Genomic DNA, 72,089 nt, shown 5'->3' with positions numbered 1-72,089 from the left:
ACCATTGCAGTAAAATCCGCGAGAGCTAACATTATAATACAAAAGAAAAGGCTTGATAACATGTGGGGTGGTTCAGTTTTTCATAAGTGTCACATACGTTTGACATGGTTTGTAACACCAAGTCCAAAAAGGGAGGAATCTAAGTTTGTTTGATAAGGTCTTGTCTGGTGTGAATGACATGATACTGAATATTATTAAGTTGTTAAGAAGCAACATTTTCATAAAATGAGCATAATTAGGATGTCAATATTAAGATTGAAGAGAGGAAATATACGAAAAATATATATGATTTGAAATAAAGCTTAGAGTAAAATCAGTCAATTCACACCGTTACAGTAAAATCCATGAGAACTAACATTATAATCAAAAGAAAAGGCTTGATAACGCGTGGGGTGGTTCAATTTTTCATAAGTGTCACATATGTTTGACATGGTCTTTAACACCAAGTCCAAAAGGGAGGAATCTAAGTTTGTTTGATAAGGTCTTCTCAAGTGTGAATGACATGGTACTGAATATTATTGTGCTGTTAAGAAGCAACATTTTCATAAAATGAGTATAATTAGGATGAGAATATTAAGATGGTTTGAAGGAAATATACAAAAAATATATATGATTTGAAATAAAGCTTAGAGTAAAATTAGTCAATTCACACCATTACAGTAAAATCCATGAGAACTAACATTATAATACAAAAGAAAAGGCTTGATAACGCGTGGGGTGGTTCAATTTTTCATAAGTGTCACATACATTTGACATCGTCTTTAACACCAAGACCAAAAAGGGAGGAATCTAAGTTTGTTTGATAAGGTCTTGTCTGGTGTGAATGACATGGTACTAAATATTATTAAGTTGTTAAGAAGCAGCATTTTTATAAAATGAGTGTAATTAGAATGTGAATATTAAGATGGATCAGAGGAAATATACAAAAAATATATATGATTTGAAATAAAGTTTAGAGTAAAATCATTCAATTCACACCATTATAGTAAAATCCACGAGAGCTAACATTATGATACAAAAGAAAAGGCTTGATAACACGTGGGGTGGTTCAATTTTTCATAAGTGTCACATACGTTTGACATGGTCTTTAACACGAAGTCCAAAAAGGGAGGAATCTAAGTTTGTTTGTTAAGGTCTTCTCAAGTGTGAATGACATGGTACTGAATATTATTGGGTTGTTAAGAAGCAACATTTTCATAAAATGAGTATAATTAGAATGAGAATATTATGATGGTTCGTAGGAAATATACAAAAAATATATATGATTTGGAATAAAGCTTAGAGTAAAATCAGTCAATTCACACCATTACAGTAAAATACATGAGAACTAACATTATAATACAAAAGAAAAGGCTTGATAACGCGTGCGGTGGTTCAATTTTTCATAAGTGTCACATACGTTTGACATGGTCTTTAACACCAAGTCTAGAAAGGGGGAATCTAAGTTTGTTTGATAACGTCTTGTCATGTGTGAATGACAAGGTACCGAATATTATTGGGTTAGTTGTTTCGGCAAAAAGAAAAAAAAAAGTTGTCACAAAAGAGGTGTTCATGTAAAGTTTTTTGCAAAATGAAATATCTGTTTTGTAAGGCCACCAAACTTGATAATTTGCAAATGATGGAACCACTCGCAACAATATTTGCATAGTTATATAGTTCTAGTTAAAGCAAAAAAGTATAGTTTTAGTCTTCAAAAAATACATATCTACCAGCAGTTAAATATTCATCTTGGGTAGTTTTAACTTTTCATATAATTTTACCTTTACATATTCATCTATTTTAATTTATATATTTCTTATTAGAAAAAAAACTTTAGTTTAGATATTTATAAGTAAACAATGAAATAATGATTCATGAATAAAAAAAAATTATCTATACATATTTATTTTGTGCAGTTGAAACTTTTCATATAATTTTGCATTTATATATTCATCTACTTTAATTTAAATGTTTATAACTTAATAAAGAAATTTATAAACAAGGTAATTAAAACAATCATATTTCTACAATTCAAAAAGTCACAATTAATTTTTTTCAAAAAAAGGCCTATTACATTTCCTTGGAATTATTTAATTTAATTTAATTTTTTTTTTTATAAAAACTTTGTCATACCACTAACCTAACCACTTCATACATTAAAAAAAAAAAAAAAAAAAAAATTTAAGGCTCATTATTACTTCCGTTAATATATTATGGATATCTTAATTGATTAAGACCAAACTTGAGAAATGCTTTTCATATTTCCTTGAAAATTTAGAAGGAAAAGATATTTACCCAAAAAAAAAAAAACTTTTGACATGTCACTAGCATAACTACATCTATACCTATTTAAGCCATCCATGATATCTATTTCTTATTGATAACCATAAAATTTACAACTAGCATGGGAACATACAAAGTAATAATGAATAAATGAAGGAAGAAAAAAAGAAATGAAATCAAACGTCAATTAATAACCATTATTTGGAAAATAAAAAGGTAATCAAGATGAGTAAGAAATAAAATAGAGATGGCTATATAGTGGACATTGAAAACTTTATAGTGCAATAAAATCAACCATTACATTCACTTCATTAAATCAATAATTAACAATTAAATAAAATAACACAAAATTTAAGGTTAAAAATAATCAAACTCTAACTAGGAAAATTATATATATATATATATATATATATATATATATATATGTAATCATAATCTTCATACACCATGACTTAAAAAAATCTAATGAATAGTTCTTCCTCTTATTTAATGTCTATGTTATGCAAATCATCAACCAATAAATATATGATAATGGTAAAAAAATGTTGTAGACAAGATTATGAAAAATATGATAAAACTATTAAAAAAAAAAAAACTCTTTATAAAGTCTAGGGGTTAAAATAGTATTTTACCTAATAATTTATCACACAATGCGTGGGTTTACGACTAGTTGACATAAATTATGGATGCCTAGGCCTATTTTTTAACAATCCATGACCAAAATAAATGGCTTTTCAAAATAAAAGATGATATTTCCTAGAGTGTGTGTTGCTTAATAACGACATGATATTCATAAAAGAAACCATGTATAAATAAGTAAACAATCAAATTTTGATGTATATTCTTTGTAAAGTTGTGATTTTCAACTAATTTGTGCTGGCTTTAGTTCCATGCCAAATTTGATTGTAATTTTGTTCAATCTTTTGTACCCTGTATTTTATGTGGGATTTCATTATAAGGGTTGTGTGTGAGAGAGAGTGTGAACACTCAAGACTCATTGAAAATCAAAGATGTTTTCGTGGGTGGCTCGTGAGAAGCCTTCTAGCGAAGTGAAGCATGTATCCAGCATATGACCGGAATGCGAAGAGTTATGACAGATGGTGACAGCTAGTTTTCACGAGTGTTTCACGGGTAAGACCTTCCTGCGAGATACCTACAAACATTTTATTTTGCCAATTTGTCAGATCTGATACACCAGGTCTCTACCACACTATATATACCCACATTACCCACATATTGAGAGGAGTGCTCTTCAGAGAAAAAATCCTAACCATTAACCTTGAGAGTGAGAGATTGTTATACCCACAATCCTCTACAAATCCATTGTGGTTTTTCTTAACTCCTACCTCTCCATATCCAAATCCTTGAGAGGTTGATAGCCTAAACACTTACCACAACCATCCTGAATGTAAAGTGAGGTTTTGGTACTGCTGGGAAGCATTGGAAGAAGTCATTTGTTTGGTGGATGCAATCAAGTTGAATTGCATGATTCGGAGAGCTAGAGAAGACAAGGCTTCGTCAAGTCAGTTGATAGCAGGAGCTTGGAGGGCTCAAGTACATGGGGTATATTAGGCTTGAAGGGTCTTTTGTTATTCGTGTACTCCACTCATTCTCTAGTGGATTGATTTACCACTTGGAGGGTGACGGAGAGGTTTTTTACTGAGTTCTTTGGTTTCCTCTTCGATAACTCATCAGCGTGTTATCTTGTGTTTGCATTCTTCTTCTCTACTCTTTTAGCTTTCATTTTACTACTATGATTTGATGAATATGGCTTAGAGTAGTTATATTGTTTGTTTGCTCGCATTTACTCTATTCTGCACTAGTATAAGTTAGAGTAAAATCAACCGAGCCGTAATTTTAATTTAGGGGTCTAAACAAGCTCTTATGTTTTCACACAAATTTGAGCTTTCAATTAGTATCAGAGCAGGTACACTTGTTGTGGTTTCATTACCTAAGTGTGATCCTAGACCCTTTTTGAGATGGATCAATCTCAATCGCTTAATGCTCCTCCATACTTTGATGGGAGCAATTATGCTTTTTGGAAAGTCTGTATAAGGGCATTTCTATGTTCTATTGATGATAATGTTTGGGATGCTGTCGAGATAGGTTGGAATAAGCCGAAGGCCGCCAAATCCACATGGGATAAGGGCAAAGCTTTAAATGCTATTTTCTATGGTGTTTCCCCTGACGAATTTCACAGGATCTCATATGTTACAATTGCCAAGGAGCTGTGGCAAATCTTGGAGATGACCGATGAAGGCACCAAAAAGGTGAAGAACACCAAGTTACAAATGCTTACCACACACTTTGAGGAGCTGAAGATGAGTGAAGACGAGTCATTCAACTCATTTTATGGGAAGCTAAATGAAGTGGTGATTGGGAAATTCAACTTGGGAGAAAAGACGGAGGACTCCAAGATTGTGAGGAAGATTCTACGATCATTGCCAGAGAGTTTCCTTGCAAAGGTCACTGCCATCGAAGAGAGCAAAGACCTTGATGAGATTAAAATTCAAGAACTTATCGATTCTCCTCAAACCTATGAGCTATCTTTACCATCTCAAAGGAAGAGCAAATCTCTTGCTCTTAAGACAGTCAATGAGAGGAAGCTCTAGACCCCTCGGATAAGGATGAGGTTGAAAAGGATGTGATGTACCTTGCTAAAAACTTTCGCAAGTTCCTAAAGTTCAAGAGAGATGGAAAGTCCTTTGAGGAGGGAAAATTCTCAAATTTCAAGAAGGATAAGAAAGACTTCAAGAAGAAGGATTCAAGAGATTCCTCATCGTCCCAAATGGTCACGTGCTTTGAGTGCAAAGGACATGGGCATGTGAAGAAAGAATGCCCCACGTATTTGAAAGCAAAGGGTAAAGTCTTTGCAACTACCCTCAGTGACCCAGATGGTTCGAACTCTAACTCGGAAGAAAGTTGTGACAGAGAAGGAAATTACTTTGCATTTATGGCCATTGCACCTGTGGACTCATCAGAAGATTTGAGCCTTCTAGTGGAAGAACTCGGTGAGCACATCGAAGTAGAGTCTATAGGAGTAGGGGAAGAATCCGATGATGAAGATGAAGGAACCAAGGAATTGCAAGAATCTTATAATTCTCTTCTTGAGAAAACCAGAGAGTATGCTAGAGTGGTAAGGCAACCATAAAAAAAGAAAAAAGAAAAAAGCTGAACAAGACTACAAGAGCATACTTGTAAGGTACAAGGAAACGAAGTATGATATTAAGGCGCTAAATGGAGAACTAACCGAGGCCTACTCCAAGATCAAGTTTCTTAAGCTTGAATTGATTCAAGCTAGTGCCAAAGTGGAACGCGTTGCCTCTAAGAAACTTGACGAAGTGCTTGCACATCAAAAGCCTTTTTCTCATAAAAGTGGATTAAGATATTCCCTAGAGAATAGTTCAAGTGCCAATGTGTCCAAGGAGATGAAGTTTTTTAAAGCTAAGGAACCAATGGTAGCAACTCCAAGTGTTGAAAATGGAAAAGTGGAGAAGAAGCCAAATGGAACTGCTTAAAAGGTTTTGACAAAACCTCAAAATTCATTTGTGGCCAAACCTAAAGCTAAAGGGAAGTCTCTCCCAAAACCTCAAAAAGGTCCTCAAGTTCAACACTTCTTCCATCATTGTGAAGTTAGAGGACACACAAGATCTAACTGCTATAAACTTCACGCATTGAAGAAAGCGGATTCTCAAAGGCTAAGAGGACAAGGAAAAGGGAAAAGGAACATCAAGCAGCCAAAAGGGTGGGAAGCTGATTCTGGTTTTGGTGATGTGATAAAGATAATAGATACCATCATTTCCTCTTTGGAAAGCTTCAGCCAAAGGTTTAAGAATCACAGCTTTAGTACCCAATCATCTACGAATATCACCCCAAATGCACGTGCCGGGTGGGTGAAGAAGAGTACACATGTATAAGCATTTGACCATGTCCATGCATCAATTTTGCCTATATGGTATGATTTTGATTGGTTGTTTGCTTATGTCTCACATTTTAGCATGTTTCTTTTCAAGTTTGTTTTGTACTTGTTATTTATGTTGATCTTACTTTACATGATCTGTTTTAGAGTGTGTTGAAAAATTCAAAAACCCATAAAAATTGAAAAATTTCTAAAAAGTTCGATCCCTTGTGTTGTGTATATCACATAAGAGTTTGGCCTAGTACCTTCGTACTAATGGCATAGTGCATTTACGAGCTTAGTTTGTTATGTATGCACATCTATCTTTGCGGGAAATATCTTGAAATCTATGTGTGACTTTTGTAAATTGATCTTCAAGCTTGTCATGAATGATTGGTCAATAGTCTTGATGGTTTTGATATATGCATAGACTTGTGCCTATATATCTTCCCACACCTTTTTATGCTTTTGCTTTATAGCTCAACAAATGTCAAATGTCAAATCTCAAAAAGAGATAATGAGTTGCAAAAGACGTCGCACATATTAGTATTTGACTAGGAAAAAGGGAAACAATGACTTGTATTGAAATGTATGGTGCCCAAAAAGCCGAAGGCTTACTCACAAAATGAAATATAAAAAATTTCAAGCATCGATCTCAAAAAGAGATGTAAAGATAAAAAATGATCAAATGCTATGAATTGTAAAAAAGCCAAATGAAAAGCTTTATAGATATGTAATTATTTTCTTGTGGGAGGTCATATATGTTCATTTCTATAATTGAGATTGACCACTTGACTTAGTACCAGTTATGTATGACTTGATTGAATTGATCATTGAAGCTTTACTCTAGACTAAGGACTATTCCACATTTGATACATACACATAACAGACAAGACTTTTGTTCAATGAATGCTTATTTCATTTGTGTGATTGTACATGTTCAAATGTGATGTGTATACTCAATTGCTTATCGATCAAACCCAAAAATATTTTTGAGTATTTTATATGTTTTTGAAAGTGTTTTTATGCTTTCATGTTTTATGTTTTTGTTCAAATTGCATTTTTCATGTTTTTCATTAAAAACTCCTTCAGAGGCATTTTTACGAGAAGTTCGTGACTATGCTCTTCCTATGAAAATGGGTTAAGGCAAAATATTAAAACACAAAATTTAGACTGAAACTTTCGCAACTATCTTGCTACTGTTTCATAAGTAAAGTCTTTCCGCGAAAAGTTTTGTGCCTTAGAGGCATTTTTCGCAAGTAACTTCATGAGAAGCTAGCCTGCAAAAAACACATGTTTTCAATTTTAAAAGGTTGACGTAGACAGTTTTTCAAACCCACTTGTTTTTCCTCACTTCGTCTCCCTCAATCCTTAAACAACCCAAAACTCAATTTCACTAAAAAAACCCAACGAATTTCAAGTTCAATCACTTCAAAATCATTTCTAAGAATTTTTTCTCTTTATTTCCTTAGATTTTGCATAAAATTCTAGGTTTTACTTGAATTGGGTTATTTTGAAAAAGGGTTGGGAAACTATACATTTGTAAAAATTGTTTCAATTTCTTGATTGGGCTCTGTCCCATTTGATTTGTTTGTGTTTGTGTTGGCCACTTGTGGCATTTTAACATGTATTTAGGCAAGATTCACTCATGTTCATGTATTGCTCACATGTTAGTCATATAGGTGCACATCAAGTGTTTGATAAAATGCCCCAATGACATTTTGATGTTGTTTCGGACTCCAATGAGTACCAAACTTTTGGGATTACCATGATTGGACTTGTTTATCATGTTTTGATCATTGGGTGTGTGGTTTACACACTTTGACTCAAATGTGCTTAGTAATGCCTCGCACATGCATCTCATTTGCACGCCATATGCACCCTTGATGCACACACTTGCACACTTGTCATTTTTTTTTTTGGCATTTCAATGATATTACATGTTTTAGCTCTTATAACATGATTATGTGACAGTGTTTATGTTCCTTTTAGGACTTCGTGTTTATTTTTATGGACTAACTTGGTACTAATCATGTTTGTGTTCTTGCATTATGTTGTTGCATGTGTGTTTGTTCTTTGTGTCTGTTTTTGTAGATATCTCCTACTATGCACTCTGCCTTCAAGAAATCCTCAAAGCATCCTTGCATAGACTCAGAGAATTTCTGAATCATTGAGGCAGATATGGCCTACAACGATTGCTACAAAAGGGCAACGATCATCATGGAAAGGGTCGTAAGAATGGAGACCTTCAAAACACTTCCATCTCTGAAGTGTTCAAGGAGAGAACTTGGACAAAGTTGCTGAATTCAAGTGGAAATGTCTTTGCTGAAATCATAATGGAATTCTTCACTAATGCCACTGTGGAAGGAGATCAGATCAATGGTTGGGTGCGACAAAAAGAATTCATTATCACAAGGGATTCCATTTAAGAGTTCTTAGAAGTTTGTCCACCATCTCAGCTAATCTCTATACAATATGATGATAGATTGGATTCTGTTGAGCCAATGGCAGAGCTCCTCGGTGGCTCTTTTTAAAAGAAGTCAATGAGCACCATTCCTTTCAACGTGGAGATGAGGACATTAGCTTATATAATGATCCATAACCTTTCCCCGGTGACGAACTTGACAACATTGTCTGGACCAAGAACCATTTTCCTGTATGATCTCCTCACACATAAGGAGATCGACATATGCAGTCATATATACTACCCCCTGACTAAGGGCATCACCAAGAGGAACTCAAGGATAGTTTTTCTATTCCCTAGTCTCATTATGGCTCTCATAGCAAAGACAAAACTAAAGATTCCAAACGGTCTTACCATCGTGCAAAGAGACTATCCCATTGGTGCTCAGATGGTGACCCGAAGCAAAGCCTACATCATGGAATCAAAAACCGACATTTCTCAAATCCTAAAGGGTGATGTTGAGGAAGAAGGTGGGGACATAGAGGAAGAGATTGATAGGTTCACCTCAGCCTTAGAGGGCTTTGCACAACCATCTTCCTAAGCACAAGCATGGGGACCTGATCATCTTGATCATCTCATTGCTAGGGTTAAGTAGATGTATGGTATGCTAGAATCCCATGTGCAGCACACCACAGATCAGTTTACCTATGTCGAAGGCCAGATTACTGCGCTATCATCTCAGATTGAAGACAAGATGATGGAGCAGCGGTAGCAACAAAAGGGATCTGACTCAAAATTTGAGCAGTTCTAGCTTCTTTGGCCAATCCGATCAAAAAGGGGGAGAAAGTTTTGAGGGAGATTTGCATAGTTTGAGGGGGAGTATAGCATAGCATATCATAGATATTGGTTTATTTTGGTGGTTTAATTCTATTTTCACTTTTATAGTTTTTATAACTCTTGGATATTTACATTGCTTTCTTTTAAAGTTTTAACTACTTTGGTTTTAAACTTTCAGTTTATATTCAGTACTTCATTTTTGTATCCCTGCTTTGTAGCATTTTTTTTAAGTACTTTTAGATCTTGCTGCATTATCTTTAGTACTATACACTTGTGCCCTTGTTGGATCTTGTATCCTTGATGCAAATACTTCTTGTGTTTCACATTGGTTATGTGTTGGACATGTAATTGATCTTTGCATTGCTCTTAATTGCATTGCATGTTCGGATTATCATTTACTGGCTAAATGTTCATTGTAGTCATTCTTTTATGACTATCCTTGTTTGATCAAGATATGCTTAATTGTTTATATAGTGTTTATTATCTTGATCGCATTTTACTTGCTCATATACGTACCATGTATTCAACTTGTCATAAGCTTAATGAAAGTTTTGTTTGTTTGCGAGTGTTTCAGGTTACAAGTGTATACGTGCAAGTGTTTCACAGCTTCGAAATTAGGTGTGAGTGAGTTTTACCACTATTCCTAAACTCACGTTTAAGTCTAGAGTTTGTTTTAGGGATTTTGTCAGGGAGTAACCAAAGGGGGAGATTGTAAAGTTGTGATTTACAATTAATTTGTGTTGGCTTTAATTCCGTGTTAAATTTGATTGTAATTTTTTTCAATCTTTTGTACCTTGTATTTTATGTGGGATTTCATTGTAAGGGTTGTGTGTGAGAGAGAGTGTGAAGACTCAAGATTCATTGAAGATCAAAGATGTGTTTGCGGGTAGCTCGCGAGAAGCCTTCCCGCGAAGTGAAGCATGTGCCCAACACATGATTGGAATGCAAAGAGTCATGATAGATGGTGATATCTGGTTTTTGCGAGTGTCATGTGGGTAAGGCATTCCTGCGAGATACGCACGAAACATTCTGTTTTGCCAATTTGTCATATCTGATATACCAGGTCTCTGCCCATACTATATATATCCACATTACCCACATATTGAGAGGAGCGCTTTCAGAGAGAAAACCCTAGCCATTACCCTTGAGAGTGAGAGATTGTCACATCCATAATCCTTTACACAATCCATTATGGTTTTCCTCAACTCCTACCTCTGCATATCCAAATCCTTGAGAGGTTAATAGCCCAAACACTTACCACACCCATCCTCAGTGTAAAGTGAGGTTTTGGTGCTGTTGGGAAGCATTAGAAGAAGCCATTTGTTTGGTGGATGCAATCGGACTGAATTGTGATGGTTTTTAGACCCCTTAAAATCACAATCAGATTAACCTAGGTAAAATTAGCCAAGTGATTACTTATTCAAATTAACAAATCTAGGTTAACACAAATATATCATATCAATGTAAAGCAGCAGAAAATAAAAAATACAATGATATGATAACCCAGGAAAACTAAACCGGTAAAAAACCTGGGGAGGATTTAACCTAGCTATCCTCAAGGTAAAAAGCAAATCCACTAGAAAGAATCGAAGTTCATACAATAAGACTTACAAACCCCCATGCTCGACTTCTTATTGCTACCTACCAGTAGAACTTACTAACACGACCACGTGTAAGCTTCGAATCCATGGACTCCTTCTTTCTTTGGCCTTTTCAAAAAACAAATACCCACGTTTGTGACTTTGAAATCCCACTCAAAGGTTTAGCAACACAAACTCTCCTGTTTGTGACTCCAAGACCACCCTTGAAGGTTTAGATTATCAACACCTTTGATGACTAGAGAAGGCAGCAACTTTTACAACACCGGATCTTGAGATTCTTCAAGGAATAATACCAGCAGAAGACATAAGAGAGCTTTTTAGGAACAAAACCCTAAATACAAAAGAGGCACACTCTTTTCTCTTTGAAAAGTCACACAAAAACGTGCTTAGGGTTTCCTTTATATACTGGGAGAAGTAGATTAAAAACCCTAATCGTAAATGGGCTTAAACTGCTGTTTGGGCTTAATTAAAATTCTGCAGATATGACTTTCGATCGATTGAGCCTGTCTTTCGATCGATCGAACCAGACAGATTACGAAATCTTCTTCCTGCAGCTTGTATGTTCTTGAATCTTGATTTGAATCACCTTAAGCATTGTCTAATAATACTTATAGACTCTGAGATCTATATCTAGACAAATTTGTGTTCACGATTTGCCAATTGTTCTAAACATTTAGAACCTAACAAACTCCCCCTTTGGCAATTCGTGATAAAACTTTCATACAAAATGAAATGCTCAAATACAAGAACAACCCAATACAATAAAATGCCCAATTACATCACAAATCCCAATCTAAGACTCCTAACCTAGAAGTTGCCAATAAGAGGTAGAAGGTCTTGATCGGAGTATACTTGTCTTTCCTGAAACACTCAACAAACACATCACTGCATGTGTGGAAAGAAAGACATATAAACAATAATATGAAACAAAATATAAAAAACAAAAGTAAATTCTAACTCTCCCCCTAAATTAGATACATCAAAAAGTTTTTATATTCTCCCCCTAAACAAAACAAACAGGTCATCTATATCTTCCCTTTTTTGTCACGTATTGACAAAGTCTACCTACTCAGAAGGTAGACAGAAAACATACGCAACAGAGTAAGAGAAAATAGAGACAACTCCCTCTAAGAACCACAAAGGTTAAAAAAAATTTCTCCCCTTATAAAAATAGGAAAAACAAAACAAGTTTTGGGAAAAACAGTTTTGGGGAAAAATAAAGGGGGTGGGGATAAATAAAAAGACACAAACCAAGTTAAAAAAAAAAAAACTAAGTTGAGAATACACATGAAGAAAAAATATTCTCTCTTTCAATAAAATACAAACATGGCACTATGTGACCCATAAATAGTTGCATGAGGAGAGAAAATATTTGCACATTGATTAACCATCATATTTCTTAAGAAAAATATTTTCTATATTTCACGCATAAAAAATAGCATATACTAAAAAGTACAAAGGACTCAAAAATTAATCAATCAATTTTTAAATCAAATTGAGTACCCAACTTAGCAAAGTGCATGCAAGCTATGTGTGAAAATAGTGAGAGATACGACTGCAAAACTGCGAGATGGATTCAAAAAAAAAATCAATGCAATGCATGTGAATTCTAAACATAAATGATGCATGAAAAAAAAATTTGGTCAAAAATCGAAAATTTGAAAAAAAAAATCAAATATTTTGAAAAACAGAGCAATTTAATGTAGAAACTCCTCAAAGCATAGTGTTTCATGAATGAAATGCATGAGTATGAGATTAAAAGTTTTTAAAAAATACTTGAATTCAACCCAGATTTTCCAAAAACAAGTTTTTCAATCAATTTGTCCTCAAATTTCAAACTTTAAACATATTTTGCATCAAAATCAAGGAATTTTCAATCTTGGATGACCAAAACAAGATCACACATAATATAACGTACAAAGTTTAGCAAAGAATAACATGTGTAGTGTGTGCAACTAGCAAAAACTTGAGATACATGTGAGGTGATATGTAAATAGGAATCAATCACAATGTCTACAAAATTCATCACATTGAATTTGAAAGAGACTATCACCTAAAGAGTTGCATCATATAACTCCCGCATCTCCTAGATCATAAACTTGCAATCATGTAAGTTTCTTGATTTGCCTCATAATATACACACCAATTTTATTTGAGCAGAAACTTATTAAAATAGCCGGGATAATGTATACACCAATTTTATTTGATTGTTTTAACATTAAGTCCAATAATGTACATGCCAATTTTAGCAATTAAATCGAGGCTACACCATATGATTTTTTTTGTGCATGTGCTATACTTTCTCGCGCACAAAATCTTACAATATGCACTAGGGTGTTCATGATTGGTTAGTAAACAGTAGTGAGATGATTATTTATGCCTTTCTCTAAAGGTTCAAGTCCGACAGTCAAAGACATGTGACTTCAAGATCAATACAAAGTGATCAAAAACATAAACATCTTTCCCACACAACATGCACTACAAAACTTCAACTAGTCAAATGTAATAAATAAGCTCATCAAAACTAAACAAGGTACATAAACTTGTTATGTAAAGATAATATGACCAATCCTTGATTATAAATCCAAGATGTGAAACACAAAACACAAAAATATTTTTGGTTTTGAAAACTATATGACCAAAAACAAAAAATCACATATTATGCTAAATGAACAATACAAATGCAATGCATGACAGTGCTTAACTAAGCTATAGAGGGTACACAAACAAGAAATATTAATTTCTTAATTAACCCATGAGTACATGTACAAACTAGTACATACTCATAAAATCAAAAATAGCTTAGAACTTATATAACACATACTATTCAAGTTTCTCCACAAAGTCAAGCATGTTCTAAATCAAGAGAGATATCATAATTCATGTAATCCTCAAGAAAAATAAAACAAGACACAAAATAAAATATTTTTGTCTTTTTAAAATTTTTTCAATGTTTTTGGATTTTTTTTATTAAAAAAACTAAAAAACAAAACAACAAAAACAAAAACATGTCCACAAACAATTGAAAGAATTAAATCAGGGACAAATCAGCAACACTCACCTTAGAGAATCTTTTCTCGCCCATCTAGCACGAGTCTTCAGCTTTGTAGGTGAAAATCCATGAGAAGCAGAGTGTATTTGAGGGATTACACCAATCTTCTAAGAAAGACTAAAATCCTGCAAATTCCTTTCACAAGCCAACAAGCTTAAAATTTTCAAAATAATATGAAGCAATTTATATGGACTTATGGCAGGAGAAATATCATCACATATCCTAGATTGAAACATAGAATGCTTAAATTTTAGTTTATGACAATTAGGACGAATGTGACCGGAGACACCACAAAAGTGACAAACAGGAACAAATTCAGGAACATCAGTGTTTCTAACAACAAGTCTAGTCTCAGATTTTGGTTTTTGCCTCAACAAAGAACAATTTGGTCTAATATGACTAACTACACCACAAAGGTGAGAGGTAGGCACAAAAACAGATTTATTATGCTCTCTAGCAGTAGGTTTAGACTTAGGTTTAGAAACTTCAGCGTCTACAACAGAACTTTTACCTTTGTCTAACCTAGCAAAATAAGCATTTTATTTATTATTCCTCTTAAAAGGAGGGATATAAACTTTTTCAGTTTTAGGCTTAAGAGAAAAAGAAACACTTCTGTTATCAACAGTAGGCTTGGTACTAGTCAAATTTTCAATTTTAGCTTTAGATTCAACTAACTCTTGTTCCAAGCTTTTCATCTTCTCATCTTGAGAGGAAATTTGATTTCTCAAAAATTCATTCTTTTTATTATATTCATCTAATCTAACAATCAATTCATCTTTTTCAAGATTAGCTAATTTTAATTCTTCCTTGAATTTCTTAGCAATTTTCAAAGATTTCAATAATTCCTTACGAAGAGTTTCACAGGTATCGATAAAATCAACAGAAGCATGAGCAGAAAGACACTTCAAATCATCGATGACAATAGGGGTCAAGGATCAGCTCTTAGATCAAAAGATCTAAAACAAAAGAGCAACCCACTCTGATACCACTTGATGGTTTTTAGACCCCTTAAAATCACAATCAGGTTAACCTAGGTAAAATTAGCCAAGTGATTATTTAGTCAAATTAACAAATCTAGGTTAATACAAATATATCATATCAATGTAAAGCAACGGAAAATAAAAAACACAACGATATGATAACCAAGGAAAACCAAACCGGTAAAAAACTTGGGAAGGATTTAACCTAGCTATCCTTAAGGTAAAAAACAAATCCACTAGAAAGAATCGAAGTTCATACAATGAGACTTACAAGCCCCCACACTCGACTTCTTATTGCTATCCACCAGTAGAACTTACTGACACGACCACGTGCAAGCTCCAAATCCACGGACTCTTTCTTTCTTTGGCCTTTGCAAAATACAAACACCCATGTTTGTGACTTTGAGATCCTACTCAAAGGTTTAGCAACACAAACTCTCCTGTTTATGACTCAAGACCACCCTTGAAGTTTTAGATCATCAACACCTTTGATGACTAGAGAAGGCAGTAAAATGAAAGCTAAAAGAGTAGGGAAGAAGAATGTAAACATAAATAACACGCCGATGTGTTATTGAAGAGGAAATTGAAGAACTCGGAGAAAAACCTCTCCGCCGCCCTCCAAGCGGTAAATCGATCCACTAGAGAATGAGTTGGAGTACACGAATAACAAAAGACCCTTCAAGCCTACTCTACCCCATGTACTTAAGTTCTCCAAGCTCTTGCTACCAACCGACTTTATGAAGCCTTGTTTTCTCTAGCTCTCCAAGTCACGCAATTTAGCCCGATTGCATCCAATAAAAAAATGGCTCTTCCAATGCTTCCTAGTAGCACCAAACCTCACTTTATACTCAAGATAAGTGTGGTAAGTGTTCGGGCTATCAACCTCTGAAGGATTTGGATATAGAGAGGTAGGATTGTGGGTATGACAATCTCTCACTCTTAAGGCTAATGGCTAGGGTTTTCTATCTGAAAAGCACACCACTCAATATGTGGGTAATGTGGATATATATAATGTGGGTAGAGACCTAGTGTTTAAGATATGACAAATTAGCAAAACAGAATGTTTCATGGGTATCTCACGGGAAGGCCTTACCTTTGAAACTTTCATGAAAACCAACTGTTACCATCTGTTATGATTCTTTGCATTCCAGTCATGTGCTGAGCACATGCTTCACTTAGCCGGAAGTCTTCTCATGAGCTACCCGCGAAAACTCCTTTGATCTTCAATGAGTCTTGAGTCTTCACACTCTCTCTTACACACAACCCATACAAAGAAATTCCACATATAATAGAGGGTACATAAGATTGAACATAATTACAATAAAATTTGGCACGGAATTAAAGCCAACACAAATTAGTTGTAAATCATAACTTCTCAAGTTGGAATGCTGTCGGGCCTTCTTCTCCATGCATCACATGTGCATGAGTTTGTAACCCGCATTCTTAAACATTACAGGGGTACTGTTGAGTGTAAAGGTCTATGGTTCACTGACATGATCTTCATGATCTCTAGCGATCCCATGAACATCCACCATATTTGCAACAAAAACTTTTCCAATTACCCAAAAGGTTTGAAGTTTCAAGAGATTTTTGAACCTCTAGGAGATGGAATTTTCACTTCTGATAATGATTCGTGGAGAAACCAGAGGAAGCTACTCTAGTCGTTGATAAGGCAGAGCAAGTTCTGGTTGTTTTTTAAGGAAGCTATCAAGGGAAAGGTGGAAAGGAGCCTTATTCCAGTTCTTGATTGTTAAGTTATGATTTTTCTCATAACATTAGTGTTGGCTTATTCCATGACAAAAAGTGTTGTAATTTGATTAATTTGTTTCCTTGTATTTTTGTGGAATTTTATTGTATTGGGTTTAGTATTTTATTGGTGAAGACTCAAGCTTAATTGAAAATCAAGTAGATTTTACGAGAAGCTCGCGAGAAGTTAACTTGCAAAGTAGCCACGTGAGAAGCACATGACTAGAATTTGAAGAGCCGTGCCAGGCTGTCAGTTTCACGAGTGTCTTAAGGGTAAGGCCTTCCTGCAAGGTACTCGTGAAATATTTTGCCTGGAGGATTTTTAAGTATGACTTTCTTATCCTTCACCCATACTATATATACCCTCATTACCCACAGAAATTGTAAGGAGTCCAATCAAAGAGAAAAACCCTAGATAGGTTTTCAATAACACACACACCTATCTTTTAGAGAGAGAGCTACTCATCCTTAGTGAGAAATCATTCTAACCTCTTCTCATTTCCTCTCCCATTGTCATACCTTGAGAGGAGATTTGTACCCAAACACAACCCAAAACTTTTCAAAGTGTTGAGAGTATTTTGGAGCTTAGGAAGCTTTGGGGATTTGCCAAAAGAAGCCGGTGAGGCTTGGTGGATGCAATCGGGTGTATTGCGGGATCTGGAGAGCTAGAGAAGACAAGGCTTTATTAAGTCAGTTGATAGCAAGAGCTTGGAGGGCTCAAGCACATTAGGTAGACTAGGCTTGGAGGGTCTTTTATTATTTGTGTACTCCAACTTTATTTTCTAGTGGATTGATTTACCGCTTGAAGGGTGGCAGAGAGGTTTTTCGTCGAGTTCTTTGGTTTCCTCTTTGATAACACGTCTTGGTGTTATCTTGTGGTTGCATCTCTCTTCCCTTACTCTTGTGCTCTACTTTGATTGTTTGTTGATTATGCACTAGAGTAGTTATCGATTTATTGTGCTTCATTTACTCTTGTTTCGCACTTAGATAAGTTAGTAAAAGCATCTAGCTGTAATTTTTAGTTGGGGGTCTAAATAAGCTCTTGTGTTTTCACACATATTTGAGCTTTCATTGATCATGTCTTAAGTCTAGGAATTGAGGTTGATTTACAAGATGTTTTCCAACGGCTCACCTTTGATACTGCTTGCTTAATAGTTGTAGGTTACGATCCCAATTGCCTCTCCATTAAATTCCCTAAAGTTGAATTTTTAAAAGGGTTTGATGAAGTGGAGGAATGCTTGTTGTATCAACACCTTGTGCCGCAGAGAAGAAGCTATTAAGTGCTTGTAAACTTTTTGATCAACATCTATACGAATGCATCTCATCCAAGCGAGAAGAACTGACCCAGAAGAAGGAGGAAGCAGAATTCAACTTGTTGACAGCTATGGTTATGGAGCAACAAGAAGGAGAAATGAGTGGTATTACAAAATCCAACAAGTTTCTAAGGGACACTGTAGCTAATCTCATAGTAGCAGGAAGAGACACTGTCAGTGCCGGACTCACTTGGCTTTTTTGGCTTGTTGCAACACACCCGTCAGTGGAAGCTAAAATTCTAGAAGAAATCAAAGAGCACTTGGTGGACAATGACAACAAGTGGAGGGTTTTAGATATAAATGTGCTAAGCAAGCAAGTTTATCTCCAGCGATATGTGAGTCCTTACGCCTTTTTCCACCTGTAGCTTTCGAACGCAAATGTCCAGCTAAAAATGATGTTCTTCCCAGTGGCCACTGTATCAATCCAAATACGAGAATGTTATACTCTTTATACTTAATGGGAAGAATGGAGAGTATATGGGGCAGAGATTACCTGGAGCTCAAGCCAAAGAGATGGATTTCTGAGCGAGGACTTGTTTAGGTAAGGACATAAGCTTCATACAAATGAAAATAATTGCAAGCACCATCATTTGGAATTATTGTGTAACATTTCATGTAGGAGCAACATGTTTTGGTGTTGATGTAAGTTTTAATAGATGAAAAGGGCTTTAGATGTGGTCCTATCATTTTTGTTTTTGATACTAGTATGTATCAGTGCATTGTTTCATGTTATTATTTTATTGGTATTATTAAGCTAATTTTGAGAGAATTTATTTGAAGGGTACTGAATAAAAAACAAATTAAAGTGAAGAGTGAAGATTTATACAAAGGATCTGTTTGGATACTGCTTATTTGCTAAAAACTGAAAACTTATTCCTGAAAACATTGTAACAAAATAATTTTTAAATATGTGAATAGTGTTGTGGGACCCAAATTTACTTAGAAATCTGCATTTTGCTAAGTTTGGTGGTCCATGAACTGTGTCGTGGGACTCACAATTTTTTCAGCAAAACGCACAAAATTTTCATACCAATACTTCGTAAACGCACGCTAAAAGGCTATGAAAAGAAAATTAGTTGTGGTATTCTCGTAAAGAGACAAGGTTGTAAGAATATATTATTAACTATAAACTTCTTGGAAGTTTTTTAGATATACACGTGTGAGTAAAGTCCCACATTGAATACCCATTAGGCTTAGGACTTTTGGGTTAAATTGTGTTTTTATATGTTATATTAATTATTTAAGAAAATTTCCCAAGGTGTTTATCTTCCCAACAAGTAGTATCAGTGCCCATGGTGGTTTGGGCAAAAGCTAAAAAGGTTATCGAAGTTCCTTTTGTATTCGGATCAGGAATAGGGTGTATGTACTTTGAGCCCTTTCACAAATGAATTAGAGACAATAGGGCTTGACAATAGTGAGGTGCGAGGTTCCCATGGAGGATAAAAGATGTGCGGGATTAACATATGGAGGCCCATGGATAATGCACTAATGAAAAAAAAAAAAAAAAAAAACACTCATTAGGCAAGGAGAAGCAAGTAGGACTTATTCATAACCCATGAAGAGGTCTTGAAACCCATGCAGAGCTAGAGACTTACACGTAAGTGGGAGATTGTTGAGTATACAAGTGCGAGTAAAGTCCCACTTTAAATAATGATGAGAAAAATGAGTAGTTAATATAACATAATTGAGCACATATCTATTGGGTTTCGGCCTTTTGAGTTAAAGTGTGTTTTTATATGTTATATTAATTATTCAGGGAAACTCCCCAGGTGTTTATTTCCCAAAAAAAGTTTCCTATCCTTTCAGCTTAATTTCCCATAGGTCAACCCTATACACATGAATTGTTATGGTTTATGTATTGGTGTTGTTTTTAATGTTTTAGAGCATTAGCATTTAGGTAAATAAAAAATCATTATTTTACATTCTAAAGAGCCATTTTATCATTTTACAACTCATCCTAAATCCCATTTCTTATTTTAAGACACAACCTATTAAAATAATAGAAACTAACCCATCTTTCTCTCTTCTCTCCCATCTCTCTCTCTCTCTCTCTCTCTCTCTCTCTCTCTCTCTCTCCCCCTTTTAACCACCCACCACTAAAACCCAAACCCAGAACAACTAATCCACTGCCAACCACCCAAACCCATTCCTAGATCAACCCATCCACCACCTACCATTGTAAACCCAAGTCAACCCAACCACTTAAACTTAGCTACCACCACTAACCAAAATTGAAATCACCACTACTAGCAACCAAAGCAACCACCACAATCAACTACAATTGCTACCACCATGCCATAATCAACAACAGCCACCAAAACCTATTAAATCAACAACCTCCAACATCAAAACCTAAAGTGCACAACTCAACCACCACCAAACCAACACCCTACAACCAGTAGATCAGTGGAGACCTGACCAACTCAATCTTTGCAAGTCTCAGTTCCATCGACGTGGAGGCCCAGCCACCAGCATGCAAATTAGAGAGAGAAAAAGGGAGAAGAGAGAGAGAGTTAGATGAGGAGTAAGGACTGAGGCGAGAGAGAGAAAAAAGCCCAAGGACAGAGGACAGAGGCAAGGGAGAGAGAGAGGGAGAATAAATTTTTTTTTAAAAAATAGAAGTTGCTACAATAATCTCTATAATCAATATTTTACCGTAGTAGGTGTCTAATATTTTTTAAAGAATAGTAACTTAGATGTTGCTTTTGTTGTTGTTGTTGTTGTTGTTGTTTTAGGGGCTATAATAGAAACTAGGGTGTTTTAGGCTTTGTTTAGTTTGTTGTGTTTCTATCACTTATCACTCAAATTTCATGGGCCCCACCACTTGGGTTATTGATTGGTATGATTTTTATTCTCAATTCCCATAACTCATCACTCAAAAAATTGAGAATAAGTAATGAGATATGAGAACAAATTTTGGGAGTTTTCAAATATTAGGAAAGCGAGTTAAGTGGCATTTTCGTAATAACACATACAGGTGAGACCCTCTCAATTGTCTTGTCTCCATTAACTCAGACTGTATTGATGAGCACCAATGGCTCTTTGGGTAGCAAGCATATCTCTTTACTTTCACTCTAACACTCTGGCTCTTATAAAACATCAAACCCATCTCATTTCCTTCATCTTCTTGATCACCTAAGACGGCTCTTGGAGCTACTTTGTATTTTTTCTTTGATGTTTTTATTTTTAGTTCTTAAGATATATTATTACATTGATTCCTTAACTATCAAAGTCAAATATGAAAGATATGTAATCGATAATAGAAAGCAAAAAATTTGAAGTGTGAAATACCTGATTGTAAAGTTTTGACATTTCACTTCAAAATAATAAAGTACTCATGTTTTCGTGGTGTTCTCTTTTTTGTTTATTGAATTCATCAAAATATTATAGTTGTGTTTATCAAAACCATAAACACAAACCCATAATCACATACACAACAATTAGGTCAAACCCACAAAAATCCACGCATAAATCCACAAATTTCATCTCCTAACACATACTAAACCTAGAATCAAGAAACCCACCAAACCCTTCAAACAAGAGAGAGAGATAGTGAGAGAGTGACAGAGAGAGAAAGCGGGAAGAAAGAGTACCCACTTGAGAAAATCCACACTACATGGGAGTGAGAAATGGCCGCCAATCTTGGGAGAGGGAAAGGCTACCGATCTTTGGGTTTAGGGTGGAATACTCAAGTGAGCCTTTGTAGGTTTCAATGGCTTTCTCTTATTCAATTCATGTGTGTTGTTTTGGGGGGGTTTTTTTTGTTATTTGTGGTTTATGGGTTTGGTTACTATGGCAGGAGATATTCTAATTTTTGGTTCATGTGGGTAGCCATTTTGATATAGGCCCCACCAACTAAATGAAAATTTGCTTTTTACAAACCAAAAACAAAAGAGATTTCAAGTGCCAAATAGGATGTGGAATGAGTTAAGAAAAAATGAGAAATTATGAGTTATAAGCTATGAGTTTACCCAATGCTATTGTCTTTCTCTCTTTAAGTCTTCTTTCACAACAACTTGTCTTATTGCCATTTAGGCATGGGCAAAGCTAGGGGCCAGAAATGTTTTTTACCTTGTTATATTTGTAAGCTCTCCCACCTAATAAGAGATTTTTTTTTTTTTCTAAGAGGGAAAAAAATAATTAAGTTCTCTAAATAAAAGATCCTTCCCAAATATAAGGAATCCACTTAAAAAAAAAAACTAAATTCTATGAGTCTTTCTATAAATGAATTTACAAAAAATGATATATATGTAAGTGGTATTTCAGTTTACTCTCTTTTGAAATTATTTTCGTAACAAACAAGTATCCCTTTTGAGTTGTATTTGGAAATATAGGATTTTTTTCGTTTTTAAATAATTTTTTTAATTAACTTTTTAAGTACTCAAAAAAATTTACACTTGCTAATGTGGCAGATTGTTATTGGTAGGTAAAATAGTGATGTTAGTGGTGGGCTTGTTGTAGATACCTCGTTTTGTATCTCTTATGACTCGAGCCTCCTTACCCCAATGATAGCATCACTTGGAAGCCCAAGGTTGGTTTAGGACCCAATCTCATAAGTCTTTAGCTTGAAGGATGTTTTGGTGAAAGAAAAACTTGCAAGAACCCTAAGCATTTGTACACATACTTCAAGCATGCACACGCATACCTTGAGTATGCCATGCATGTAGGGTTTCAGAATACCTATATGGAAATGTTTTGATGTAAAATCATGTAGAGTCCCACATTGGCTGGGAATCGCTTTAGACCCCTTTGTGATCACTATAAAAGGACCCAAAGGTTTTTTTCCCAAAATATGCCAAATTCACTAGAACATAGTGAATCAAAAAGGAAGTTTTTATTCTAAAACATCATCAACTTAAAGTTTACTTGGTTGGGACCTATTTTGGTCTTGACCTTGAAGTTTTAAGCCTACTAACCTTTTGGTTTTGTTTTGATTAGATTGACTGAGGGGAATGGTCAAATTAAAGGTTAAAGGAATTCTTGTGTTTGAGGTAAGGGTCTAACCTTGTCTCCTTCATTCTTATTTGTTTTGTTTGTCTATTGCTTTGTTTACTACTTAATATCTCTGTTGTTAGTTAGTTTAAGTTTTATGGCTTTCATATTAGGAGCATGCTTGGTAGATTTTGTTTGATTGCTGTTTTGCTGCATTCTTAGAACTGCGTTTCTAGGTGAGTATGCATGCACATACTCTAAGCATGCGCACACATACTTAATATATGTGCATGCATATTCGTGCCTAGAAACCCATAATTAGGGTTCCTTATTTTATCTTTATTTTATTTATTTATTTTTATATAGTTTTAATCACATGTTTGTTTTTGTCTATTTTTAAGCTCATGTTTAGTTTCTATTTAGTCCAATTTTCACATGTTTTGGGTTAGGGTTAGTAGAATTTATATGTTTAATTTGTTAGTTTGATAATTAGTATTTACATGTGTCAGTTTTTAGACCCCTTAAAACAATTGATTAAACCTAATTAATTAGCCAAGTTGTTACTTAGTCCAATTTCAAGTCTAGGTTATCACAATCAAACAATCATATCATGCATAGCAGCGGAAAATAAATAAGACAATGATATGATCACCCAGGAAACCAAACCGGTAAAAAACTGGGGAGGATTTGACCTAGCTATCCTCAAGGTAAACTTGAATCCACTATCAGAAAGAATCGAAGTTCATACAAAAGGACTTACAAGCACCCCCGCTCGACTTCCTAATGCTACCAACCAGTAGAACTTACTGACACGACCACGTGAAAGCTCCGAATCCACGGACTCCTTCTTTCTTGGATTCCCACTAGCTACAAGCACCCCCGCTTGTGTATTCTTTAAGCTTTAATGGCAGCAACTGTTTTGATCATCAAGGTTTAGAGAATATCTCCTCCTTGAAAACCCTAAGTTTGTGTAAAGGAAAACTCCTCTAGATCTCACAAGAGATTTACACAAACCGCAATATGAGCAACTCTAAAACGTGGCTAGGGTTTGCCTTTTATACTTAGGACAATAAGAAACCCTAAAAACATTTTAAAACAACTAGGGCTGAGTTGGACGAATCTGCAGAAAAGCAATCTGCCCGACATTCGATCGGTCGAGCCTAAGCTTCGATCGATCAAGCCAGGCTGAAAGCCACACTGCTTTCTGCTTTACACTTGATTCCAACTTTACATTGACATACAACTTTGAGCTAGCTTTAAACACTTCTAAACACATTGTTTTGATCATGGTTTGCCAACAATACAAATTAGAGTTCTAAATACATAAAGTCCTAAACTTTAGAACCTAACAAACTCCCCCTTTGGCAATCCGTGACAAAACACAACATAGAAGCTCAAAGTTTACAAATGAAAAGCCCTTTACAAAATAATGCTCATAAACAAAAAATTCAATCCTAACTACTATCCATTAGTTGCAAGTGTAGACAGCAGCTCAATTGAATCAACCTGTATATTTCCTGAAACACTAAACAAAATGCATAACCGCATGTGTGGAAATAATACAAGTAAACAAAATAACTTCTTGATTTCAAACAACACACAAATAAAGACATATATCAATGAATAACTCATAAATATAAATCAATAAGCAGTTTGAAACAAGAAACAAATAAAGTACTAACAAAAACATAAAACTCCTCCTAACATGAATATCCAACAAAAACAAGGAAAGAGCTAAAAAAGTTAAGTACACAGTGAAGTACCTAGATACAATCTAAAAACTCCACAAGCTCCAACCAAAAACAAAAATCTCCCTCTGAAAGCAAACTCTACAAGTACTCCCCATTTTTGTGACGGAATGCCAAAGGGCACACAAGATATCCATCATCAAAAGGGAGGTGGTCTAAATTGCGCCAACTCCGCATGCAAGGCACGGATCTCATCAAGCACGTCCACCAAAATCTGTCCTTGAGCCGCTTGAACGGTCAAGAGATGATCCAACGTGCGACGAATATCTGAATCATCCGTAGCAGTCGGTGGAGGAACAGCAGCATCAGCATCAGCAGCAGTACCTGAAGGCTCAGCAGCATCTGTACCTGTAGAAGAGGGAGGAGGGGGAACACTACTAGACGACGCATCTCTAGGATGAGAAGGAGGACCCTTCAACTGAGCAGCCCTCTGACGAAGAAAGGTGGCACCTATAGGAGCTATCACATGAACAGGCTCACCTGACGGAAAACCATCTAACCCCAAATAGAGCAGAATCCTATGAATGAAAATAGGATGAATCAGCGCATGCCTTACGGCAGAACTCCTATGAACCTCGTTCAAAGAACGAAGGGACAAGTGAGGAAAACTGATAGACGCTCCAGAAGCTAAGGCGAACAAAAAACACACGTCGCTCTAAAGGGATGGTGTGGAAGTGAGAGATAGGCCACACAAAATGACACGCAATCCTAAAGAGGAGATAGGCAGTCTCGGTAAGCTCAGCGGACGTGATCCGAGGATCAGAACCCCACTGGATAGATGACCCAGTGATGTAAGACATGACTACATCTAAAGAAGGTGACTCATCATAGGGATAGACAGCATCCCGAACTACCAGCACCCCTAGAGCATCAGCCACCACCCGAGGGGTAATGGTGAACTCTACACCTCGTATCCAACTCCTAACAAGGGTGTTGGAATCATAGATGTGGCAAGAGAGATTCGAATAGAACTCTCTAATCAGGGCGGTTGGAGGTGGATGATCTATCTGTATGAGAGGCAACCAATCCCTAGACTCAAAATTAGCCCTAATGGCCGGATCAAGCGCATCTAACACAACAGCTCGCTCAGACCAGATCTTACGCCTACAGATCAAGGTGTCATAGGCTTCTCTACACTTATCATTCTTAAACAGCTCTACTCTAGGTGGAGACTCAGAGGAAGTGGAAGTGGTCCTATTAGCTCTAGTTTTCCTAGGCATGGTGCTAAGATAAGGATCAAAACACAGAGTGAAAAAACAAAACCACAAAACAAAAACCAAGGGCAGACCGCAAGTTAGCACAAAAAACAAAAAAAAACAAAATCTATATGATGCATGAACAAGTTTAAATGTCATGATGCATGTGCTAGTGCAGTGAATCAAGTCAAGAAGGTTCAAATTACAAAATTGGCTTGACATAAAGGTTTTTAACACAAAAACCCCAAAATAAAGAAACCACTTGATCAATTTTAAAAAAAATTGACGAATTGATCATTGCACATGATAGAATAACAATAATAATGACCAATTACATCAATTGGAGAAGCCAATTTCATCAATTTAAACCTAATTTGACAAAATCCCCAATTCGGATCAAATTCAAAACCCTAGAATTTTCAATTTTTCAAAAACCATCAAATTGATCAAATTAAATCATAGGGAACATCAATATAACATCATGGCATAAAAACCCATTGATCAATTACACAAGAATTGGCTTGAATCATCAAAAACCCCAATAATTTTGAAGATGACGAAAATACCCATGAGAATGCATGAAAAATGCATGAAATCAAGAAATAAACTTGAAAAGGATGGGCAAAAGGGTCTTACCGGCTTCTAAAGACAAAAACCCAGCAAGAATCTTGAAGGAAAACGACAAAAATTGATGGTGGAGCCAAGTGCCAACGCGGAGAGAGAGAGGAACTTTGAAAAAGTTTGAATAGTGACTTTGAAAAAGTCCTATTCTGCCTTTTTTAAAAACCAGAAACACGAGTTTCGATTGGTCGAAAATCAGCCTCGATCGGTCGAAACAGACAGAGGCTCCCTCTCTAAAAAAAAATTTTTAAAATTTCAATCGGTCGAAAAACAGGATGGACCGATTGAATCAGGTAGAGCCTCACCAAATTTTCTGGAAAAACACAATTTTTGAAAAACAAGTTGATTTGACTCAAAGCATTAAAAATTTAAGACCAAAATGCATGAGTATGAGATGATATGTTTTTCCAAACAAGAATTTTAAACCCAATATTCCCAAGAACAAAAATTTGCATTCTCCACAAATTTTCAGGTAACAAATTTAGTTTGCACATAATTCAAAGTGATTGCAAAAACTTGGTTGGTTAGACCATAAACACACACAATAACATGTACAATGTTTAGCAACGAGTAACTCGTGTAGTGTGTGCGACTAGCAAAGACATGAGATACATGTGAGGTGATATGTGAATAGTAATCAATCACAAAGTCTACAAAATTCATCACAAAGAATTTTAAAAGAGACTATCACCTAAAGAGTTACATCATATAACTTCCACATCTCCTAGATCATAAGCTTGCAATCATGTAATTTTCTTGTATTTATGCCTCATAATATACATTCCAATTTTAAGTTTATGTGAGTTTGGCATCAAGCCTAATAGTACACACCAATTAGATTTTAAGAATTAAGCACTTTTACCGAGGCTTCACCTTATGTTCTTTTTGTGCATGTGCTTCACTTTCTCGAGCACAAAATCTTATGATATGCACTAAGGTGTTCATGATTGGCTAGTGAACAGTGGTGAGATGGTTATTTATGCCTTTCTCTACAAGTTCAAGTCCAACATTGAAAAACATGTGACTTCAAGATTAAGACATAGTAACCAAAAACCATACACATCTTTCCCACACAACATGCACTACAAATCTTCAACTAGTAGAGTGCAATAATTAAGCTCATCAAAGCTAAACAAGGTACAAAAACACATGTTATGTGAAAATAAAATGACCAACCTTGTTCTCGAAGACCAAGAAGAATAGTGCAAAAACAAAATGTGCTTCCTTTTCCCCTTTTTTTTTATTTTTTATATTTTTTATTTATTTTAATACAAATAAAAACACCTAGAATGAAATGCATGAATGTTATGCAATGCAAATCCTAGAAACAAAAAAAAAAAAAAAAAAAAAAAACAAATAACAATGGTCAAAAAGGGTATAGCAATGAAGCACAAGGACCATGTCAGAAAGACTCAGTTAGGACGAGTGTTTTGCATCCAAAACTTTTTAGATGCACCACGAGCATTGGAGTTCTTATTCACTTGAGAATGATTTCCAACTCCAGGATTAGAATAAAGGTTTAAAACCTTTACCAAATCACCAATAAGTACCATAGGATCAAGTGTTTGAGGCATAGGTACTTTTGGTTTGCTTGCTCTCTTTGCAGCTTGTAGCTTGTAGCAATTTGGACGTATGTGTCCAGTCTTTCCATAAAAATGACAAACCCATGCAGGTTTATCATGTGTCTTGTCCTTAGATAGGGTAGGCTTCTTAGGCTTAGACTTTTTCAGATCAACCCTAATCCTCCTAGATGATGAACCTTCTAAGGGTTTAGTAACCTCACTCACAGGGGGTTTGACAGTTTCACTCACTATCTCACTCGCAGAAGGTTCAGAAAAAGAAGATGAAGGAACAAACTTAGTGGAATGGGGAGCGGGCACACAGATGCTATCAACATAACCTAAACCAGTTTTGTCAGAAGATGACTTTTGAACACTCAGCATTTGATCAAGTTTAGAACTAGCAGATCTAGCAACAGATAAATCAAGTTCTAAAGATTTAACTTTATCAAGCAACAACATGTTTTCAGTTTTCACATTGTTCAAAAGGTCATTAGCATCAAATAATTTAACAAGCAAATTTTTCTTTTCAAACTCAAGAGATTCAATTTTCTTTAGGCCAAGTTCAACATTCATAGCATCCTTTGCAGCAACTTTGCAAAGTTTGTTATAGGCCTCTTGAAGATCTGCATCTTCAGAGAGTTCCCCATCAGAAGGGTTCTCTTCAACAGATATGCTCTCATCAACTATAGCAGTAGCAGTGAAAGCAATAAAGTTTCCATCCTCATCACAATCAGAATCATGATCAGAAACTTCACCATCACTAAAGGTTACAGCCATAGCCTTACCCATAGACTTCAAATAGGTTGGACATTCAGATTTCAAGTGTCTATACCCTTGACATCTAAAACATTGAGAGCCCAAAGAATTATTGGAAGATTGACCTACTCTTTCTCTAGGTTTATCATTGTTATTAACCTTAGTGGGATCATACTTCCTAAAATTTCTAGGTTCAGCAGTGTTTGTGCCTCTTGCCTTTCTATTGTTATTCCTGAGAAAATTTCTAAAATTCTTGGCAAGATAGGAAATTTCTGTAGTAGAGAGCTCATCATCAAATCCACCACCATCAACATCATCAACTGACTTAAGAGCCATTGATTTGGATTTGGAAGTTTTGGGTAGATCCAACTCATAGGATTGAAGAGATCCTACAAGCTCATCAACAGGGATGGAGTCCACATCCTTGCTTTCAGTAATGGCAGTCACCTTGGGTTTAAAGTCTTCAGTCAAAGATCTAAGAATCTTCTTAACAATTTTAGGTTGATCATAGATTTCACCCAAGTTAAAAGCAGAATTAACAATATCATTCAGTTTAACATAGAATTCATCAAAAGATTCATCATCAGACATCCTAATGCATTCAAATTTAGAAGTCAATTGCTGCAGTTTATTTATTTTGACAGCCTTTGTGCCTTCATGCACAGTCTGGAGGATATTCCAAGTAGTATGAGCGATCTCAACATTCGAGATTCTCTTAAATTCCTCCATAGAAACAGCATTAAAAATCGCATTCATAGCCTTGCTATTAAACGAAGCTGCTTCTTTCTGAGAAGTTTCCCACTCACTAACAGGAGTAGTGGGCTTCTCCCATCCGTATTCAACGGAATTCCACACCCTCTCATCAATGGATTTCAGGAAGGCTTTCATCCTTACTTTCCAGTAAGCATAATTATTCTCATCAAAGTGAGGAGGAATAACTAGAGAGTGTCCGTGTTCCATGACAACAGGGGTCAAGGATCAGCTCAAAGATCAAAGGATCAAAAACACAAGAGCTACCCGCTCTGATACCACTTGTCAGTTTTTAGACCCCTTAAAACAATTGATTAAACCTAATTAATTAGTCAAGTTGTTACTTAGTCCAATTTCAAGTCTAGGTTATCACAATCAAACAATCATATCATGCATAGCAGCGGAAAATAAATAAGACAATGATATGATCATCCAGGAAACCAAACTAGTAAAAACCTGGGGAGGATTTGACCTAGCTATCCTCAAGGTAAACTTGAATCCACTATCAGAAAGAATCGAAGTTCATACAAAAGGACTTACAAGCACCCTCGCTCGACTTCCTAATGCTACCAACCAGTAGAACTTACTGACACGACCACGTGCAAGCTCCGAATCCACAGACTCCTTCTTTCTTGGATTCCCACCAGCTACAAGCACCCCCGCTTGTGTATTCTTTAAGCTTTAATGGCAGCAACTTTTTTGATCATCAAGGTTTAGAGAATATCTCCTCCTTGAAAACCCTAAGTTTGTGTAAAGGAAAGTTCTTCTAGATCTCACAAGAGATTTACACAAACCGCAATATGAGCAACTCTAAAACGTGGCTAGGGTTTGCCTTTTATACTTAGGACAATAAGAAGCCCTAAAAACGTTTTAAAACAACTAGGGTTGAGTTGGACGAATTTGCAGAAAAGCAATCTGCCCGACGTTCGATCGATTGAGCCTAAGCTTCGATTGATCGAGCCAGGCCGAAAGCCACACTGCTTTCTGCTTTACACTCGATTCCAACTTTACATTGACATACAACTTTGAGCTAGCTTTAAACACTTCTAAACACATTGTTTTGATCATGGTTTGCCAACAATACAAATTAGAATTCTAAATACATAAAGTCCTAAACTTTAGAACCTAACAACATGTCTTGGATGAACAATATGAACATGCATAAGAACATGAACATGCATTGATGCGTAAGTACTGTGGTGCAGTGAGGTAAGTAAGGTAAGTCATGTATAATTATATGAACATGAATTTAAATTAGATGACGAGCATGATATTGTTGATCAACACGATGGATATGCTTGGTTGATGCCATGATACAATGCTTGAATGATTGCATATGCTTGATCAATGCCTTGTTAATGTTGCTGCTTTGTGATATAATTGCTACCTTTGGATGTTTGAATGCAAATGCCATGTTAGATGAATGATAGGATTTGTGTCATAAATGCGATATGATTGAGATTCCATGTTATGTGTTAGATGCATGTTTCGGTAGGCTTAATGTGTGTGTGTGTGTGTGTAGAATAATCTATTAGAAAACCCTTTGATGAGATTAGAATTTGGAACACAATGAGTGGAGGCTAACCTACGGGTTGGGTGCAGTTGAGTACCTAAAACCTTCTCATCCCTATATCTAAATTGTAGACATGTGCTCTAGTAAGATCAGTCCTTCACATAAGGGCGTTACACATATGATTCCTAGACCTGATCTAAATGGCGATTCCATTTTCACCCTTTGCTTGGTCCACTCAGCCGAGGCATACTTCTCACCAGGAAACCACCCATTGCGGGCATTTGTACCCACACTTGTAGAAATCTCATTTTGCACCCATAATTTGTTATTGGAAGAGGACAGGATGGTCATTTTTTGTACCCAAAAATCATGGTCACAATTTAGTCACTAACTCATTCATCACTTTTCATAAAAATGATTTTGAGATTTCAACGATACATTTGGTTTCTTAATCGGATGGTCGGATTGAAAGATATCGCAAAATCAAGTTTCAATGTTTTGTATGCATTTAATTGGGTGAAACCTATCATGCATGATTAATTGAAATTGATTTTGATTGGTTACTAATTAAAATTAATTAAATTAATTTTTGTGATTGGTTAAGTATTTTTCTTAAAATGTGGTATGTTGCATGAGATTACAATAAGTAAGCCGATAAATATTAATTTTGGACAAATAATTTGATTTTTGAAAATAATTATCATGAAGATAATTATTTTATAAACCTAATTATCACTTGGAAATAGGGTTTGTCATGAAAATAAACTGCTAATTTGAAAACTATGTAGCAAAATGCCCTTATTTTGAAACTATTTAGCAAAATGCCCCTGATTTTGGAACTCAATTTTAACAAAATTGAGTTACTGGTGGAACTTGAAATTTCTATGCATATTTTGCCACTTATTTTTTTATTTATTTTTTTGGAGAATTTAAGTGGAACTCGACATTAAAAAATGTTGAGTTCTACTTAAAAATATTCAAAGAACTCGATTTTGAAGATATTGTGTTTTACATAGAACTCTATTTTGGTAAACTCGAACTCCAAAACAAGTGCATTTTACTAAATAGTTTCAAAATATAAGCATTTTGCTACATAGTTTTCAAATTAGGGGTGAATACTCATTTCCCCCTAATAATAAGCTCAAAACACATCCAAATACATTTTCAAACTCAAAAAAATGTTGAGAAATGTCAACATCAGAAAATATAAAAAACTAAATGGAAAATACTGTCAAATTACCAATTAGGCACTCCAAGAGTGCCAATTGGAACTTGTGAAGTGCCGATCAGCACTTTCCTAGAATATTCTTTTGGTTCTCTTTTGGTTCATCCAAATTCATTTTCTTTAAGATAAATTTTTTCCATTTCGTGTTGCTGACTTTTAAAGCTAAGTTAGCTTATTTGGCAAGTCCCAAACTTTATAGAGGAGAACTCTCATTATTTCAGCACCCTTAATTTCCTTTAACATTGAAGAGACTCTTGAAGCTCTACCAAAATTCTGACATTCTACAGATCATAATTTTTTGTTAACATTCATCTTCAAGCTTTTCTCCATTGTTATTGCTCCCTCCTTAGAGATTGAAGAGATCCCTTCTCCTGTATTTTTGAGGAGATTCCCTTTTTCTTTCCTTTAACTAATTCATGCAGGTATTGTAGTTTATTTTTGCATGTTAGTTGTATAATATATTTTTCTTTGTCATTGTCATGCTTATTTTCACATGTTCATAGATACAATGATTGTTTTCACATGTTTATAACTACCATGCTTATTAATATATGTGAAAGCTTAGATTTGTGCTAAAACACAAGAGCTTGTTTAGATCCCCAATTAAAAATTATAGCTAGATTGCCTTTATTCTAACTTAAACAAAGTGCGAAACAAGAGTAAATGTGCGTAGTGAATCGATAAAACTACCCTAAGCCATATTCATCCATCAACAACAATAAAATGAAAGCTTAAAGAGTAGGGAAGAGAGATGCAAACACAAGATAACATCAAGACGTATTATCGAAGAGAAAACTGAAGAACTTGGTGAAAAACCTCTCCACGACCCTCCAAGTTGAAATCGATCCACTAAAGAATAAAGTTGGAGTACACGAATAACAAATGACCCTCCAACCTCCTGCTACCAATGGACTTTTCGAACTTTTTTCTTCTATAATTTTCTAGATCTTGTAATTCAGCTCGATTGCATCCACCAATAAATGGCTCCTTCCAATACTTCCCAACAACACCAGAATCACACTTGACACTTAGAATGGCTGTGGTAAGTGTTTGGGTTAACAACCTCTCAAGGATCTAGAGATGGAGAGGTAGGAGTTAAGGAAAATCACAAGGAAATGTGCAGATGATTGTGGGTATAACAATCTCTAACTCTCAAGTGTATTTGCTAGGGTTTTCTCTCTGAAAATCACTCCTTACAATTCGTGGGTAATAAGAGTATTTATAGTGTGGGTAAAGAATTTGGTAAAGTAACTCAACTTTTTGCCAAACAGAAAGTTTTACGAGTACTTCGTAGGTTTGTCCTTCTCACAAAACACTTGTGAATTTGATAGACTGGCATGAGTCTTCAGCTTCTAGTCATGTACTTCACACATGGCCTTTTCGCGGGTTGCTTCTCACAAGCTACTCATGAGCTAGTCGTGACTCTCGTTGATTCACATTTTGAAGCTTGATTCTTCACCGATCTCTCATACTCATCCCTTACAAATAAACCCATATACATATAGGGAAATTATTGAAGAAATTACAATCAAATTTGGCACAGAATTAAAGCCAACACAAGCTAGTTGGAAATCATAACTTTACAATATGTTCGTAAGGCCATGATTACATTCCTCACATGATAATTACATGAACAAGTCTAACGTTGCCCATGCATTAATATAGATTTAACCTTGGATCTAATATTAGCTCTTTGTTTAGATTTTATAAATCTATATTTTTATATGTTTTATTTTTCTATATCTAAAATCAAATCCGAATCCTTTTCAAATTCCATTTATTATCCATATAAAAAGTTAGATCTAAAATAAATGGAAATTCTCTTTTTCATTACATATTTGATTAAAAATCATGAATGGTCAAAGAAACAAGTAGTTGGAATCATGGTTTAATATGAGCATGACAGTAAATATATATATATATATATATATATATATATATGTATATATTTTGTTCATCCATTTTTTTTTTTCATTTGTTTTGGGTTTAATCTTTTTTTTTTCCTCGTTTTTTTTTTTTTTTTTTTTTTTTTTTTGTTCATCTTTTTTTTTTCCCTCTAAGCTTTTATTTTATTTAATATGGGCATGAAAGTAAATTTATACAAACTATATTTTCCATTCTCTCAATTTTCTTCTCAACCAAACAAAAAATATTTTTGTCCCTCCACTTTTCTATCCCCAGTCAAACACCATAAAAGAAAACTAATATCTTTTCTATTCTCCCACTTTTCCATCTCTTTTCTATTTTTTATTTTCTATTCTCTTTCATTTTCATCCCTCAACCAAATAGACCACAAGTCTCTATTTTGCAGGTACTCAAGTGCTTTCAAAACAACTTAGGCTTACACATTTAAGATCAAATATCAAAAAGGCCTATTAGGGTGTGCACAATTATTGATAATTGGCAATTGTTGTAGGGTATTGTCAAGCTATTATTGGTTCTCATTTAGGTCTATCACTGACATTACTATAACTTCTCATATGAGTCCAGCAGTGATACTAATTTTTTACCTATCATTAATAGCTATCCACCTAAGTTTTATTGTAAAATTGTTCCGAAAATGCTATCGCTGCATATTCATTGAAACAAAAAATTATTAAAGTTTTAACATTGTATTTTGCGCCCATTTGGGAACAACTTATTTAGTTTTTTGATGATTTTTTTTTTTTAAATTGTGATAAAGTATAATTTTACTTTGAAAAAGTGAGATAAAGTAAGAAAAGTGAGATTTGAAAAAACTATACATAAAAGCTAAAATATAAAAGCTAGCTTATAAGTTAGTCCCAAACACACATGAAATGTGTTACGTGCTTATAGGTTTCAACGCATGTATGATAGTAAGTGGACATCTTTGTGTCTATGTTGGGAAGCATTAAATTTTGAGTAAGGCTTTCTACAACAAATTTGAGAAATGTTGAATTGGTAAAAAATTATTAATTCTCATATGAGTTTACTTCTCACATCATTTTATTTTCCATCAGTATGGTAACTTGATATCTTAATATAGCTGTGAAATGTGTTGACTCTAAATTTATTGTCAAATTTTATAAAAACTATAAAAAAAAAGAAGAAGGAGAAGAAATCAAAGTATAATTTCTTTTCATTTTTAGCTAGCATATTTAATACTAGTGTTGGCAGCATGTGGAAGGCACGTGCTACCTCTTGAGTAATAACATTAAGATAAAATTTATATTCGAAGAAGTATGAAACTATATACGTGAAAAATGCATGTCATACAAAGTTAATCTCATTAGTATAAAAATTTTGATCACACACAAAGTTAGGGTATCTATTAACATATGAATATCTATTTTACTAGAAGTCTCTTAGTACTTATTTGCTAAAGACAATACCACTCACTAAATATTTCTAAGAATGATAATGAATATCATCATCTTCCAATAATAAGTAGCTAAGTTTTGCTAAGACATTGTCATAATATTTAAATTTTCGTAATGAATGATATCATATGCTACAATTAAAATGTTTTATCAAATACTTCAACCATACACAATGAAAATTTTGTCATTTATACTTTCTTCTTTATCATTCTACACGAGTTTAGGTGCAATATTTAGTTTACTTAGTTTTTGAATGAACACCCATTTTAGGCAAGAAAAGAAACCCCAAAAAAAAAAAAAAAAAGATAACAAAAAAGGCATGTGTCATCGAATTTTCCATTAGATAAATTATAAGTGTCAAAGATTTAAACCTATAAAACCAATATTCTCTAGGTAATAAATAAAAAATCTTATATCACCATTCTAACTTTCTAAGAATTACTACTATCTAAAACTCAAAACATGTTAAGAAAATTTTTGGGATGTTAAAATTTGGTAGGAGTATTTTAGACATTACACAATGAAATATTTTAAGAATCATGAGCTTTCATTAGAATTTAACTGAGAGAATAACAATATGCATATTTGCTCTATTCCAAAATATTAAAGGAAAAATAGTTTGATTTTAGAGTTTAAGGAGGAATTGTGAACTACCCTAAACATTAGGGATGAAAAGTGTTTTTATCGTAAGTTTTTTATTCTTTTTTAGTGTAAAACTATGTATTTTTACTTAAAATGGCACAAAAAGATAAAAATACAATAAAAAATACAAAACTTAACTAAGAAAATTGTATGTGAAACAATGAATTTTGGCACAACAAAGTTGACTAAACCAAAAAAAATTCTAGAAACACAACAAAATGGTACAACATTTCCTAATACATTTATAATTTTGTTATATTTTATTTTTATTGGTAAAAAATTGACAGTTCAGTAGTTGTGAAAATATTATGACGACAACAAGATGTTTTAACATTTTCACAAGAGAAAAGCGAGTAAGATATTTTATTTTGACCTATAAGGAATTAAACCTCAATAATTGTGAAAATATTGTGACAATTTTTTGTGTTATTAACTTATTATATATAAACCGGGTAACTAATTGCTCATATGTCTTAAAAAAAAAAAAATTCAACAGGCGATATTACGAAGAAAAAGAAAAGAAAAGAAAGAAGGGCTAGTGATGAGTGAATAGTGTGAATTGAACAAACCAAATACACTGTAGCTACTACTATAGCTTTAAGCATTGACACTTTTTATATATACTATTGCATGTGCTACCTCTTGAGTGAGAAAATTAAGATGTAATTTTTGTTTGAAGAAGTATGAAACTATATACATAAAAAAAATGTATGTTATACAAGGTTAATGTCATTCGTATAAGAATCTTGATACCTATTTGCTAAGAGCAATATCTACTTGTTAAAAACTTCTAAGAATGATAATGAATATCATCATTTTTCAACAATAAGCGATTGAGTTTTGAAAAAAACTTGTCGCAATATTTAAATTTTCGCAATAAATGATGTTGCCACAATTGAAACTCTTCATCAAATACCTTTAATCATACACAATGAAAATTTTGTCATTCATACTTTCTTCTTTATCATTTTACATGAGTCTATGTGCAATCTTTAACTTAATTAGTTTTTAATGAACACTGATTTTAGGCAAGAAAAGGAAAAAAAGAAAAAGAAAAAAAAAGATAACAAAAGACATGTGTCATCAAATTTTCCATTAGATAAATTATAAGTTTCGAAGATTTAAACCTAGAAAATCAAGGTTTTCTAGATAACAAATAAAACACCATATATTAACATTACTACTATCTAAAACTCAAAATAAGTAAAGAAAATTTATGGGATGTTAAAATTTAGTAGGAGTATTTTGGCCACTACACAATGGAATATTTTAAGAATCATAAGATTTAATTAGGATTTAATTGAGAGAATAACAATATGACATATTTGCTCTTTTCCAAAATCAACCCAAGAAAACAGTGTATGAAATAGTGAATTTTGGCTCAACAAAGTTGACTAAACCAAAAAAAAAAAAAAAAAAAAAAAAAAAGAAGAAGAAACACAATATAATGGTACAACATTTTCATAGTACCTTTATAATTTTGTTATATTTTATTTTGACTTGTAAATAATTGACACTTTAGTAGTTGTGAAAATATTATGACGACAACAAAATGTCTTAATATTTTCACAAGAAAAATGTTATGTTCACAATATTTTCACAATAAATCATAAGTAGTAGGTTGTTATGAATTGTTATTGGTAGACAAAAAAGTAATTTCATTGGTAGGTTTAAATTATATCTAATAATAATTTACCATCTATGATTTGTTATGAAGGTGTTGTGAAAAATGTTGTGAACATAACATTTTTCTTGTGAAAATATTAAGACATTTTGTTGTGATTAGTTCCAGTATTATGTTTCATTATTTTATTTTGGCCTATAACGAAGTTACACCTCTACAATTGTTATATTGTGGCAATTTATTGTGCTAGTATATATTTTCTAAGGGTAACAGCTCATATTTATATAAAAAAAAATAAAAAATAAAAAGTGTGTTCAATACGATATTATCCAAAAAAAAAAAAAAACAATGAAAGTGAAATAGTGGGAATTGAATAAATCAAAACTACTATCACTTTAAGCATTAACTAAAATCAATTTGTTGTGTTAATATTTTTTTTTAAGGATAACAACTTATATATATAAAAAGAATAAAAAATAAAAGGTGTGTTCAATATTGCCCACCAAAAAAAAGCCAGTGAAATTAAAACCGTGGAATTTGAATAAACCAAAAATCTACTATTCCTGTGTTACTGTAGCTTTAAGCATGGACTCATTTTATATATAAAGAAATCAATAGACAGTTTGAGGCACCAATATTCTTGCAGACTTTTCATACGTTCATTTTTTTCCTTTTGGTAGGTCCAATTTAGTTGAAAGAGAGTGAAAGTTTTGACAAAAAGTCCTGTTCATGCCTGTAGTAGAATTGATTTTGGGGGAATCCTAGGAAAAAATGAAAAAGGAAAAGAGAAGAAGTCTGTAGAGAAAGAATCAAATATCGCTACTTTTGCAGAAAAGTTAAAAACGGTTGGGCCTTTCTTTGAACTTTGTAGGAGTGCGTGGAAGATGGATATCTGCATGGTATCTATGTGGGACTTGTATGTATAAGACTTACAACTGTCGTGGGAAAAATGTCTTATAAGATCTGGTCAGAAGATAATTTTTCGTGGGGTCAAGGTTGGGTTTATGGCTTATTTTTTGTTGGGTTCATGGTTTGAGTAATGTTAAAGATACTACAAAATGAGAGGTGTTATGTTCACAATATTTTCACAACAAATCATAAGTGGTTAGTTGTTATTGGTTAAAATTTAAATCTAACACTAAAATTACTTTTTTACCCAAATAATAACAACTAGTAAGTAGTAATAATCTGTCACTTAAAATTTATTGTAAAAATGTTGTGCAAATATTGTGGATATATCATTTATCTTTATACAATAGTGCATTAGCAATCATTAAAAAAAAAAAAAAAAAAAAGCAGTTTCGACATTCACAATAAGTTCAATTTTTTTTTTTTTTTTTTAAATTTTATAAAGGCCCATTTTATGCGTGTGGAGTTTTGCTTAGGAAGCTCATGCTCAGAAATATTTGGTTTCCTGCAAAATCTTAGAAGATTTTGCAATGTGAAAAGTTTGATTATAATTACTGGTATGGTTTCAATAAAGTTCAAAGGTAATTTTTAATTAGGTAGTCTTGGAGCAATGCTTTGTGAAGTATGGTGGTATGCTATGATCTTAGTGTCCCACATGAATTAAGTATAAGCACTTGGATATCCTCTGCTTGCAAGCTAGTTTTTAAGGGTGAGTTCTACTTATGGGTTTGCAACAGTTATTTTGGGCTTCACTCAAAAATTTCCATGATATTGTAATGTAAAAAATATTTATTGTCTCTTGAAAGTTTAAAAAGTTATTGGTCACACTAAATGCAAGACTACATCAAAGTCTCCTCTTGCATCCATTCACTCACCCCAGATTCGTCATTCACTTTACTCAGTTATATTGACAAGCCACTTCATAGCTTTCCTTCTCCTCCTTTCAATTTCAGATCTTCTCATCCAGTTGCTCATAAATCCTAATGGCGCCTGTGACTGGCAAAGTAGCCTCCTCTTCCTCTTTCTCTTTAACGCACCAACCCAAGAACTTTCAAATCTTTTTGAGTTTTAGAGGTGAAGATACCCGCCTTAGTTTTATAAGCCATTTGTATAACGCTTTATGTCAGCAAGGTATTAACACCTTCATTGATGATAAGCTCCCAAGGGGAGAAGAAATTTTTGCAGAACTTCTCAAAACCATTCAAAACCCAACCATTTCATTAATCATATTTTCTGAAAACTATGCATCCTCCACTTGGTGCTTGGATGAACTTGTTAAAATTGTTGAGTGTAAGAAGAATGATCAGTTGGTGCTACTAGTGTTTTACAATGTGGATCCATTAGATGTTCGTAACCAAAAAGGGAAGTTTGGGGAAGCACTCGCTCAACATGAAGAAAAATTTAAAGATAACAAAAAGATACAAAGGTGGAGGGATGCTCTACATGAAGCAGCCAATATATCTGGTTGGCATTACAAGCACAAGTATGTATTTAGTGATTAGTCTTGTACTTTTTATAGTTTTAATGGTTTTGTGATGACCACTATATTCTATCGTTAAACAACTACCTAACCTAACTATTTGCTTATTCTTCTTATTCTTTTTACCTAAGTTTTGACAAATTTTGAAAGGTTTTTTTTTTTTTTTTTTTGTCATCACATTTTCTACTAAAGTAATTAGTTATAGGTTAATGATATAAATAAAAGAACTTAATATTAGGTTGCCTTACATACCAACTAATTATGAATTTCTCTCACAAATTATTTAGAAAATTTTAAAAGGCATTTTTAATCAATTTTGTTCAAGTATTACAAGTAGGACCCCAATAAGATTATGTCTTCACCTAATTGGACTCTCCATGCAACTTCATGTCTAAAACCTAAATTTAGAGTGTGTTTGGTTGGGTGGGGAGGAAGGGAAATAAATGATGGGACCTAAGTGTTTTTCTTCTCAGGCCCATTAAAAAATTTTCCTCCTAAAATGGAGAGAAAACTAAAGAGAAAAATTGAACATCATTGTTGGACAAAAATAGCCATGTTCAGTTGCACATGGGCTTGTCTAGGTTGCTCTTCATTTTTTTTTTTCTTTTTCTTTTTCTTTCCTCCTCGATGTTGCTTTTTTTTTTTGATTTACTGGGCAGGCTTTCTACACGTCCCATGCTCATATATATATATATATATATATATATATATATATATATATATATTTTCTTTTTCTTTTTCTTTTTCTTTCTTTTGATTTTTTTTCTTTTGTTTTGTTTAGATGTGATTTTATTTTAGAAACAATTTTTATTTTTTAATAAATTTAGGTGATTGATTTTTTTTTGGTTGTTTACCCCTTTTTTGGTTTTAATTGAGTATTATTTTTTAACAAGGGTATATGCATAAATTTATACAAACTCACTTTTTCTATCCTTCCACTTTTTCATTCTCAACTAAACAAAAATGAGGGAAATTAAAATCTTTTTTATCGTCCCACTTTTCCACCATTCCAACCGAACAGACCCTTAATGCCACAACCTAGGGAAGAACTAAACTATTGTACTGCTCAAAATTCAGGAGTAAAATTATTCTACATAAATTCATTATTAATTATTTGGTAATGGCACATGAGTTTCATGAAAAAAAAAAAAAAAATCATGGGCTTGTCCCACATCGGTGGGGTGTGTATGTGTGTTTGGGTTTATAACTTGTTCTGCATTACCAGCTGTTGCATACAGTTTTGGTAATAGCGTGTGAGTTTAATGATAAAAAAATTATACTACTATAGTACACAATTTCTTTATTTTTTTAATATAAAAGATGTGATATCCTAATTTTTAATTAGACTATTCCACTATAATATGAATTTGTACAAAATGTTTTTTACATTAATCTTTTTTAATAAGCATTTTTGTATTAAAACTTTAACATTTTTTTTTTGTCCATAACATTACCCACTAACCAAAACTTCTCTTCCTTCTATATATATATATATATATATATATATATAGATAACACTTTCTCTTCCATTTTTTTTTCCTCTTTTTGAGTTTTTTCTCCCCCATTCCTTCCCTTCTCTCCATTTTTATATTCTTTTAATTTTTTTGCCCTTTTACTTTTTATCTCCACACGTCACTCTCCCCTCCACGGTCCACATTTCCACAACTTTCGTCTTCCTTGTTTCCTCCAGAGTTTTCTTTCTTCCTTCTTCTACACTTCTTTTTATTTCAGTTATTTTTTTCGTTTCTTTCTTCCTCACTCTTACAGATAAAGAGAGTGGGCGTTACATAAGGTTGAGGTTTTTATTTATTTATTTATTTTTTTAGGAACTAGCCAATGGTTGAGGTAACACCTCAACCTTGGTTACACGCGCGAACTGCTTGTTTGTTTACTGTGCAGAAGAGTAAATTGCGGGCCGAAATCTATTTTTCGCCTGGAATGGCCAAAACTGACTGAAATAACCAAAACTGATCGAAGTAGCCGGTAAAGTCCGGAATGGTCTGCTATTTTTGGCAAGATGAAATGGGCCTATTCCTCTACCAGAATGAGTAATGGTATAAAATCACACAATTTGGTCCGGTTCAACCGAAAACCAGGTATCATTTTGGTCCGGTAAAAACCCTTAAAACCGGTGAAAATAGGAAATCGAATGCTTTTCCGTTTCTTTGACCATACCTGTTTTAAAGCCATGATTATGTAGCTCAATAGACTTATAGGATTAGTTTGAATACAACTTATTTTTGCTGAAAACTAAAAATTTAAAACTGAAAGCACTATAATAAAATAATTTTTAAATGTGTGAAAAGTACCGTGGAACCCATTTTTAATTTTTTTTTTGAATAAAGTGATTGTGGATTCTATGAACAGTGAGTGAACAGTGCACTTTGTCTCCTGCATAGTGAATCCATGTATATGAACAATGCGGTTACTGTTCATACGCGCTAAAAAAAGAAGAAGGAAACGTGAAACTCAACGCAGACGTGTAATAAGCCCAATCCAAACGGGCACATGGACTTAATAAACACTCAATATATGACTTAACACTATCAAAAAAAAAAAAAAAAAAAAGTGTATGACTTAACATATGCCCACATAATACATACAATTATCCAACATCCAATCTACATAATTTAGGTATATAATGAAGTTTTCATTTAGCATCAATAAATATATATATATAGTGATATATGTAAGAAAGACATGATTTAATAAAAAGATTTAAATTCCTAATTCTAATAATGTTTTATATATTTGGAGAAGATATTATTAAAAAGGAATTAAAAAAAAAAAAATATATTAGCATAATTGGTTGACTAAAATCTCCAAGAATATAAGAGAAAAAAATTGTACATCTCCAATCCCATGGAACACATAGTACATGTTACTTTATATTTAAATATTATATAAGTTTAGAATTTTAAAAATTAATCTTTTTTTTCTATTTTTGGGCCCAAGCCCATATTTCTAACTTCCAATACCTATCTCGATTGTATTTTTCTTTTTGTTGCAAAAACACCAATTTAGTCACTACATTTTGGTGCAACAATTAATTTAGTCCATATATTTTGTTAGTAGTTAATTTGATATCTGCTATTTACTCATTTATGAAAAATGTTTATGTGACAAACGGTGTGCATAGTTGACAAGCTTAAGGTGACGGAACTTATAAATTAATATTTTAAATTTTTAATTAACACAAAAAATGTTACCTAGAATTTGAATCTATAAAAAGCCACATCGAAGGAAAAAAAAAACACACACACACACACGCAACTCTGAATATAAAAATAATTGATGCATTTCTTTCATTTTCTTGCAATCCAAACACATACAAACACCCAAGGTTTGCAAACACTAAACAGTTCATCAATACACACAAGCTTAGATTTTCACAAACTCATAATGTACATATGCCCATATTCACTCACCCACAACAATTTTATAATTACAGGATACAAGCCCAACTACAATTCATGAAGCCAAGACCAAAAAATACAAAGAAATTTCACAACAAGTTCACCATTTTAAACCTAGAAACTAAACCCAAAAAAAAAAAAAAAAAAAAAAAAAAAAAAAAAAAAAAAAAAAAACTCAATCACAACAGTAGAAAACCAAAGGAATCAAGATGCTTAAAGTGGAAGAACCAAGATTCACTACCAATAGTTGCTGCGGTGGTAAATTGTGAAGGGGTGAAACTTGTCTAGAGTTTTGCAAGAATAGAGCTAGAGTTTTGATCTAGCTTAGAAACTTGTCTTTCCTATAATACACTAAACAAGAATCATCAAGGCATCATGTGCGATATGAGGGAAGTAATAACAATACTGCTCGAAACAAATCATCACAAACACATAATAATATCCATATATAAAAGTATAGGGAAAGAGCATGTGAAAAAGATACATTATATATATAGCCTCAAAGAACAATGTAAAATGACTACAAAATCCAAAAGTACAAGAGAATATGAGAAACAACAAAGAAAACAATCTCTCTTGCACTACAGAAATATTTACAAAACTATTATACTCTCCCCCTAACAACTAACCTATCTACTCCCCCTTTTATTGAAGATGGACAAAGGGTCTAGCAACATAATCAGTGTCACCATCTAAAGTGGCAGGCTCGTCATTAGCAGGGGTGTCATTGCCACCACCATCAATATCATCAGCATTATCACCATTGTTGATGTTGGGGGGATGATCTCACGAATGCAGAATGCCTGTCAAGCCACACGACCAACGTGGGTGTTTAGTTGGTACATCTTTGTGGTTAGTGTACCTGACCTCTACCCATGTAATGTCTATGTGTATTGTACCTAATGAACATCCACATGCATAAGATGAACCTTATCCGACAATGTAGCCAAGGTCTCCTTGAGGCTTGAGGGAGGATCACGGGTCGAAGTAAGAAGTTGAGTTAGAAGGTACAGAAGCATAAGTAGCATCTTTAGCAACTCGAATCTCACTCAGAATGGGACTGTAGAGAAGCTACCGATGAAGGCTTTGAAGTATTTTTCAAATGGGATCGCATGAGATTAAACTAAGGAGTAGAGGAAGTGGATCGAGAGGTATTGAGTTGGTTACATTTGGGAGTGGATTTCTTGGGTGCCATAGGGTCAAATAAACTGGATGATGCCGAAAAATCACCAGTGAGCCACACAATCCTTGCACGCTCGAAACAATACTTGCATGATAAAAAGAAAAGACCTAACAGAGAGCACCGATGTGGTGTCGGCCAAATACTCTACAAAGGTTAAGTTAGAACTTCTCACAATTCTAAAGTACCAGAGTTTGGGTGAATTATACATACCTATTTTCTGAGGGTCTTTGGGATTTTTATAGTAGTGTAGAATCAAACTCCTATGCTTGTGCAACAAGTCTTTTCCTTATAGAGAAGATCTTCATTAATGTGCGTGTCTTCTAGAATCTTCCTCGTGTTAGAATTCTATTCATATTGGGATTCTATGGGCTAGGGTTAGTCGTGAGATGCAAGTTGTTTCCATTTAATTTTAGCCCATTTATCTTGATCTGTCAAGCCCATCCAAATTGATCCGTCATCTCTAAATTCCTTCCTCTTCAGTTGCCCCCTCACCCCATGGGTCCATGATCTCCAAGTGGGAGGACACGTGGGGTGACGGTTTAATTCGGCCTTTTAAGGATCACCCCCAGCCTTGACAGGCTGGCCTAAGATCATTAATGATGAAGGGCACGTGTCATTAACTGAATAGTTGCTCACTTGGATTGAAGTGCCCCTTCGTCTTCCGTGCCATTCCCTCTATATAAACCAAACTCTCCTCCTTTCATTTCTTTACTTTCTACTGAATCTAAGATCAGAGCATACCCGTCATCATTGTCAGACCATACCGTTCAGCTGTTACATTCGTCATCAACATCTTTTTACCGTCCAACTTCAACTTGGTAAGCACTCTTTTTTCTTTAAAATTTTTATGCACTTTTTCATTTCTCTAGACTTCGTATACTACCATCATCCATTATAGACCCGTCAGAGTCTTAGGATTTACTGTCATGTGTAGGTCATGTCTAGTGCGTTGAGTAAACATTCGTTTGTCCAAGACGGAGCGGGCTACGATGAAGTGTACCCGTCAGGTCACAAAGACCTTGACAGTCCGAGTGGAGAAAGGAGTTCGTCGGCTGGTTCTCCTTCCTCAAGGGATTAGGCTTTGGAGACGGAAGGACTAGAGGATGACTTCATTCAAGACCCGGATGACACTGAGCCCCCAATTCAATCCGTCGTGGGTCCTGACGGACTTAGGAAATTTATCATGTTACCCATATGGATGGTTAATGACTTTAGCTCCACAATTAAAGAATCCCATTTTAAAACATTTAGGGACAAGTACCAAATCCCTGACACCATACCTCTTCGTCTACCTTACAAGTCGGAGAAATGTTACTATGGCGATATTGAAGGTGTTGGGGTTTATGAGCAAATGCTGAAGGCAGGGCTCAAATTCCCCTTAAGTTCACTCCACCATCAACTCCTTCAACACTTAGGCCTATCCTTCAACTAGATTTCCCCAAATGCATGGAGGGTCTTCTTAGGTGTGAAGGTATTGTATGGGGCAATGTTCGACGGTGTGGGAATTCCTACATTGTTACTGTCCTGATAAGATTGCCCAGTCAAAGGGTATGTATAGCTTCATGCCTAGGAGCCCTTTGCTGAGACTTGTGTGTGAGACCCTTGACTACAAAAAGAACAAGAAGAGTCGGTATTTTTTCATGGAAGGTGACGAATGGATGTGTCGTCCTGGTGACAATGAATTTATGCCCGTCGACACTGCATGCGGCATATTGCTACCATCTAGTTTGTATCTGTTTATATTCGGCGTAGTTTTTATTTGCCGTGTCACTTTAACCGTCTTCTTTTGCAATTCGCGATCGACCACAAGTCTTTCTTGAAGAGTGGAGTTTTCTGGAGAGAATTTTTACAAGTCCAAGCTAGAGGAGAGGACATGAGCAAAGTTGGTCACATTAGACACTATCCACCAGTACTGCGACGGACCAGAGCCAACTTTAGCCACCTGTCGATACGACGCCCAAGTTCGCCAATGTAAGTCCATCACCCTATCTTTGGGTTTCTTTGTTTGTAATCTCTAACCATTCGTCTTCCCTTGTGTATAGAAACGGATGCTGCCAAGAGAAGAGCTATCATCAAACAACAAACAACCAAAAAGAAAGAGGTGGAAGGACAACAACCTATAGAGACGGGTTCATCCAACCCGTCCATAAAAAAAAAGTTGCCAGAGAAGCAAGGCCGTCTCCCCAAAAAGCCCAAAACAATTCTGAAGACGGTTACTCTTGCCAAGCATGGAGCAGGAAAGGGTTTAATGAAAGGTCCATCTACCACCCAAGAGAAGCCTCACGTCCTTCTCCATGAGGATTCCATATATGCTTTAGAGAAATTTTCATCCATCATATCGTTTGACGACTATAAGGACTTAAGCAACCATGCCACGGAGGCCATGGGGGAGACAAGGCTTTTTTGTATTGCTTAGGTAAGTCATGCCGTCCACTTTCTATTCTTCCCGTTCACTTACCTCCATTGCTAATAACCTTTGTTTTCATGCTATGGTGATGATGAAGGGGTTGATGGGACGATGTCTGAACCATGAGACAACGCTTGTAAGGTTGAATTTATTCAACCATCTAATTGGCTTTATTTCGTGCCAAATTTGCTTAAATTTCAGCATTTAGTAACCCTGTATTTAGGTGGGTTTGTTGTAAGGGTAGTGAGTGAGATAGAGTGAAGTTTGCTCAAGAGTGTGCAAGAAAACAGAGACTCGCGGCTGGGCCTCGCGGGTGACTCGCGGCTGCAAGCCGCCAAATGCAGCACACGTGCCAAGCATGCCAGAAGGTGAACAGTCATGCTAGCTGGAGCACTACAGGACAAAACAGGACAACTAGCCATACGGTTATCTCGTGACTGGATCTCGCGACTCAGTCAAGTCGCGAGGTCAAGCCGCGAGCCACCCCTGTTTTGTAAATCCTGACGTTTCACATTCCTCTCTTACTCCAGTATAAATACCCCTTTTACCCACAAAAGAAAGAGAGCTTCCAGAGAGAATTTTGAGAGAGAAACCCTAAAGAAAAACAAAATTGATTCACCCACAATCTATACATTAGAGTCTCTTCAAATTCTTCAACTCTCTTTCTCTCCATTGTCAAATCCTTGAGAGGCATTTTACCAAACCTTGTTCTCACCATATTCATCACTGTGAGAGGGCTGTTTGGATTTCTGGGAAGCAGTTAGGAAGGAACCAATCTACATTGGTTGATGCTACGATCTAGTAGCGGAATCCGGGAAGTTAGAAAAGAAAAAGGTTTGGCGCAACCTCATTGGAGCAAGAAGCTTGGAGGGCTTAGGTGCACTGGGTAGATTAGGCTTGGAGGGTCTATTGCTATCCTTGTATCCCAACTACATTTTCTAGTGGATTGTTTACCGCTTGGAGGGCGGCAGAGAGGTTTTACGCCGAGGGCTTCGGTTTCCTCTTCGATAACACATCGCGTGTTGTCTTTGTGTTTGCATCTTCCTTCCCTTTTATCTTTGCCTTTTATTATCTGCTGTGGGTTGTGATTTTAATTTGGCTTAGATAGTTTATCCAATTCTATATTATAGCTTATGTTGATTTTCCGCATACTAGTTGTTTGACATAATGCTTGAATTGGTTAATTTGTAAATTGGGGGTCTAAACGTTCAAGGGTGTTTTTACACATATTTGAACTTTCAATTGGTATCAGAGCAGGTACACTTGTTGTGGTTTAAATACCTAAGTGTGATCCTTGACCTCTTGTGTTTATTTGCCATGGATTGTGCTTTGTATGACTCTTTGCATGATTTGGTTGGTGATGAATGTAACATGCCACGTGTTTGTGAAAATACCTCCATGAGTGTTAATCCTCATAAGTGTGATGACATGTTATTTGAATCTATGGGTGTTGTTGACAAACTCTTGAAGAAAAATGCTAAGAAGTTTCAAAAGAATTTGAGCAAGTTATTTTGTGAAAATGATGATTTGATTGCTAAGCTCAATGAATCTAACAAATTGGTTGAGAAATATAAAAAACTTGCTGAAATTTCTCTTGAAAAGCTGAAAGAGTTTGAATGTTTGAATATGGACTTGGATGCTAAACTTGTTTTGTCTAACAAACTTGTTGATGATCTTAAATGTGAAAATGAATCTCTTAAGATGCATGCCAAGTGTTTGATTGCTGAACCTATTGTTAGAAAGGATAAAAATATTTGTTGCAATCATGTTGTGGTACCTGATTTTGTGCTTATTGTATGTCCTACTTTAAAGGACCAATCGGTGTACATTCCTCCACATAAAAGAAATCAAAAGGTGGAGAGAAAGGCTGTTAAGTCAAAGCCTTCGTTTAGGTCTCAACCTAAGGTTTTGAATGGATCTAAGTTTGTTCCAACTTGCAACCATTGTGGTGTGATTGGTCATATAAGACCTCAATGTCATAAGTTGAAGAGGGAACAAAACCATGTTGCTAGATCCCTTCCTAAAAAGCCCAGTGGACCTAAACACATTGTTTGTCACCATTGTGGTGCCTTTGGTCATCTAAGACCTCAATACTCTAAGTTTCATGCTTTTAAAATAATCAAAAGAAAAGAAAAACTTGAGCTTTTTGGAAGTTGTGCTAAAAAGAGTAAATCCGTTTTGAGTGAAAATAGCATGTTGTTAAAGAAAATGTTTGATGCTTTTAACTCCTTGACTATGTGCATCTCCGGTTCTTAATCTTCCAGCCCTCGTCTCACTTCTCTTGAGAGACTCATACCAAACAATCGTTCCGTTTGGATGAGGAAGGGTTCCTATAGTTGAGCCTTTGCTCTTTTGGTTCTTGATCTAATTCTTTCGATCTTTCTAGGACCCTTCATGCATTAATTGTCATAACTTCATGCATTTTGTGCATCTTGCATTTATTTGTATGCATTGTTTCGTTTTTTATCTTACTTTTATGTTTCTGTTTTGTGTGAGTAAAAATCCAAAACCACATAAAAAGTGAAAAATTCAAAAAGTTTGATCGTATTTGTTTGAGCACATATCACATGTGAGTTTGGCCTTGTACGTTTGTATAAATGGCTTTGTGCATTTTCGAGCTTAGCTTGTTATTTTTGCACGTATATCTTTGTGGGAAAAATCTTGACATCTTTGTGTGATTGTTGTAAATCGATCTTCAAGCTTGTCATGAATGATTAGTTAATAGTCATGTTAGTTTTGATACATGCGTAGACTTGTGCTTATACCTCTTCCCACTCTTTTATTTTTATTGCAAAAAGAGCTCAATAAATGTAAATCTCAAAATGAAAAGAGATAATGAGTTGCAAAAGCCGTCGCACATACTAGTATTCGACTAGGAAAAAGGGAAAGCGACTTATATGAAAATGTATGATGCCCAAAAGCCAAAGGCTTGTTTATTAAATTGAAATATCAAAAATTTCAGGCATTAATCTCAAAAAAAATAAAATAAAATGAAATGTATTGCTCAAAATGAGTTTTATTGATTCAAAATGATCAAATGATATGAATTGTAAGAAGCCAAATGAAAAGTTTCAATCTTATGTAATCATTTTCTTGTGGGAGGTCATATATGTTCATTTCTATAATTGAGATAGACCACTTGACTTAGTACTAGTTGTGTATGACTTGATTGAATTGATCATTGAAGCTTCACTCTAGACTAAGGATTATTCCACATTTGATATGCACACACAACACACATGCCTAATGTTCAATGAATGTCTTATTCATTTGTTAGATTGTACTTGTCTAAATGTGATGTGTGTGTGCTCAATCATATATGGTTCAATCCAAAAAGATTTTTGATCATTTTATATGTTTTTGGAAGTGATTTTTATCACTCTTTGTGTTCATGTTTAGTGTTGACTTTGTTTTTCATTTTTTAACCATGTTCTGTATTGAAAAACAGGTATTAGAGTTTTTCGCGGCTCAGCTGGCGACTCGCCAGTCGCGAAACCCCAGTCGCGAGTTCATCCAGAAGCTTTTGGCGACTCACTCGCGACTCGTGAAAATTTTCGCGACTGAACCTCGCGACTCGCCCAGTCGCGAAACGCCCAGATATAGCTTTTTAAAGGGCTTTTTGTGGGAAACTTGTTTCAAACCTCTCCCATCCTCTCTAAAACCCCTCTTTCAATATTTTTACATCAAAACCCAACCAATTTGAATGATTTTTCATGCCATTAACATTTCTATGGTAATTATAAACTCTTTTCATTAATTTTGATCCTTAGATTATGTTTTGGAGAGTTTTGTGCTCTTGGTTGGGATTTTTATCATAGGGGTTGGGAAAACTTAATTTTTGTCAAAGTTTTTCATGGGATTGGTTTCTTTTGTTGATTTTCATTGGATGTTGGCCCCTTGTGGCAAAAAGAACATGTATTAAGGATGGATTTCATGATGTTCATGCATTGTCTCACATTATTGTTCATAGTGTGCATGCTAGGTATTTGATAAAATGTCTCTTAGACATTTTCTCACTTGTTTGGACTCCGATGAGTACCAAACTTTGGGGTTTCTCATGTTTCCTCATTAGGAACGTGTTTGGTTCATTAGTTGTGTATTTAACACACCTTACCCCACATGTGCATTTTTCATGCATTGGTCATGCATTGCACTTAGCCACCTCTTGCACACACATTTGCTACCCTTGTCATGCATTGGTATAGACCTTGCTTTTTCATCCTAGCATGTCATGTTTACATTATGCTTTGTAGCATTTTACTTTGTCTTAGGTTTGAGCTTCATTTTCTCATTCATCTTGCACCCCTCATGCATCTTTATCATTGTTCATTCCTTCATCTCTTGCCCTCATTTCTTCTTGACCCTTTGTCTATTCCTGACAAAAAGGGGGAGAGTATACTCTAGAGAGTAGGGGGAGAGTTATTCCATAGGGGAGATGCATATACCAAGGGGGAGAAATTCTATTTCTCATGCACATTTGTAGGGGGAGAGTTATTCCATAGGGGAGATGCATATACCAAGGGGGAGAAGACATTGAGATCATAAGAAAACTTTGTTCTGTTTGTTTTCTTGTTGGCCTTATGGTGCTTTGAGTTATGCTTTGTGGTTCTCATCGCATCATGTTTTTGTTTTGGACATGCATATATCCCTATGTTATTGTGCTCCATGGAATGCATGTTCGGATGATCATTTGTTTTGCTATGTAATCATTGTAGTCATTTCTATATGACTGTTTTGGTGTATGATCAAGTTGCTCACATGTTTCACATCATGTTTACTTGATCGCAATTTACTTGTTATATTATACTTGTCCTTTTATTACTTGCTTTACCTTGAGGGTCTAATGTGTTTTGTGCAAGTGTTTCAGGTTACAAGTATATATGTTCCAAGTGCATCACAACCTCTCATCACTTTGAAGGGGAGAAACTTTAAGCACTTTTAGTTTATATTGTTTAAGTTTATATTCAGTATTTTGTGTTTTGTACCCGTGTGCTTATGTAAGCTTTTAGGGTTAATGTTTTTATGCATATTCTGTAGGCTTTATGGTTTGTACCTTGCTTAATGCATCCTTTTATGCTATGTTGAAATCAGTACCTCTATCTAAATGTCTTACATTTTGATTTATGTACTGTCACTCTTGTGCCCTTGTAGGATTGTTCCTAGATGCATATACTTTGTGTATTATGCATTGGTTGAGTGTTGAGCATACAAGTATCTTGCCTTGTTCTTGTTAAGTTGTATGTTCAAGTGTTCATTCCAAGTGTGAATGAGCACTGTGATCACTACCTTGTGGTGATTACTTGGTTGATCAAGCCTTGATTTGAATCTTCACTTCATCTTTGCTTGATCACCTTAAGCTTGTTTCATATGCATTTCATGTTTTTCTACATACAATGATCATGGTGTATTGTTGTGTTTCAGGAGCTTCATGTTCTTGTGATTCAAATGCTTCATAGATTCTAGAGTTAGGTGTGAGTGAGTTTTGTTCAATTGTTCCCAACTCACAATCTAGAGTCTGTTTTAGGGTTTTGTCACGGAATAGCCAAAGGGGGAGATTGTAAAGTTGAATTTATTCAACCATCTAATTGGCTTTATTCCGTGCCAAATTTGCTTGTATTTCAGCATTTAGTAACCCTGTATTTAGGTGGATTTTTATAAGGGTAGTGAGTGAGATAGAGTGAAGTTTGCTCAAGAGTGTGCAAGAAAACAGAGACTCGCGGCTGGGCCTCGCGGGTGACTCGAGGCTGCAAGCCGCCAAACGCAGCACACGTGCCAAGCATGCCAGAAGGTGAACAGTCATACTAGCTGGAGTACTACAGGACAAAACAGGACAACTAGCCATACGGTTATCTTGCGATTGGATCTCGCGACTCAGTCAAGTCACGAGGTCAAGCCGCGAGCCACCCCTGTTTTGTAAATCCTGACGTTTCACATTCCTCTCTTACTCCAGTATAAATACCCCTTTTACCCACAAAAGAAAGAGAGTTTCCAGAGAGAATTTTGAGAGAGAAACCCTAAAGAAAAACAAGATTGATTAACCCACAATCTATACATTAGAATCTCTTCAAATTTCTCAACTCTTTTCCTTTCCATTGTCAAATCCTTGAGAGGCATTTTACCAAACCTTGTTCTCACCATATTCATCAATGTGAGAGGGCTATTTGGATTTCTGGGAAGCAGTTAGGAAGGAACCAATCTACATTGGTTGATGCTACGGTCTAGTAGCGGAATTCGGGAAGCTAGAGCAGAAAAAGGTTCGGCGCAACCTCGTTGGAGCAAGAAGCTTGGAGGGCTTAGGTGCACTAGGTAGATTAGGCTTGGAGGGTCTATTGCTGTCCTTGTATCCCAACTACATTTTCTAGTGGATTTTTTACCGCTTGGAGGGCGGCGGAGAGGTTTTACGCCGAGGGCTTTGGTTTCCTCTTCGATAACACATCACATGCTGTCTTTGTGTCTGCATCTTCCTTCCCTTTTATCTTTGCCTTCTATTATCTGCTGTGGGTTGTGATTTTAATTTGGCTTAGATAGTTTATCCAATTCTATATTATAGCTTATGTTCATTTTCCGCACACTAGTTGTTTGACATAATGCTTGAATTGGTCAATTTGTAAATTGGGGGTCTAAACGTTCAAGGGTGTTTTTACACATATTTGAACTTTCAACGCTGGACCGTGTTAGGACAAGGGCCAATGAGATGAAGGATGAGTTGAACAGTCTCAAGGCTTGGAAGGTTAGCATGGAGAAAAAATTTGCTACATCGAAGAAAGTTAGGAAAGAGCTTGAGGAACATATGGAGATGTTGAGAGAAGTCCTGGAGGATAAGGAGAAAGAGGTACAAGATGCCAAGGACCAACTCCATCAGGTAAAGGTGGTAGCGATCTGTGAATACTGCGACTTTGAAGCCCTCTGGGAGGAGCTCGGGACCTCTTATGCAGACAGCTTTAATGATGTTGTCTGTCAGGCCAAGAAAGCTTATCCTGATCTTGACTTTTCTCAACTCAATATTCACACACAAGCCCAAGTTACTGCTCAACCTGTCGCCTCTGAGAGTACGGAGGATTTGTTTGCTGACGATGCAGCCCTTGGCAACAGGGAGTTAGCTCCTATTGAGAACCAAGCCTAGCCCGTCGATGGTGATGCCCGTTAGCCCGTGAATGTTGAATAGAATGTTGAAAACACCTCCCCTTATCAATAAATTTTTATTTTATTTTATTTTTTTTATGGAATTGTAACTATTTTGGGAATAGCCTTTTAACTTTATCTGTCATTTATGGCATGTAAAACATTCCCTTTAAGGGCTTTTAAGTATTATTTACTTGTTCTATTGTCTGTTTATTTTTATGACTTTAAAGTAGTTAGTGATTAAGAAAAAACCATCTTTTAGATGGATCCGTCCTCTGGTGAATGTGTAGTGTCAATTTTAATTTTACGTTGAACCCGTAATAGGGATCTTATAACTATCATCTTCAAAGGGGGTCTATTCCCTTGTGGACTAGTGAGGAAAATTCAACTAAGTTGGGTCTGTCCTTCAGGATGAGCACATCCACTTAGTGACTAGTAATAATAATCCAACTATGAGATGGATCCGTCCACTATAAGGGCTTTGTGAATTTTTAGATGGTCTATCGAGTTGATTTTACAATTTGAATCTGTCCACTATAAGGATCAAAAATCCATTTTAGGTTGGGTTCGTCCACTAGCCCAACATTAAATTGTATCTGTCCATTATATGGACTTTATAGTCACCCTATATGACTAGTCCGTCCACTTGTGGATTGCTTAAATTTAATCAAACATTAAGTTGAATCCGTCCAATATATGGACTTTACAATTACCTACAAGATGAGTCCACCCACTCGTGGATTGGCAACTTTAATCAAACTTTAAGTTGATCTAGCAATATTGATCCAACCTTGGGATGAGTCTGTCCATTCGTTGGACTAATATTTTCACCCTCTTGGGATGAACCGTCCATCTTGTGGATATTAGTTATTCCATCCTTTATGGATTAATCCGTCCTGTTTATAGACAGTTTATACCGTCCTTTACGGATGCAATTGTCCATTGTATGAACTCAATTCACTTTATGGACTCAAACAATTTTTCCTTTTCAAGGACTTTAGAATATTTTTAGCCTCCTGGGAGGAACCATCTACAAGGATTTCAGTTATCCTTCACGGATGGATCCGTCTACTTTATGGACTCCAGAACACCTCATCCTCCTGTGATAAACCGTCCATTTTACTAGATTTCGTAATAGGCCGTCTACATGTTGGACTTAATATTTTCACCCTCCTGGGATGAACTGTCTAGAAGGATTTTAGTTATTTCATTCTTGACGGATGAATTTGTCCAGTTTGTGGACTCAATATTTTTTCATCTTCTTGGATGATGTCCATTTTATGGACTTTATAAAATTTTGTAAAAACACAAGTCATATCTGAATACTCCTCTTATTATAGTCATTCATTTGTAGGATAGTGATTTTTTTTCAAGGAGAAGCTTAAAAAGATATTAAAAACCGTTGTAGCAAAAATAAATTGTCTAAATAATGAACTAAACAAATGGAAAATGTAGCAAAAATTGATCTAAAGATAAACTGGAGGTCTGGTGGATGTTGCTTTCTATATCATCATCTCTACTGGTAGTATTTTCGTAGGTGCTCAGCGTTTCATGGATGCTGCAATTTTCGCCTGTCTAGCATCTCAAGATGGCAGGTGTCTTTTCTTTGCCATGATGTAATTCTGTAAGGTCCTTCCCAATTGGGGCCGAGCTTTCCTTGGGTAGGATCTTTAGCGACGCCCATTATCTTCCTCAAAACAAGATCTCCAACCTAGAAGTCTCTGTGTCTGACCTTAGAGTTATAGTGCTTCGCCATGAGGTTCTGGTATCGTGCCAACCTTTGCTCAGTTGTTGCCTGGACCTTGTCCACCAGGTCAAGTTGCAAGCGTATAACCTCATCATTCTTGCCCTAGTCATAATTCTCCACCCTGTAGCTTGTGAGCCCTACCTCTGCCGGGATTACTGCCTCACTTCCATATGCTAGTCGAAATGGTGTCTCCCTCGTAGATGTCCTTGCAGTTGTTTGGTATGCCCATAAAATACTTGGTAGTTTATCCGGCCATATGCCCTTTACCCCCTCGAGTCGAGTCTTAATGATCTTGAGCAAGGATCAGTTTGTAACTTTAACTTGTCCATTGGCTTGTGGGTGGGCAAGTGATAAGTAGTGGTTCTTAATCCCTAGTTCCAAATAGAAGTCTCTGAATGCACCATTATCAAACTATTTTCTATTGTCCGAGACAAGCACCCTGGGTATCCCATATCTACAAATGACATTCTTCTAGACAAAACTCCGAATATTCTTCTTTGTGATAGTGGCTAAGGCTTCTACTTCCACTCATTTGGTGAAGTAGTTGATGCCAACTACTAGGAACTTTAGCTGCTTGACTGCTATTGGGAAAGGGCCCATGATATCTAATCCCCACTGAGCGAACGGCCACGGGGCCGTCATAGGGGTGAGTTCTTCGAACGGTTGTCTGATGATATTGTCGAATCTCTGGCATTTGTCGCAAGCTTTGACATAAGTCTACGCATCCTTCTGCATAGTAGGCCAGTAGTATCCTGCTCGAATCAGCTTGTTCACCAACAATTGTGCCCCTGAGTGGTTTCTGTAAATCCCCTCGTGGATCTCTCTCATGACGTAATTTGCCTCCTCGGGGCTCAAACACCTTAGGTATGGGCGGGAGAATCCTCTTTTATATAAGACATCTTTCATTAGAACAAACCACGATGCTTAGACCTTTAATTTTTTGGTGGCGTCCTTTCTGTCTGGTAGCTTGCCGTTCTTTAGGTAGGAAACTAATGGTGTGGTCCAGTTGCTTTTAGCACTTATCTCCTACACATTCATAATCTCATATATGAGTGAAAAGATTTGGATGAAGGATAGTACGTGACTGGGGATGAGCATGTATTCTGCTGAGGCGGCCTTAGCTAGATGATCAGCACACTCATTCTCCTCCCTTGGGATTTGGATGAATTTGATTTGGAGATTGCCAATTCGACCCTTCACCTCCTCAAGGTACTTCTTCATTCTTTCATTCTTGCATACGTAGTTACCATTAATCTAATTGGTTACGACTTGGGAGTCACACTATACAACCATGTTTTCAGCTCTTGCCACTCTTGCGAGGTCCAATCCTGCCACTGAAGCTTCATATTCTGCTTCATTATTGGTCGTAGGAAAGTCCAGGCGGATCATGCACTTGATCTTATCTCCTTCTGGGGTGTGGAGTACCACACCTGCCCCTCCTGCTTGCTTATTTGAAGATCCGTTTGCATGGACGCTTCACTGCAGAACCACATCTACTCCTTAGCCTTCCATGAGAGTGAATTCGATGATGAAGTCAGCCACCACTTGTCCCTTTATAGCAGTATGCGGACGGTACCATATATCGAGCTCACTCAGCTCAATTGCCTATAACGCCATCCATCCTACAGCGTTGGGGCTACTCATGGCTCTTCATAAAGGCTTATCCGTCATAACAACAATGGTAAGTACTTGGAAATATGGCTTGAGTTTTTGTGCTGTGGTCACTAATGCGAACTCCAGCTTCTCCATCTGGGGATACCTTTCTTCTGCTCCTTGAAACCCTTGGCTTGTAAAGTAAATGGGTCTTTGTAATCCATCCTCTTCTTTTACCAAAGCCGTGCTGACAGCGGCTTGTGAGACGACTAAGTGCAAATAGAGCTCTTCCCCTGGCTTGGATGGGCTGAGTAATAAAGGAGACAGAAAGATACAACTTTAGATTTTTGAATGCCTACTGGCACTCGTCCATCCACTCAAATGATTTCTTCAATACACTGAAGAAAGGTAGGCATTTATTTGTCGCCCTAGAGATGAACCTGTTTAGTGCTGCTATCTTGCTATTCAGGCTTTGCACCTCCTTGATCATCTTTGCTGGGGCTAGCTCCATTATAGCCCGTATTTTCTTTGGATTGACCTCAATACCCCTTTGGGATATCATAAATCCATGGAATTTCCTCGTAATAACCTTGAACACACACTTATTTGGATTTAATTTCATGTTGTACGCTCGGAGGGTGTCGAAGGTATCTTGGAGATTGCACAAGTGTTCATCGTCTTGTAAGCTTTTCACCAGCATGTTGTCTACATAAACTTGCACATTCATTCCAATTTGGTGTGCAAACATCTTGTTCATTAATCTCTGGTACATTGCCCCTGCGTTCTTGAGCCCGAATGGCATCACTTTGTAGCGGAAGAGTCCTTGGTTGGTAACAAAAGAAGTCTTTTCTTGATCAACCTCCTCCATCCTGACCTGGTTGTATCCTGAGAATGCATCCATGAAGCTCAGAAGTTGATGTCTCGCAGTTGAGTCTATCAAGGTATCTATCTGTCAAAGTGGGTGACTGTCCTTAGGGCAGGGTCTATTGAGGTCCGTGAAGTCTACGCAAATCCTCTACTTTCCATTGGCCTTTTTTACCATAACCACATTTGCCAACCAGTCAGGGTAGTAAACTTCTCGAATGAAATTTGCTTCTAGTAACTTCCAAACCTCCTCAGCAATGGCTTTGTCTCATTCCGGGGTGAATACTCACTTTTTTTGTCGGACAGGAGAGAATGAAGGAGATACATTCAATCTATGAACTATGACCGAGTGGTCTATACCTGGCATGTCCTCGTAACTCCAAGCGAATACATCCTGATTTTCTCTCAGAAACGTTGTAAGTGCTTGACGTACTGGCTGACTAGCCAACATACCCATTCTAGTTGTCCGCTCGAGCCTTGAGTCATCAAGGGTCACTTCCTCTAGTTCTTCCACCAGCTCTGCTGTTGTTCGTTGTTCTTCTATGCATATGGTTTACTGGTGATCATCCATCTCTAGTACGACAATGTAGCATTCATGCCCTGCCACTTGATCCCCTCTTACTTCTCCCACCCCTTATTTAGTGGGAAACTTGATCATCAAATGGTAGGTGGATGTCACAGCCTTCCATGAATTCAAAGTAGGACTTCCTAATATGGCGTTGTACGCGGATGAGCAATCAATGACTAGGAAGGTCACATCCTTTGTGATTTGCTGAGGGTAATCTCCGACTGTCACTGGTAGGGTGACCGCACCTAGTGGATATACTCTTGTTCCCCCAAATCCTATGAGTGGGGCGTTGGTTGGGATCAATCATTCTCTCTCTATTCTCATCTGCTGAAAGGTTGGATAGTACAAGATATTAGTGAAGCTTCCGGCACCCTGTAGGTGTTAGAGTCTCCTACTCGTATACTGACTACGAGTGCATCATCATGTGGGTGGTGAAGACATCGGGCATCTTCCTCTATGAAACCAATTACGGGATTGTCGACCCCTGCCATCTTTGGGGCATAACCTATTAGTTGAATATTTTGAACCATCCGTCGGTATGCCTTATGTGCCCCCTTAGAGGAACTAGAAGTACTGCCCCCTGTGATCATCCTTATGTCTCCCAAGGGTGGACTAGGTCGCTCGTTTTATCTTCAGGCTGGTGCTCCTTGGTTTTGTTATGTGCCTTCCTTGCCGACAAATTTTTTTAGTTTCCCTTGCCTAATGAGGGGCTCTATCTGCTGCTTCAAGTCATAGCAATCAAACGTGTCATGATCGTGGTCTTGGTGGAAACGACAATATTTATCCCTGGGCCTCTTGCTGGGATTACCCTTTAATTTTTCGGGGAATTTCAAGGCTCCCTCGTCTTTGATTTGCATCAGGACCTAATCAATCGGGGTATTCAAGGGGGTGAAGTTTGTGAACATCCCTGTAGGGGGCTTGGATCGTCGATCATCTCTTTTATCTCCTGTTTTGGCCATGTCAAGTTAGAACTTCTTGCAACTCTAGAGTGCCAGAGTTAGGGTGAATTATGCGTACTTGTTTTCTGAGGGTCTTTGGGTTTTTATAGTAGTGTAGAATCAAAGTCCTATACTTGCGCAATAAGTCTTTTCCTTATATGAAAGATCTTCATTAATGTGCATATCTTTCAGAATCTTCCTCGTGTTAGAATTCTATTCATATTGGGATTCTTTGCGCTAGGGTTAATCGTGAGACGTAAGTCATTTCCATTTAGGATTTCTTGGAAACCACATAATAACCAATTCAGTGACACGTGGCTTTTTGATCCATCCACCCTGGTCCGTTCACATCGGATCCGTTTACTTTTAGCCCATTTATCTTGATCTGTCAAGCCCATCCAAATGGATCCGTCATCTCTAAATTCCTTCCTCTTCAAAACTAAAAGTAGAGGCAACAAACTTAGAAAACTAAAATAAGAATCACAATATTATAAAATGCATCAACAAATGCATGAACATGCAACTTCAACCCTACCTAACCCAAAAATGGAACACAATCCAACACTATAGCACTTATATGCACATCAACATACAAAGCCTCTAATAATGCAATAAAAACTCCAGTAAAAAATGTATATGACATCTCATGACAATCTAAGCAAAACACCTCTAGAGAGAGTTGCCAAGAAATTGGAAGTGGAGAGGGTCAAAAATTAGAGAAGGAGTCTTGATTTGGTGTTTGAAGGGTGGAAGAGTCATAATGAGTGAGAGAAAGATGAGTTCAAAATGGACCTCGAAACTACCCTAGGTATTTAAAATACCTAAGACTCAATCGGTCAACCTTGAGTCAACCAGGTATTGGGAAGGTAGGGAGCAACCTAGCAAACCTCAACCAATTGGATAGGTATCGAGAAATCTTGATTGAATGGAGAGGTATTAGAAAAATTTTTAGGTACTCCCGAAGCACAGAAAAATGGTGTTCCATCCTCTCACATTCATGGTGAACCCCAGTATGAATTTAATGATTGAACCCCACTATGAATGTGAGAGGAAGGAGCATCATTCTCTATACTCCTGGAATACCTAAGAATTACTCGAGGTGTCAAGTAGGAGTCAAGATGTTTGTTCCTTCACTATACTGAGCAGTTTCATTAGTAGTTTTCTTGTGCCTTTGACATGGATCTTCAACACACTTTTGGACACAAAAAACTAAGACTAAAATATGTCAAAAAGTCAGTTTTGATTCGGATTTGCCAATGCACTAACCTATTACCCTAACAAAACATATGACTAGGAAAATCTTATAAATTATCACAAATGGTGGCGAAGTGACTTGGTTTACATTGAGATAAATTCAAAGGACTAAGTTCTTATAAATGTGGGAAATTATGATACTCGGTTCCAAAGGGAAAAAAAAAATATAAGATTTTGTTTTTAAGGGGGAACTTGGTAATTTTGACATTGGGTTTTTAATAGGTGTGGAGAAGTTTTACATTGCCCTGCTAACACGACAAGTGTTTTTGTTTATTTTTTTATATAATTTATAGTGTAAATGGGTTCATGTCCAAAAAAAAAAAACTGACTCACTTTTGACACAATTTATAAATGAGTCAATTCCAAAGGCAAAGAGGATAATCTCAGGGTGCTACTCAATAGGAAGGAGCGGAAGTCACTCAAAGCTACTAGACATGGATTTCACTTATTGTAACCAAGCCACAAACTTGATTGTGAGGAGGAATTGCTCAAGTCTAAAGCAACAAAAAATTGCAAATAATGTTCTTAATCAAATAGTTTTTGTTCTTCTCATATATATATATATATATATATATATATATATATATTAGTGATTACAATGCAAAAGAGTTAAATGCCTACAATTAATTCTATACAAATTCTAAGACAATGACATCTTCCTAGATAGTCTTTGCATGATCAACCAATAAAGCGATAATAAGGCCGTAACATCTACCAACAAGACTTCATAAATAACTTTGACTGAATAATAATGAAGAATAAATGACAATTGGACAAACAAAATAAATAATACATGGCGCATGGATGCCACATAAGCTATCACTATTCTCTTGCATCATGCAATCAACCCAAAATGATCAGGTTCATTATTCATGTCAAGACGAGTTGGCTCTTTTTGCCATGAAACTCTTTAACCTATAAATATAAATGTCATTTTCTTTTAACATAAATTTGAATTTTAAATATATAATTGAGTGATTAGAATAATTTTAATGGTTATTTTGATAAAATTTTCATTGAAATTCTAAAGTCCCTAACCCTTTTACCTAAAAAAAAAAAAAAAACTCTCATTCCATTTTATCTTTCTTAAATTATATATTTGAAAATTTGGGTGGAAATTCATTGCATTAAAATAATAACTTTTAGATTGTATGTTATTAGTACTTAAATACATGTTATTATGTATTTGTGTAGAATTTTTTTTGTTTATAATTACTATAGTTTAGGTGCTTGCAAATATAAAAATATGTTAATAATTTTGTGTCAAATTCTTTTAGTTAGTTGAAGTGGGTTGTATTTATGCCAACTTAATACAGCATGTTTAGGAAGTAGGTTGAATGGGTCGTATCTTTGTCAATCCAGCACAAACTATTTACTAAGCATGTTACATAGATTATGTCATGTCAACCTGTTAATAAATGGATAATGTTAGAATTTAGCAATTTTGACATAAACCACCCCTAGTTTAGAGACCCTAGCGTTTCTTAGACTCATTAGTTGTTTCTACCTCAAACAACCCCAAATTAAGAGGAGACAACCCAAACACTTGAGAGAAGAGGCTAGAGATTCCCAAGCTAAGGACACTAAAATATCTTTTTGTTATTGATATAATGTTTTGGAATAGTAGTTTCCTAGGAATTTATTTATTTATAAACCTTTGGTAATTTTTTCCCGTGAAAGACGGTTAGTACGTAGATCTATACATAGGTCATGATTTTTGAATTTTTCTTTGTGAATTGGGGACTAAATGCAAGAAATTTGATAGTTTTTATGATTAAAAATCAATATTTCATGGTTGAGGGAATTCAAGAATGGTCGTATATCACTGAGAAGATAGCATGAAATTGTTAAAAATAAATATCTTATTTATGAAAGTTATTGTTTTTCTTGCAAAAATTTAGTATTTTTTGCACATGAAGTTTTGGATTTTTGTTTTCATTATTATTTCAGAGATTGTTTTGGCAATTGAATTATTGAGAGTTCTTTTAGTATGGTTACTACTATATAAGAAGGCATTGCATGCATGTAAGGTGAAAACTTTATAAGTGTATGATTGTTGTCCGTGCCTAACTCACTCATTAGGTTAGTAGCGTGACAACTAATTTGCTAGCTCACCAAAAGAGGTGCTAATAATTTGCTAGTTCATCAATCTGTGAGTTATATTTCACCTACTTTAATTAGTGAAACTTTAATTGTAATGTATAAACTAAAGAACTTGAATTTAGTTTATATTCTTATTTTCTTATTATATTTTAACTCATTACATGTTTTTAATGCTCTATGAATGGCCGTTGTACTGAATTTGAATTTATCCAAGGAATTGTTGAAGCCGTATCAAATTCAAAATTTAATCGAATGCCATTATTTGTTGCTAAATATCCTATTGGAATAAGTTCTCGAGTTGAGGCCATAAAAATACTTTTAGATATTGAATCAAATGATGTTCACATGGTAGGAATCTATGGCCTTGGTGGAGTTGGTAAAACGACAATTGCAAAAACTATTTATAATAGGTTTTTTAATCTTTTCTATGGAAGCATCTTTCTAGAGAATATTAGCGAGAATTCAAAGACAAATGGAGGTGTAATCCAATTGCAAGAGACACTTCTTTTTGAAATCTTAGGGGATAGGAATTTGAAACTGAGTAGCATATTGAGAGGAATCAACATGATAAATGAAAGTCTTTGTTGCAAAAGGGTTCTTATAATTCTTGATGGCGTGGATGAATTAGATCAGATAGAAAGTTTGCTTGGAAAATGTGATTGGTTTGCTTCGGGAAGTAGAATTATTATGACAACAAGAGATAAGCACTTGGTAGCTCCTCTTGGAAATGGACTTTCAACCTATGAGGTACGGGATTAAATGAACAAGCAGCTATTGAACTTTTTAATCAACATGCTTTCAAGAGAAACAAACCCAAGGAAGATTATTTGGAACTTGCAAACCAAGTAATACACTATGCGAAAGGTCTTCCATTAGCTCTAACAATAATGGGTGTTGATTTTTATGGAAGAACAAAAGCTGAATGGAAAAGTGCATTACATAAGTATGAAAAATTTCCTAATAGAGGTATTCAAAAAATACTGAAAATAAGTTATGAAGAATTAGATGAAACTGAACAGGATATTTTTCTTGATATTGCATGTTTCTTCAATGGACATTACATGGATTATGTTGTGGATATACTAGAAACTTGTGATTTATAATCGATATCTGGTATTCCAAAAATTATAGACAAGTGTCTTGTGACTATTGATCAATATAATAAATTGTCGAGGCATGACTTGCTACAACAAATGGGTAGGGAAATTGTTCAACAAGAATCACCACATAAGCCCAAAGAACGTAGTAGGATATGGTGTTATGAGGATGCTCTTGACATATTAGCCGAAAATATGGTATAATTTTTCTTAATTCACTTTCTCCCTTTTCTTCATATATTAGATGTAGTCGCTTTCTTCTCTATTTTTCTTTTCCTTATAAATTCCATCTTTTTTATGGGGAAAATTATTTTGTAATGTGATTCACTTACCCTTTGTCCAACTAGGGGTCAGATAAAATTCAAGGCATAATGTTGTGCTCACCTAAACCAATGACGATGCAATTAAAGGAGAAATTTCTTAAGATGAAAAATCTCAAATTTCTTATAATTCATAATCTAAACAGTTTTGGATGCCTTGAATATCTTCCCAATGAATTAAGGTTTCTTGATTGGCCTGGATATCCATTTTCTTCATTGCCATCCAACTTTTGTCCTAAAAAACTGGTTGTGCTGAACATGTCTCGTAGCCGATTGGAGAATCAATTCACACAGGTATGTTCGTTAATATTCATAAATTATTACTTCCTTAAACTATATTAATTTTTTTTCTTCTACAGATTTTTTAGTCCGAAACCTTGAAATATGTGAATTTCAGTTGGTGTGAATACATTAGGAAATTACCTGACTTATCATAGGCCCCAAACATAAAAGAATTGGATCTTAAGTATTGTACAAATTTAGTTGAGGTTCATGACTCTGTTGGGCATCTTCAAAAGCTTGAAGTATGGGAGCTTAGCAATTGCACTAAACTTCAAATTCTTCCAAGCTACCTCATGATGAAATCTCTCGCATCTTTAACACTTACAGGCTACTCAAGCCTCAAGAAGTTCCCTGATATTTCTCAAGAAATGGAATGTTTAGGCAAGTTAGCACTGCGCTCAACTGGTATTTGTGAGTTGCCTTCATCATTTGGGAATCTCACTGGGCTTAAGACTTTACTCCTCGGAAACCATTCACTATATCTTTCAAGTAGCATTTATAAATTGGAACATATTGAGAGGCTCTCTCTTTATGGTGATGTCATATTTCCAAAGGAACTAGAGAATGATAGGCGACCACCATGTGATTTTTATAAAGGCCTTTCCCAATATATTTTTCCGAGATTGAATTATTTATCTCTTAGTTTCTTTAAGATTCACTCTGAAATAGATTTTATATTGACTTCTTGTTGTCCCCTCTCATTGGAAAGTTTATACATCACTGATAGCAATATTGTTACCCTCCCAAAATTCTTTGGCAGATTTGAGAGATTACATATGCTTTTTATTGAAAGGTGCAATGAGCTTCTAGAAATTCCAAGTCTTCCACAAAGTATAATAAAAGTCCTTACATCAAACTGCCACTCGTTGGATTCACAATTACCAAGCAAATTATTCCTTCAGGTTTCTCTCTCTCCCTCTCTCTCAAAGTTATTAAGAAATAATTTATATTACCTTCACAAATACATGAGTAGATTTCCTAACTTGTCATTTCTTGAATTTGCTAATACGATGCAGTTTGGAGAAATTTTAGGGCTTCCACCAAATATATCATGTTTAGGTGTCAGAAGCAACATATCAATGGATCCACAGTTATCTAGCAGAATATCCCAAGAAGTTAGTGAATATGTAATTATACTACCTGGACATGAGATTCCAAATTGGTTCAACCATCAAAGTGTTGGAAGGTCCATATCATTCTATATGGGTCCAAAATTTCCAACATTTGGCCTATGTGTTGTTTTTGGAATGGAGGATGATTATAGCGATTATTGTTATCATGTTGACATTTCTGTCAATGGTAATAGACGAACATTCAGAAGAGGAGTCTTATTCAAAAATAGGTTTGGCCATCTTTGGTTTTACTGCAGACCTCCAAGCTCATTGTAGAAGCAATTTCAGGACTTGAACCTAGGCTATCAGAATCATGTTGAGCTTTTTTGTGAAATCCTTTTTCCACCTTTTGCACCAAAAAAATCTACTCCTTTCATTAAAGGAATGGGAGTCCATGTAGAATGTATTTGTTCTTATTCTCCTCCTTAGAATTCTAGTATCTTCTGTGACAACAAAAGGCTCAGACTGTCTCTTCTCTAAGGTCTGGGTTTCATCCTACACAGACTATTGTGCCATACCCTATGCCCAACCCGAAGTACTTCTCATCAACAATTACTAAAAGCACAAAAAATCAGCATCAACAATAGCCGCAAGATAAAGAGGCCCTTAGTAGAAAGGAGCTGAATATGATTGTGTGGAACTCAAACCTGTTTCCAATGTCTGAAAAAGGTGGGCTCCACATATTCGGTGGGATTGACTTCAGTGTGTTCGAGGAAATTGGATGGTCCAATCGGGAATATGAGAACATCTCGATAAAAGATTTGAATGAAGAAATATGCCAAGGTACTATTATGACATCTTTGAAATAACTTTTGCATTGTTTTTGTTTGATTTCTTTTGCATTGCTTAATGTAAAGGTATCCTTTACTGATTTGAAGGGGGAAAAAAAAAGCAATAAAAAATTAAAAAAAATCACTTTGACTTTTCATATTAAGGAAATTACCCCGTTATCCAAGATTTCAAATTTATTACTCTCAATCTCATTTGGGTATAGAAATAAAAAATCATATGTTTTTCTTCTCATTTCTTTTCCCTCTACAAACCAAACAAAGGAAAGCATAGTAATTCTTCTCTTTTCTTTTTTCTTTCTCTTCTTATTTCCAAACATTCATTACAGAAGTGTTTTCCTTTCTTTTCTTCTCCCTTATGTTATTTCTTTTCCCTTGGTTGCAACCAAACAAAGTGTAAATCTAGAATGAGATTATAGCAACGGAAAAGCATAATTAATGAAAGGAAGTCATCATTTGATTGTTTCAATTTTATTTTTATTTTTTTTAAATTATGGATATGGTTAAATGATTATATTCACTATTTTCCTAACAACCTAAGTTTTTGGAAGATTGATAATTTATTATAGTGTTAAAGCAGGAGATCACTCAATACTAATGGCTGAAGCTTTTCCTAAATTCTTTTTACCTCTCGAGTTTAAGCTTTCCTATTTGTAGGTAAGGTACCAAACCCTCATGAAGTACTAATGGCTTGTAACATTTTGATTGACAAGTACAACAAAGCCTACTTAGCAAAAGACAGGGAGGGAAAATAGTTGATTGAAAGGTGTTATTCCATTAAAGACTTGAATCCAAAGCACTCAATAACGCTAGCAGCCAGGGAAGCTATTCACCAAGCAAAATTTCGAGGTTTCACTAGTATGATAATCTTGACCAAGGGCAAGCAGATAAGTGAAATATTAGCAGGAAAGCAACAGCTAACTGGAAAGATTCAATATTGTTGGAAGACATGAACCAATGGAAGTCTGAGCATGTTTTTTGGTTAATGACTCTATGCTAGCAACATTTAAAAGTTGTGCTGATCAGGCCTATATGTATTTTGTAAACTATTTGGAGCCTTAGTATGGTCTATGATAGGCCAAAAACAATTGACCCCCTTGTGATTAATTAATTGATTAATTAGCTAAGTTTATTAATTAATCAAATTAACATGCAATCGCATGATAGTACGAACAAATCACCAATAAACTAATTATGCAGCGGAAAATAAATATGACATGGTGATTTATTTACAAATAGGGAAAACCTAACGGCAAAAAACTCATCGAGTAATTTTTAGGTTACCACTTCTGAAATTCCACTATTATAAAAAGAAGCAGTTACAAGTAAAGGAATCTCAATACCTTATACCAACCTAAAGTTGAACCCTTACCCCAAAACCCAATTAGACTTGTTCTGTAGTGACAATTTTCCCTTTTTATGCACAGCACCCAAGTACGTGACTAACCAATGCATGGATCCCAATGCATGACTTCAATCACCAACTAGAGAAGGTTGTTGGCTGCAAATTCCTTCAGTTCATCCCAACGATGAAGATCAAGAAGATGCTTGGTCACAAAACCCTACGGTACACATACACAACAACTTCTTCACATGAATGATGAACTAGGGCAAAACTTTGTCTCCGGTTACAAATTGCATGAACAAACTTTGCTCAACACTTGTGCAACTTGTGTACCCTTTGACGGCCCTTAAAATAATCCTTTTATATGTCTAGGGTTTGAAGAAAAGAAAGCCTAAACACATAATCATGAATTAGAGTCAAAACGGAACTGGAATTCTATTTTTCGTAAAGCTTGATAGATACTTGTCTATCGAGATGTTGTCAAGCAGTTGTTGAGCCACAGGTATCAAACAATTTCTTAAGCTCGATGGATAGCTAGTTGTCGAGTTTTAATGAACAGCACTTCTTCAGCTTGAATCTTGGACAAACTTGCATGTCTTCAACACTTGATCTTGAAATATTAAACACATCCTAGATCTACCCAATTACAAGTAAAGTGTGTTTTGTCAAAAGATTAGCCAATTACATAAAATAGTGACATATGTTCCTAGCAAGTGAATCACATATGTCCTAACAATCTCCCTCTTTGGCAATCCGTGACAACAAACAAATGAACATATGAGAGAAGTCATAAACCACTCAACTCATATTCACTTGTTAAATACAATAAAATCTATCCTAACACAAACTTTTGAAAAACTTTGCAAGAAGAGAGTTTATGGCAAGTAGACTTTGACAATCTGTATTTCTGAAACACTTTAAACAAAAATCATCAAGGCATATTTATGTGAAACAGAAATAATAAATTGTATACACGTAATAAGAAGCATGTGCATAAAGAGAGAATAGAAACAACACATGTAAGGGTAGGTGAAAGAAACATACATCAACATATATAAAGAAGGTAAGTACAATGTATGTCAAAAATGGTCACAAGACCCATGTACAAGAACAAAAGTATTTAAAATAGAGAAAAGAAAAAGATACAAGTAATTCTCACTACATCCTTCAGATATCAACAATCCCCCTATGAAAATGTCCTATACTAACTCTCTCCCTAAGTATAACTACTCCAATATACCAAAACTACTCCCCTTTTTTGTCACGAGTGACAAAGGGTAAGAGTGTCAAGTAAACATCTCATCGGTAGAGCTAGCATCTCCATCATCATCATCCGAAGCATCATCGTCATCACCATCATTATCATCCTCATCCTCCTCCTTAAAATCACAAGCCACTAAAGGAGGTGGTGGAGGAAAAGCCTTAGGAACATAACCACCTATGGTCGCCTGTTGCCGGGCAATACGACTGACACAAACGTTCACCTGATACAACTCTGTAGAGAGTGTATCAAGGCGAGCATCCATGCACTGCAGCTACGCCATGATGTCTCCTAGAGTCACATTGCCCAAAGAAGAGGATGGAGCAGAATAAGACGGAGCTGAACGGGAGCTGCTAAATCTGACTGTCGTGACCTAAACTACGCCTTGCTACATTTAATGGTAGCCTAATCTATGGCACACATGACAAAAAAGTGGTCAGAAGAGGGAAAGGGAACAGAAAAATGGCATAGAATCCGCGTGATAGCCATAGGGAAAATGAGCTTATCATGGGTAGTCGTATCCCTATACACATCTAAGATAGAAAGAATAAAATGTGAAGAAAAATCTATAATGAAGTGCTCTAACAAAGAAGGCAAAAATCGAGCACGAGGCTCTGTGATAAAGTTATAATGAGAGAGTGGGTGCAAAAAAATAGGTCATCACCATGTTCATGAATCTAGGACCTTTAGCAAAGGCCTTAGATGGTGTAAACTGACGATTACCCCAATCTGTGGGACGCTCACAGAAAGCAGAAATCATCTCATCTTTGGACACAGTTCTCAGATGCTCACAACCGAGGTAGTTAGGGTGCTTTATCCTCGGAACATGAAGCATATCCGCAACTAGCTGCAGTGTGACTACAATGCACGTACCTCAAACACGAGTAGAAAAGAGAGGTACTAAAAAATCAAATCCATGCATGTTGGATTAAAACTCTTGGATTAGCACGGGTGGACAAGTGATCGGGACGTCACACAGTGACTCCTATCCCCGACTGTGAATGATAGTGGGAAGGTCAATGTTGACGAAGTCTGCCAAAATGACTCGGCGTTCTGAATGAACACCTCGTTGAGAAAAGTTCCCCGAGAAGTCCTTTTGGGCATCCTCATCACGGAACTAAATATGAGAAGGAGTAGGATCAGAAGAAGACAATGCCCTAGAACGCAAAGGGTTCTAGGACGGAGCTGACTTACGCTTAGGTGCCATAGACACGACTAACGTAAACAGAAAGAGAGGGAGAGAAAGAGAGACAATCAAAAAAGTCTCAAAGTAATTCAAATATAACAAGTACACTGAAAAGAGAGTCGTATGCATGGGGAATGCATGAACATGTGATATGCAAAATAATTTGCATCATGGGCTCAGCTCAATCCAATCCTACCAGCACACAGTCAATTTGCACACATCTAAATGCATGATAATACAGTTATAATGTACATGAAATGCAATGCATGGGATTTTAAACTCATTCAAGCAAAAATCCATGCTAAAATTTCAACAAACACTAATCAATTTTGAAAAACCCCTAAATTTTCAAAATCCCGAAAACCTAGGTTTCAAAACATGAAATGCATGAAGAATGAGATATTAGAAGCTTACTAAGTGAAGAAACACTTGATTAATCTTGAAAAAATGCTTGAGGAAGAGGTTAGAAGTGAAAGAGAGAGTTTTTGGGAGATGAATAGGTGTAGACAGATCGAGAGGGATCGAAGAAATGAGAACTGGATCGCAAAAAACGAATATATAGATCCTCAGTAATTCTCGACAGATAGAGGTGTCAAGAGGTGTTGAACCATTTGTCGAGGAAAGTGTTGAGAAAAACAACATCGACAGATACAGCTGTCGAGAAACAAAGTAAAGACACAAGAAGAGAAGCTCGATCGATCCACCAGCTGTCGAGAAGCTATCGAGGGTCCAGGAACTTTCTCGATTGATCCATCGGCTATCGAGGATCTATCGAGATTGCGATAAGAAAAGACCTTAAAAGCTCGACTGATAGCCAGGTGTCGAGGAGGTATCGATAAGGTGTCGAGATTGCTTAAAAATCGTTTTTTAAGAAGGGAAAAACACAAATATGAATGCATTCAAGTATGCAACTCAACCAAAGATCTAATCACCATTTTAAGCTCTCAAAATTATCTCTCAACAAAAATTTTAAGCACAATGATCCCAAAAACACACACACACACTAAACAAGTCTAACCAATTTTATATTTCAAAAACAAGTTAAGATAGTTTAGTGAGCATACATTAACACATGTAAAACCTTGTGATGGCCAAATCACATTATACCTGC

General features: G+C 35.5%; 1 protein-coding gene and 1 pseudogene across 1 annotated transcript in view; both read left to right on the top strand.

The window, feature by feature from the left end:
- The first annotated feature begins 14,662 nt into the window (after positions 1-14,662).
- LOC126724469 (alkane hydroxylase MAH1-like) lies at positions 14,663-54,521 on the top strand (annotated as a pseudogene).
- Positions 54,522-63,839: 9,318 nt separating this feature from the next.
- The window catches only part of LOC126724466 (disease resistance protein RUN1-like), an 18,683-nt gene continuing 10,433 nt past the window's right edge, over positions 63,840-72,089 (top strand). The window contains exons 1-7 of the mRNA XM_050428993.1: positions 63,840-64,334; positions 64,391-64,530; positions 65,151-65,298; positions 65,442-65,868; positions 65,956-66,188; positions 66,303-66,585; positions 67,068-67,181. Coding sequence (XP_050284950.1) covers positions 63,840-64,334; positions 64,391-64,530; positions 65,151-65,298; positions 65,442-65,868; positions 65,956-66,188; positions 66,303-66,585; positions 67,068-67,181 — 1,840 coding nt within the window. The remainder of the gene's footprint in view (positions 64,335-64,390; positions 64,531-65,150; positions 65,299-65,441; positions 65,869-65,955; positions 66,189-66,302; positions 66,586-67,067; positions 67,182-72,089) is intronic.

This window comes from Quercus robur, chromosome 4 (assembly GCF_932294415.1).
Source record: "Quercus robur chromosome 4, dhQueRobu3.1, whole genome shotgun sequence".
Classification (NCBI taxonomy): domain Eukaryota; kingdom Viridiplantae; phylum Streptophyta; class Magnoliopsida; order Fagales; family Fagaceae; genus Quercus; species Quercus robur.
This window is presented reverse-complemented; position numbering and strand designations above follow the sequence as displayed.